General features: G+C 41.6%; 3 protein-coding genes, 1 long non-coding RNA gene and 1 pseudogene across 4 annotated transcripts; 3 read left to right on the plus strand and 2 right to left on the minus strand.

Annotated features, from left to right (window-relative positions):
• Positions 1-9733: 9733 nt before the first annotated feature.
• On the plus strand, positions 9734-10672 carry LOC115839429 (olfactory receptor 56A1-like; annotated as a pseudogene).
• A 957-nt stretch (positions 10673-11629) lies between these two features.
• Positions 11630-43830, plus strand: LOC115839500 (uncharacterized). Its single transcript, XR_009565045.1, has 4 exons — positions 11630-11794; positions 29466-29588; positions 43039-43294; positions 43750-43830. It is a non-coding gene; the product is annotated as an uncharacterized lncRNA (long non-coding RNA).
• Positions 23151-24090, minus strand: LOC115839496 (olfactory receptor 52E5-like). The gene is given in 3 exon segments (XM_030831202.2): positions 23151-23788; positions 23791-23895; positions 23898-24090. Coding segments are annotated over 3 exon segments (936 nt in total).
• Positions 28197-38618, minus strand: LOC115839495 (tripartite motif-containing protein 6). Its single transcript, XM_030831199.3, has 8 exons — positions 38495-38618; positions 35120-35609; positions 34528-34623; positions 33629-33859; positions 31106-31128; positions 29287-29387; positions 28975-29001; positions 28197-28759 (listed from the first exon to the last, which is right to left on the minus strand). The coding sequence occupies exons 1-8, from the start codon at positions 38515-38517 to the stop codon at positions 28197-28199; spliced, it is 1554 nt and encodes a 517-aa protein (XP_030687059.2). The 5' UTR covers positions 38518-38618.
• An 8588-nt stretch (positions 43831-52418) lies between the features above and the next one.
• On the plus strand, positions 52419-54389 carry UBQLN3 (ubiquilin 3). The gene has a single exon (XM_030831198.2). It carries the CDS (start codon positions 52419-52421, stop codon positions 54387-54389), a length of 1971 nt encoding a protein of 656 aa, XP_030687058.2.
• Positions 54390-72089: the final 17700 nt, after the last annotated feature.

The raw sequence follows: 72089 nt of genomic DNA on the forward strand, positions 1-72089 counted from the left end.
CAGGTGCACAGCAAAAGCGACTCAGCCATATATATATTTCTTGGGTATATTTTAGAGTCCCCAAATTGCTGTAACCTCAGGTTCCCCCAGAAGTGTATTCCCTTTTATTGTGGTATATAGTCCTCCTAAGATACCAAGTCTTCAGATGTAAAACATATCTCTCCTGGCTGTGGGTAGAGTAGAGGGCTTATGCAGTCACAAATCTAACCCTGAACCCAGGGAGGTGTCGGAGGTTGGATGGTGCTTTCATCTGTTTGTCCAGCATGATTATACATATTCAAGAGGGACTTTAGCTTTTAAATATGGAGTGACAAGTCTAGATTTATCCTCTCACTTGAAACAATAATAACAAAACCTGGACAAAATATATGAAACAATGGTTCTGAAGACAATGGACATTAGGCAATGGAGGATAGGAAACAAACGAGGTAAGTTCATTTTACTGGAGAAAGATTGTTGCAGTGTTCTGGAGAGGGATTCCAGGCCATGTCAAAGGGAGGGTGAACTTCAGCATAGCCTAACAGTCTTCCTGTGTTGAGGACATGGGAGTTAGGGGAGGCCAGTGCAGCTGGAATTCACAGGGTAGAGTACTGGAGAAAAGAGAATTGCCTAGAAAGAGAATTCCAAAAATCTATAGAGGGACCCCCTTAAGTATTCAGCAGAGTACTGATCGGTGCATGCATGTGTGGAAATTCTCCGAAAATATTTGAGAAAACAAAGACAAGAACTCACATAACCACCCCCAAAGGGAACTTGGGACAGACTTTCAGAGTTTTCTATTGAGACTTGTGTGCCAGGCCTTCTTCCTCTTTCATCAACTAGTCACTGGATGGGGGTTGCCCCAGGGAGGGAGCATAACCTTGGAGGAGGCAGCCCCCTTTCGCCAAGGGCAATGCACTGAGAGGAACACAGCCGAATGCCCTTGTCATTGCTGCAGTTCAGTGTAAAAGAGGAAGTGCTGACCAGCACAATACATCAAGGAAGAAAGAGGAGTTTTAAGGATCAGAATAAAAATGGTTAAATTAACATGAGTTTTATATGATACAATAATTTAAAATAATAAGCAATTTTTAGAACTAGTTATATGTTCAGTAAGACGTTCAAATATAAGATAAACTTGAAAAAGTCAATAGTTTTTTTTATACCAGCAAAATTATCTAAAAATATTAGAAATAAACATACCACTTACAGTAGGAAAAACTTATTAATAGGTAGAAATTGGCATCATAACAAATACACAAGACCTTTAAGGACATAATTTAAAAATTTGTTAATGTATTTAAGTGAAGATCTGATTAAATGTAGAGAAAAACAATATACGTGGGGAGGACACATGAACATTTTTAAGATGTCAGTTCTCCCCAGATTAATCGATAAAATCAATGCAATTTCAAGAAACACTCCAGCAAGATTTTCAGAGGAACGTTTGTTACAGTTTTTCTAAAATGTATATGGAAGGTGAAAGTTTCAGTAAATGGAAGAGAGTTTTTAAAAAGATACAAGTCACACCTTAGATTAGATAATAAAACATACTACAAACTCATGATCTATAAAATGGTTTTGCCTAAAAGGCACAGGATATAATAAAGAGTCTATAACAGACCCATGTATATAAGTTAAACAGATATAAATAATATCATATATATACATATATAAAATCTTAACATAGACATAAAAATAGGTGAAAACCACACAACAGATTGTTTACACCTGTTATTTCTAATGGGTGAGATTTTGCTGGACTTTTTTATTTTGGCCACACTGTGGGGCATGTGGGATCTTAATTCCCCGACCAGGGATCGAACCTGCGTCCCCTGCATTGGAAACGTGGAGTCTTAACTCCTGGACCACCAGTAAGTCCCTTGCTGGACTTTAAATGATGTACAATATCATAATCTGAATGCTAGAATGTCAATGTATTATTTTGTAATTGGAGGAAAAATTTAAAATGACTGTTGATTGGGCTGTATTGTTCAGAGTGAGATTCAAAAGATGAGTATTGGACTGGTGAGAAAAACCCATCAGTGTTTATAAGTAGAAAACAAATGTAAGAAGTCAATGAATTCAGGGACACCTTTTTTTTTATGGTAATGTATCTGATAAATAAGTTCCAAAGTGAGCTATCTTTATTCTGTAAAGACTGAATTTCTTTCCTTCATTGCACTTACATTAGTTTGCAATTCTACGTTTATTTTTAAAACTTAAAAAAATTTTCCCTTATATTTTTTCTTTTTAAAATTTTATTTATTTATCTTTTATACAGCAGGTTCTTATTAGTTATCCATTTTATACACATCAGTGTATACATGTCAATCCCAATCTCCCAATTCATCCCACCACCACCTACCCCCCCCCCCCCCGCCTCCCCCCACCCAGGGACACATTTAAAGGTCATCAGTTAGGAACTCATGGGAAACAGTAAAAATAAAGATGGGAGGAGAGGGAACTATAAAGCAGCCGTTTCACTTTTTATGGGCTTGATTGTAGCATCCCTTTTGAAATTTCAGTTTGGCCATTAGTCTGTTCTGGTGCTATCTCCGCACAGCCCTATTGTGTTCCAGGTGCACATCTCCCAGCACAAGACAATAGAGCTGTGCTAAGTTCCCAGCAGAAACAGCTCCTGCCCTGCTTGCCCAGAGTTGTTATCTATTTGTTCTCCTCATTTCTATCTATTACCGACGAACTCAATCCTCCAGTGCAATATAAACCATCAGGAAGTGCCATATAAGCAGCAGACGGCTACAATTACACCAATCCCAGACAGATTTATAAAGGGCACCAGAATAAGTTTCTGTCCATTTTCTAATGCAAGGTACCTCCCAGGCAGTTGTGTCTATAGGTGCATCAGATGAGACAAGAAGGAAATGAATTACTTATTGCCTAATTAAATTATTTGTCTAAAGTCAGTGGGAGCCTACAGACTAAAAATTCATATCTCAAATCATTTCTCTGTTGAACATATTCTTTGTCTGAAGTCTAAACTTCTCCCAAACTTTTCTCAGATTTATCCTTAATTTAAGAAATTATACTATATGTATCCCTCCTATAATTATTAATTACTTCACTTCTATGCATTTATTTTTCATGAGAATGTCATTTGCATGCAGTGGGCATCCCATGGCTGGGAAAACTGGAAATGCTTGAATACTCAGTTCAGCTTTTACTCAAAACTTAACCTTTCTTGTTTAAACTCCCAGTTTTTGACTTACCTCATTTTCATGGTTGACCCACCTCTAAAACTTAGATTCAAAACGTCCTACTATCTGATTGTCACCTTCTAACTGCAGGCTCAAATTTTTAACTATCCTTAGTACAGTCACAATTGTTGGACCTAAAGATTACCAAGCCACTGAAAGAATCCCCTTCATTCTATTATATATCCCTCTCTTTACTTGACTTTATTCCTGTCAAGCTTAGATTCTATGGCCCGTCATTCAATTACGCTCTTGGAAATAATCTAACCTCCTTTGTTCTCACCCTCCATTGTAGCTGCTTGAAATAATGGAAAATGATTAAATCTAAATATGTCTCCTCTGTGGAAGGTTGAAGCTTTCTAGAAAAATATCCCATAAATAAACTTGTTGACTTCACATTAAATTTATCATCACAAACTTCAGATGTAAACTCAACAATACCCAGAAATCTTACTATGTGATACCATTACAGTAAATGGGTCCATATCCACCACGTTATCAGAGAATCCTAAGAATTATATTTGATTTCTACATTGAATACCTCATTTCTAATGCATCTGTATATTTACTTGACTATTCTTCCAAAATTTTGCCACTCAAATTTATTTCCTCTACCACCAATCTGGTCCAGGCCACCATCTCTTGCCTGGACCAAGTAATAGTCTTCTGACTGGCTTCTCTGCTTCTACTCTTGTTTTTCTTCCCATTCATCATATCTCTATTCCTTAAGGCCTTTTTGATCCCACTTATCTAAAGTAATGCTCCCGTAATAATGCTCTATGATGGCATATGACAGGATTTTGTATATTTTCTTTTGTAAAATTACCAAAGCTTTCTGCATTTTAACTGTATGATCAAAAGAATAAAATTAAAACATATTTAATTAAGAAATAGAAAATATATTCATGTAGTTCAAAGTTTTAAAAATTAAAAAAGGTATTCAGTAAAAGTAATTCTTTCTCTATATTAGTATTATTTCTGACTGCATATAATAGTTTAAGGTGGCTGCTAGAAATTCAGGCATCAATCCTGTGCCTGTTCCATGTGGAAGCAGGGAGGGTAAATGACCTTCATGTCTCAGCTGAGTTAGTTCACATTAGAGAGTTTTCTTGGAAACTTTGTGAAATGACATCTACTAACATTTGGAATCTGAGAGGTATAGTACTTTGTCAGTATACATGAGTACCCAAATAAAATAATGTTTTTTTGTTACTAAGGAAGAATTGGGGCATTGGGGAAACAACCAGCAATCTCTAACATACCATTTTTACTCCTGTCTGCCAAGTTTGACACATTTGTCTTTCTCAGAAGGAATTACTCTTACAGGTTTCTTGTGTATCCTTCCAGAGGTAATTTGATTATATCTAAGAACATATAAGAAAGTGTATATATACATACACTTTTTTATATTGCATTCTTGGTATAGCATTACAAAATTATTTTGTGTAGCATTCTATGTACTGTTTTTGTCACTTGCTTCTTTGCTAAACAACATATCTCAGAAATTACTCAAAGAAGTACATTTAGAGATGCCTATTTTCTTTTAACAACCACATAATTAGAATGAACTCTTGGTGAAAACAGGGATCATGTTTGCCTTATTTACCATGTACACAGTGTCTAATACAGTTTGTGGAGCATAGTAGGTAGTATTTGTTTGATGGATGGGTCACACAAATAGCAAATGTCAGAGCTAGGATTCAAATCTCCTTGTGATTTGTATGATTTTATTCCCATATCTTATCTACAACCTTGATGTGTTAAGTTAGATTGTCAGATTTCCTTATGTTGAACTCTCTCTGCAATTTTTAGGGGATAAATATATTTATCAATTAAACAAATCTTAACAGTTTTCCGAACTCTATGCACTAGGATTTTGTTTAGGATTTCAATAGCTATAGTCACATTTATCAGAATAGTGGCGACAGTGGGGATGAGTCATTTAGAACACAGACATTGGAGTCAGATTGATGTGGCTATGAATGGAGGCTAACTGTGTGACTTTGGGCAAGGCTCCATCTCTCTATCTATCCCCAACACACAGTAGGGTTAATAGTTTCTACTCCAAAGTGTTCCTCTTTCATATCTAAGAGAGATGATTCAATGAGAAAAATTAGATAAAGAACTTAAGCAGTTTAGGTTGCTCATAAAGCACTCAGAACATTGGAGTTATTATTGTAATAAAGACTCTATTGTCTCTTTCCTACATCTTCAACCATGTCTGTGAGTCAGACTTATGCACCAGATCCCTGGTTTCTGGCTCCTCGGCAAGTTCTTACCTCAGTTTCAAACCACTCCATCTTTCATATCCTCACTTCCTACCTGCAGGAGCATGATACAACACAGTTCCCAAAGGACTCAGTTTTTTTTTTTTTTTTTTTGCAATACGCGGGCCTCTCACTGTTGTGGCCTCTCCCGTTGCGGAGCACAGGCTCCGGACGCGCAGGCTCAGCGGCCATGGCTCACGGGCCCAGCCGCTGCGCGGCATGTGGGACCTTCCCGGACCGGGGCACGAACCCGTGTCCCCTGCATCGGCAGGTGGACTCTCAACCACTGCGCCACCAGGGGAGCCCTATCTAGAGTATTTTTAATTTCATTTATTGTGTTGTTCATCGTTGCTTGTTTCATCTTTTGTTCTTCTAGGTCCTTGTTCAATGTTTCTTGCATTTTGTCTATTCTATTTCCAAGATTTGGCATCATCTTTACTATCATTATTCTGAATTCCTTTTCAAGTAGACTGCCTATTTCCTCTTCATTTGTTAGGTCTGGTGGGTTTTTTTCTTGCTCCTTCATCTGCTGTGTGTTTTTCTGTCTTCTCATTTTGCTTATCTTACTGTGTTTGGGGTCTCCTTTTTGCAGGCTGCAGGTTCATAGTTCCCGTTGTTTTTGGTGTCTGTCCCCAGTGGCTAAAGTTGGTTCAGTGGGTTGTGTAGGCTTCCTGGTGGAGGGGACTAGTGCCTGTGTTCTGCTGGATGAGGCTGGATCTTGTCTTTCTGGTGGGCAGGTCCATGTCTGGTGGTGTGTTTTGGGGTGTCTCTGGACTTATTATGATTTTCGGCAGCCTCTCTGCTAATGGGTGGGATTGTGTTCCTGTCTTGCTAGTTGTTTGGCATAGGGTGTCCAGCACTGTAGCTTGCTGGTCATTGAGTGAAGCTGGGTGTTGGTGTTGAGATGGAGATATCTGGGAGATTTTCGCCGTTTGATATTATGTGGAGCTGGGAGGTCTCTTGTGGACCAGTGTCCTGAAGTTGGCTCTCCCACCTCAGAGGCACAGCACTGACTCCTGGCTGCAGCACCAAGAGCCTTTCATCCACACGGCTCAAAATAAAAGGGAGAAAATGTAGAAAGTAAGAAAGAAAGAAAGAGAGGAAGGAAGGAAGGAAGGAAGAGAGGGAGGGAGGGAGGGAGGGAGGGAAGGAGGAAGGAACGAGGGAGGAAGGAACGAGGGAAGGAAGGAAGGAGGGAAGGAAGGAAAGAAAGAAAGAAAGAAGATAAAATAAAATTATTAAAATAAAAAATAATTATTAAGAAAAAAATTTTTTTAAAAAGAAAAAAGAAAACGGACGGATAGAACCCTAGGACAAATGGTGGAAGCAAAGCTATACAGACAAAATCTCACACAGAAGCATACACATACTCACAAAAAGAGGAAAAGGGGAAAAAATCATAAATCTTGCTCTCAAAGTCCACTCCTTCAATTTGGGATGATTCGGTGTCTATTCAGGTATTCCACAGATGCAGGGTACTGTGGAGCTTTAATCCGCTGTTGATTAATTGTGGAGCTTTAATCAAGTTGATTGTGGAGCTTTAATCCGCTGTTTCTGAGGCTGCTGGGAGAGATTTCCCTTTCTCTTCTTTGTTCTCACAGCTCCCGGGGCTCAGCTTTGGATTTGGCTGCGCCTCTGCGTGTAGGTCGCCGGAGGGCGTCTGTTCTTCGCTCAGACAGGACGGGGTTGAAGGAGCAGCTGCTTCGGGGACTCTGGCTCACTCAAGCCGGGGGGGAGGGAGGGGTACGGAATGCGGGGCTAGCCTGCGGCGGCAGAGGCCGTGGGACGTTGCACCAGCCTGAGGCGCACCGTGCGTTCTCCCGGGGAAGTTGTCCCTGGGTCCCGGGACCCTTGCAGTGGCGGGCTGCACAGGCTCCCCGGAAGGGGGGTGTGGATAGTGACCTGTGCTCGCACACAGTCTTCTTGGTGGCGGCAGCAGCAGCCTTAGCGTCTCACGCCCGTCTCTGGGGTCCGCGCTTTTAGCCGCGGCTCGCACTCGTCTCTGGAGCTCCTTTAAGCAGCGCTCTTAATCCCCTCTCCTCGCGCACCAGGAAACAAAGAGGGAAGAAAAAGTCTCTTGCCTCTTCGGCAGGTCCAGACTTTTCCCCGGACTCCCTCCCGGCTAGCCGTGGCGCACTAGTCCCCTGCAGGCTGTGTTCACGCCGCCAACCCCAGTCCTCTCCCTGCGCTCCGACAGAAGCCCGAGCCTCAGCTCCCAGCCCCCGCCCGCCTCGGCGGGTGAGCAGACAAGCCTTTCGGGCTGGTGAGTGCCGGTCGGCACCGATCCTCTGTGCGGGAATCTCCCCGCTTTGCCCCCCGCACCCCTGTTCCTGCGCTCTCCTCCGTGGCTCCGAAGCTTTCCGCCTCCGCCACCCCCAGTCTCCGCCCGCGAAGGGGCTTCCTAGTGTGTGGATACCTTTCCTCCTTCACGGCTCCCTCCCACTGGTGCAGGTCCCGTCCCTATTCTTTTGTCTCTGTTTATTCTTTTTTCTTTTGCCCTACCCAGGTACGTGGGGAGTTTCTTGCCTTTTGGGAGGTCTGAGGTCTTCTGCCAGCGTTCAGTAGGTGTTCTGTAGGAGTTGTTCCACGTGTAGATGTATTTCTGGTGTAACTGTGGGGAGTAAGGTGATCTCCGCGTCTTACTCTTCCGCCATCTTCCCCTCGTCTCCTGAGATTTTGTATGGATAAAGTTAGTAATAATTTAAACCGAAGGAATTCAAGAAAATTCTTACTAACATATTCGGAGCAATAGAGTGGTTCTGTGTTTGTTTTAGGGCAAGGGCAAAAGATTTATTAAGTCAGAGACCTACCCCAGGGTTTTCCCACTCACCAAGGGACAGGCTATCGAGGAGCACCTGCAGACAGTGGCATGAATAAGCCTCCAAGTTCCAACATGCATTTTGTGTCATGCCCAGTCCATCCTCTGAAGTCCACCACACAGACCCTCAGTGACCAGTATTTGTAGTAGTTTTAAAAAATATTTATTAAAATATTTTAAATTAAAAAAATTTTATTTTATATTGGAGTATAGTTGATTAACAATGTGATAATTTCAGGTGTACAGCAAAGTGATTCAGTAATGCATATACATGTATCTATTCTTTTTCAAATTCTTTTCCCATTCAGGTTGTTACATAATATTGAGCAGAGTTCCCTGTGCTATACAGTAGGTCCTTGTTGGTTATCCATTTAAAATATAGCCACCATTCGTAGTATTGATCAGAGCTTCTCCTTTCCCTTCCTCAGGATTCCCTTCGGCACTGCAACTCTGGTTAATTCTCCACTTTCACTTTCCTTCCTTGAAATTTCCCATCAGTGTAAACACCAAGGTCCAGGAACTAAAAAACCTTTTTCAGCAGGCTTTTGTTAAGTATCTATGAGGTGTTAGAGAATGTTGGTGTGTATAAATGAAAAGTGCATGTTATTTGACCTCAGATATTTGAGTCGGGTGGAGGGAGACAGAAGGGTACAAAATCTATGTGTAAAGGGCTACAAAGAAACTATAATAATAGTAGAAGTTGCATTCTCAATGAACTAACTACTTCATTTATCTTACTTTCCTTCTGAATTCATAATCTTTCCCCATTTCTGTCTTGCTCTTTTCTTTAATGACAAGCTTGAAACGAACCTTTTAGCTACATAGTCAGCCCTCCCTATTTACATTTCCTCACTTAAATCTTCAACTCCTTTCATTCTGGTTTCTGTTGCCACCAGTCCAATGAATTAGTCATGTTCAGATCACTAATGATACCCTTTTAAAAAAGCTTAGTGGTGGGGCTTCTTGGGGCTTCCCTGGTGGCGCAGTGGTTGAGAGTCCGCTTGCCGATTCAGGGGACATGGGTTCGTGTCCCAGTCTGGGAAGATCCCACATGCCACGGAGCGGCTGGGCCCGTAAGCCATGGCCGCTGAGCCTGTGCGTCCAGAGTCTGTGCTCTGCAACGGGAGAGGCCACAGCAGTGAGAGGCCCATGTACTGCAAAAAAAAAAAAAAAAAAAGTTTAATGGCCATTCATATTCTCATGTTACTAAACTTCTGCTTAGCTGACAAGTTGGTCCCGTGCTTGTCAAAATTTTCATTGAGAAAGCAACTTCTACATTATGCTATTGTTTTGCTTTTCTTACACTGGTACCATACTGAATTAATTTGTTGAACATTTTTAATATTGTAAGGTTACTACCTATTGTTATTCTTGAAGTCAATTAGATAAAATTACCTCTTGTATCTGCCCAAGAAAATAGTCAAGAAAAGACTTCTCAGCTCAAGATTCATTGGATGGCATCACCCAGCAACGACTCCACAGCTCCAGTCTCTGAATTCCTCCTCATCTGCTTCCCCAGCTACCAGAGTTGGCAGCACTGGCTGTCCCTGTCCCTCAGCCTCCTCTTCATTCTGGCCATGGGGGCCAGCGCCACCCTCCTGATCACCATCCAGCTGAGGCCTCTCTGCACGAGCCCATGTACTACCTGCTCAGCTTGCCCTCCCTCCTGGGCATGGTGCTCTGCCTCACTGCCATCCCCAAGGTCCTGGCCATCTTCTGGTTTGACCTCAAGTCCATCAGCTTCTCTGCCTGTTTCCTCCAGATGTTCATCATGAATAATTTCCTCGCCATGGAGTCCTGCACACTCATGGTCATGGCCTATGACCGCTATGTGGCCATCTGCCATCCACTGAGATACCCATCCATCATCACTAACCACTCTGTGGCCAAGGCTAGTGTCTTCGTTGTCATATGAAATGCCCTTCTCACTGTACCCATTCCCATTCTCTCTGCCTAGCTCCTCTACTGTGGGAAAAATGTCATTGTGAACTGCATCTGTGCCAACCTGTGTCCAGCTCTCCTGTGACAATTTCACCCTGAACAGAATCTACCAATCTGTAGCTGGTTGGACCTTACTAGGCTCAGATTTCATCCTCATCTTCATCTCCTACATCTTCATCCTAAGAGCTGTGCTCAAGTTCAAGGCTGAGGGGGCTGCAGTCAAGGCTCTGAGCATGTGTGGCTCCCACGCCATCCTCATCCTCTTCTTCAGCACCATCCTGCTGGTTGTGGTGTTGACAGATGTGGCCAGAAAGAGCATCCCCGTGGACACCCTGATTCTGCTCAATGTTCTTCACCACTTCATATCCCTTGCCTTGAACCCTATTGTATATGGTGTTCAAACCAAAGAGATAAAACAAGGAATTCAGAAATTGCTGCGGAGAGGGATGTGAATACGTAAAATAGATTTCTAATTCTCTCTCCCCTTCCTTCTCAGTGATTTTGCCCAGACGTGAGCTAGAGAAAAGCCTGACCCAGGTTTCTTCCTTTATTCTTACCTATTTCAGGATGGGGTAGGCAAGAGGAAGAAACTCATTTTTCTTGAGTAATTGCTTTGAGCCTGGGCAATTATAGTGAAGTAAATTAATCTTCATAACATTCTTGTAGGTACTATTACTTCTATTTTACATAGCAGAAAAAATATAATTTTAAGAGAACAAACTGCTGGACATCATATATCTGGGAAGTGATAGAGCAGAGATTAAAATCTAGGCTCTACAGCCTGGTGTCTTTCTAGAGAAATGCCCCTTCTTGTGCAATTGAAGCTGGAGACCAGGCCTCTACCCTACTCTCCTTTGCCTGTGTTTTGTCCTTCTGGATGTCCATAGGTGTTTCCTGCTTGTACCTACTATTTTGAGAGCCAGGGGGTTCTCAGAGAAGGCAGAGTCCTATCTGACAAAGCATCTGCAGGACCAAAGGGAAAGAGCACTCATAATAATATAAAGCAATGCCAGCCTCCTACTATGTCCTACGCAGCCTCACAACCTTCAGGGAGTCAAGAGAATGAGGATACAGGTTGAGAGAGGGGTATGGAGGGGGGATACCAATGGGGTAAAAATTGGGAAATCAGGTCAGTGTGTTGACCACTCCTCCACGTGTTTAAGCTGCACGTGCAGTGAACTGAAAGTCAAGTCTTACTTGTTGACTCTTCCCAAGAGCTCTAGTTGAAGGTGGGAAGACACAGCACAGTGTCAGGTTTCTGAGTAACAGTGGGTCCAGTCAGGAGAAAATAAATCCCACTGGCTATTTTAATTTTTTAAAATTTATTTATTTTTTAGTTATTTATTTTTTTTGTGGTACGCGGGCCTCTCACTGTTGTGGCCTCTCCCTTTTGCAGAGCACAGGCTCCGGACGCGCAGGCTCAGCGGCCATGGCTCACGGGCCTAGCCACTCCGCGGCATGTGGGATCTTCCCGGACCGGGCCACTAACCCGTGTCCTCTGCATCGGCAGGCGGACTCTCAACCACTGTGCCACCAGGGAAGCCCCACCACTGGCTATTTTTAGAGAATTTAAGGTAAGCACTTGATTAAATAAGTATTGCAGACTTGAAAACCAAAAAAAAAAAAAAACCAAAAAAAAAAAAAATGGAGGGGGATGCTGAGGTAACACAGAGATAGTACCTGCAGGAAGAACCTTATACTTGGAATTCCTTGGTGGTCCAGTGGTTAGGACTCCACACTTCCACTGCAGGGGTCACAGGTTTGATCCCTGGTCAGGGAACTATGATCCCATATGCTGCATGATGTGGCCAAAAACAAAAAACACTGGTCATTAAAAAAAAAAAGAACCTTATACTTGGGAAGCATTTGGTCATTAGGAGACAACAGGTTGGTGGTGGGCTCATTGAACTACTCTCACAGCTCTGAGGACGAGTGCTGCCTCTGAATGCTACTAGTGTCACAGGACCTCCGAGGATGTGCCCTTACAGCCTGGACTGAGACCTCTGAGGTAGGACTCTATCCTGCTGGCGGTATCTCTTAGGGAGTTCAGTGAGGCTGATTTGATCCTGGAAGTTCTAAAGCCCAAACAAAACCCAAACCCAAACCCAAACAAAATCCAAAACCCAACCAACCAACCAACCAACCAATCCTGGAGGCTACAACCAATTCCACTGCCAGGAGGAAGAGTCATTGCTGAGGGAAACCGACGAGAGGAAGAGACAGGAGGGACCAAATATCCCCTCCTCTGCTTCAACCCTTCAGTCTTTCTCTGTTGCTCTCTGTAGGTGGAAACTAAGAGGGAGCCGGCTGACCAAGGGTCCTATAGTCTAAGTCCCAGCATCACAAGATGTTTAGCTGGGAGGGTCTAGGGCTGAGAGGCAAGAGTTAATTATTGGCACAGCTCCGATTGCTCGAGTCTGAAAACTTAGTACCACATGAAGGACAGCTATAGCAGAACTCTGCAGTACAGCATGCCTCCCAGTGAGACAGAGACAGAATCAAGTCCTCTGGTGCAGACAAAAAAGGAGACGTGACATAATGCTATAGGGGCAGCTTTCATAGTTAGGAAAGAATTTGGCATTAAGCCGGCAACAGGAATGGAGATCAACTGCCCCACCCTGTGGGGATTAAAGTAACTGCAACTCAATGCTGATGTGGGTTCCAGGGGCAGATTCTTCTAAAGCCACACTCAATAACAGTGGGAAAGAAAAATGACATCCATTTCCCTACAAGAAGGGGCTCTTAATGCCCTCAGACATGCTTCTTATTTACTCAAGGCAGAGCCACAGGTATGATTCAGTATTTATCATTTTTTTAAAAAGAAATTCTTTAATAGGAATTCTCTCCATCTCATGGTTGCCGGAAGAATTTTATGCACCACCATCTCCTACTGTCCCTCAGAGGACAGAAGGGCCAACTTCAATACCACTTGCCTAATGATACTAATAATCTCAATGTCCTTATATATTGATAATAATTATAGTAATAATCATGAAATTAAAAGCTCAAATATTTTGAACACTTGCAATATACCAGTGTTTGTGCATGATAACATTTAATTTTCATAAGAGCCTTCTGTGGATGGTTATAAAAATGAGTTTTAAAAAAAGATCTAACAGAAAGAATATAATTCATAGGAATATGGTACATATTGTCAAGGAATATTTTCAAACATCTGGTCTACTCTGTTGGTCTGTAGGAGTGCTTTCTCTACCTTTGTTATGCTTTCCCAGCTGCAAACCCAGAAAGAACTCAAATAAGAGTCTGTTAGTTGGACAAAATTCGGGTCTTAATTCCTCAGCTAGGCTTCTCTAGATCAATGCAAACAGCTGACATAATTATGAGAAGCTTGACTCAAACTGGGAGCACACGGGGATAGATACTACCAACTTGTTGTAGGGATTTGTAAGGATGTAGGGACCAACACACCAGTTGTCATTCCTCACAGTAACTAGCACAAGTTTTGCACATGCAGGGGCTCAGTGAACATCCCCTTATTTACGAGACTGAAGTGATAAGTCAAGAGTTGACAGTGTCTACAGTGCATCTCTAGTTTCATAGAAGCAGGGCACAAACAGATATGCCATGTACATAAGGGTGGCTCTCTGCTCTGGTTCTAAGGAGAGAAGTTAAGAGGACCACAGGTTCTCACAGAATTGTCAAGCCCAGTGCAGGTGGTTCAAGGATTGGGACACAGTGGTCCTAAGGTAGGCTTTGGGGTGAATCTACATGTAGAAAAAGGGGATGGAGGAACAGGATAGTCAAAGAGCCCAGTCTTGAATGGCAGACACAACTCTGCTGTGAAGTTCCCATAGCATTAAAAAACGTGCTTAGTAGAGATCTCTGAACACTGTCTTGAGTGGATAGAATGAATTAGCATAAACTGAAGGCATTTTAAGTTGGTGGGGTATAAATGTACAAACTTCCAGTTATAAATAAGTATCAAAGATGCAATGTCCAGCATGATGACTCTAGTTAAGGTATATTTGAAAGTTGCTAAGAGAGTAGACCCTAAAAGATCTCATCACAGGAAAAAAGCATTTTTCTTTTTCTTCTTTTTGGTACCTATATGAGATGTTGGATATTAACGAAACTCTTGTGGTAGTCATTTCACAACATATGTATAACTTAAACTTATAAGTGCTGTAGGTCAATTATATCTCAATAAAACTGAAAGAAAAAATAAAATAAATAAAATGGTGGGATACAGATATTTTCTCAGTTTAACTGAGATCTATGAAGAATCACGGTGCTACAATAGGCTGACTATCATCCAACTGTCCTGGAAGGGGTGCACTAAGAACACGAGAATGGGGGAGAAGTGACCTACTAAGGCCACTTACTTTACTCCCCGGGTTTGCAGGTTAGTCACATTTGCATGAGGAACACAGAGCCTTTTGAGAAAGAAGATCTGAAACCACTGAACACTGCTATTCAGGATCAGAGCAGATTTAAATAAAGATGCAGTGGCAAGAGAGAGCAACAAGTTCCCTGGAATTAAATTATCTGGAGGAAAAAGGGAGTCTATGCTGGTGACCAATGCCCATAACAAAGACCGAAGTATTGCTGAGAGAACAAAACTACGTTTTCCACAGTGGAGTTTGGGGACCTCTTAGTACATAGTCATCTGATACTCTACTGTGCTTTGGGATATATTCTAAGCATACGGGTGTGAAGGATGAGAGCTGTGACCTCAGAGGCAGACTGTGGAACCTCAAGGCTGTGCAGCCAGGGAGTCTAAACAGGATGGCGTTACTGCAAGGCGTAGAGAAACGCTTTGTTGCTGACATGTCAGTATTGCTGCCCTGTGGCTATAAGTAGGGATAGCAATACTTTAGTTCTCAACCTCTGCTTGTTTCTGAAAGGGGACTGACAACTCTGAAAAACTGGAGTTCCAACACTCAGGGGGAGTGGTAGTGAGTAGCTTCAAGAAGAAAATACTGTACTTCCTGCTCATAAGCACGTGGGGAGCTGAATGATTAATTTTAAAAATAAAAGGGATATAATTTATTCTCTGGTTTCCTTTTTTCTTTTTTCTTCTGGTTTCCTTTTTTTCAGTGACATTTAAAAACAATGTCAAATCAATAGCATGAATCAGGTATTCACAAGGGTATATTGTATTATTATATTTAATAAGATGTTATATTAGTAGTATTTTGCTAAGGACTGTATGTAATAACAACATTTATTTATTTCTTCATCTGCGCATCCAAAATTTAGTTATTGAGTGCTTCATGTGTGATGAGCACAGTAGTGATTAGCATAGATGTTACCAAGAGGTAAACTACTTTCAGAGAGATTATGGTCAAAATAGCCCATGAATTATCATTATTCCCAATTTTGCAGGCTAGGCAACTGAGTAAAAAGATAAAATTCTAATGGTCATTCAACTAACAGGGACAAGGATGAAGAGAGATAAATTAGGCATATTTGCTACTAAATCTACTTTTCCTATTGTCTAGGGATTGAGCTACACTTTTTGACTTCAATTAGATAGATTTGTAGTTTTCTGAAGTTTTTCATGTTCCAGATTATAGATATAGATAGTGGACATCAAAACCCGTCATGTATTGAATTAGTAAATACACGTAAAGTTAGTTACTACAATAAAGGTATCACAGGAACTTAGGATAGTATAAGTTTACTTCTCATCCACATCCTGATTTCAGTGCATGCGGGCTTTGCTTCATGTCAACATTTAGGGACCTATGCTTCTATCATATGTGGGTATTCCACATTAGCCTTTGAGACCTCCACAGGTCCTTTTGAATCTGACTGTCACACAGCGAAGGGAGAGAAAGTGCAGGATCTTGTGGGATGTTTCAGGGGCCAATCTGGGAGATATTTACATCATTTTCTCTATCATTCCATTGACCAGAATCCTCACATAAATCTAGCTGCCTAGAGGAGAGGCCAGGTGACTAAATATTTATTTCTTAAGAGAAATGACAAAAGAGAGACTCTCACATGTAAAACATTCATAACCTCTTCCCAAGTGAGACTACCCAAACTCTCATCTAGTCACTGTATGCAGCACAGAGTCCAAGATCTACAGGAGTGTGTGGTCATCTCCATCCTGATGTGGTTCCTCTTGGACCAATCATCCTCTTTCTCCCATTACATATTTTGCGTACCGCAAAAGAAAAAAAAATTAATGTTTTTATGTATGTACATAATTAAGTTAAAAAGTCAGTGAAATAATTACTTTTATCAGTGTTTTAGACAATGAAACTGAAATATGGGGAGTTTAACTGCTCAATTCATACAGCTGGCAATAGCCCAGCCAGGATACTAAACCTGGCTTCCACACTTAAAATCCAAGCCTCTTTACACTGAAAGTGAGTGTCTGGAGGCTCTTTCCCAAGAGTATATGGCATATTGATCAATCTGTCACTCAGTGGAGAGTAGGAAGAATGAGGCATAATGATCATTATAGCATGTTTATTATTTGGTGAACTAAGCAATCCATTTGGCTAGGAAAAAAAGACTTTGCTGCAAAAGGAAAGTGAAGTGATGATACTAAGCAAGGTAGTATTTTCCCACAACAGGAAAAAAAATCTCAGAAATATCTTCTTGCTGATACTAGTTGGCTGGATAAATGTAGTACAGAACTTCTCAGACTCCTTTTAAGTCAGTAGTGTATCTGGGAAGTCAAGGAGACTGCTCTCACCTCAGCCGTGAGGAAGCAAGACCCATGGACCCATAAATACCCTCCTTGGGCTCAATCTACAGACAAATGAATATTTACTTTTTCCCAAGTATGTGTCTAAGAAAAGGCTCAGCCTATTTCTCAAGCAGGACACAGTTCTTAATTCTATTATAAACATCCAAGTAAATGTAATAGATTCAGTGACTTTGTTGAGGAAATTCACCAAGGTCTGTTTGTCCCTAGAATATTGACTCCTCTAGTCTCCCTTCCCAATTATGTCCCAACAACAGTGCCTCCTGACAGACAACAAACTGCATAAACTCAAAGGCTGAGTAGAAAATCATTGCTTGTTTGAATCATATACGGGACTCCTGATGTCACCATGGCAGAATGGCAAGACAGGTCTCAGGAATACATTTAGATGGTCCTGGGCAGGGGACTGGGTCTGGGGAAGGATTCAAATCCCTGCATTCCATCCATTGAACTTCTATCCCTGAGATGCAGCTTACTGACGTTCCACCCAGTGCCTTCTCTTCCTTCCTACCACAGGTGATGGGGAATCACTGGAAAACATGGAAGTGATCTAAAAGTGTCCCTTTGCCTCTCTCTCTTATGAGTCTAAAATAAAAGATGGTGAATTATTTAATAAAACATCTGTAAGAGGCAAACAAGATGTAGATCAGTCTCTAGGGCAGACAGTGTCTCAGAGAGACCAGGAGAACCACAGAAACCTCCAGAGGTTCTCCTACCACTTCTCACCATTCTCACTCCACAAGCTGGATTGTAGCTTGGCAATCAATGTATATATATGATAGAGTCGAGGCTAATTTTTCCGAACAGAATTCTTTTTCCTCGTAAACACAAATAAATTTACATTTTCAGACATATCTACAATTGTGTGAGGCTATAAGACTAAGCCTGTCCAAGGGAATGGCATGCAGCTCTTCCAGGAATGGCTTTTACCACCTCCTTGATGCCCTCTGCACTCTATCCGCCTCCTCTGCTTAGTTGCAGATAATCCACTGGAAGACACGAACCCATGGAAAATGGTGGAACCACACAGTGGAGGAGGCTAGGACACTGAGTGACTGCAAGGAAGAGAGCTTTCCCCTTCCACATTGCATTGGACTGGATGTTATTAAAAAATATAAAATTGTTTTGTGTTAAAACACTGACAAATTGGAATTGATTTTTTGATAGCTGGAAGGTTATTCTAACTAAGGCTGCACACAATGAGAAAATTGACATCCAGTGCTAGAAAGATCACCTAACAAGTTGACCTGTCTACTAAATGGCAATTCTAGGGAAAAGGTTGAAAGAATTCAAAATAGTTATGTGTGTTTGAGATTGTTGATTTCACTTGACAAGTTATTATGAGAAATAAATGAGGTTAGCAGAAAGTTAGCTAGTTTTCAAGCAGAAATGAATCATAATACATAAAGGCCATAAATATAAAGCCTTGAAGAATTTTCCTAGTACTTGGGAAGTCAAAGGTTAAGAGAAAGATTTAGAATGCCTTTAAGTAACAGACTCACAGAAAGCATCCCTGAGAAGAGACTACGTTATGTGGATAGCTGTCCTACTAAAGTCTGATAGCCTTAGGTAGACACAATTATGTAGAAAAGCAGTGGCATGGGGAAAGCAAAAAGACATTAAAAAAAGGAAAAAAAAATAAATTTTACCTAAGAAAATCTTTGTTAAGTTTCGAGAGGGTTCATTGCCAAAGAAACATGAGCTAGGCTTTTAAAAATGCTTTTGATTAAAAATTAAAACAATTTTTAATATTTTACAGACATGAAGCAGTCTCCATATGTAGTATCTGCAAAAGAAGTCACATTCTCCAATGTCTGCTTCATATAAGGCAATGGGGGACATTGAAGAAGGTACAATCCCACATATGCAGAAAAAGGAACATAGAAAACAATGGCCAGGAGAGATTCTCCCAGAGTCATATCCAGGACCTAGTCAGGGAACTTATTCTACTGTCAGGAGATAAAAGTATTGCAAAGTATTGCAAAGTATTGCCCCCAAAGTATTCCAGAATTACCACTGACAAGTTCTTGTTAAATGTATTCCATGTTTCACTTCAACTGGGAATCTTTTTGACTGGTATTCAGTTTCTGCTCCACCATTAAACGTGTGGTAGGAGGAAGATGACTGGTCCAAGAGAAACCACATCAGGACCTGATGGAAATGACCACACACTCCTGGAGATCTTGGACTCTATGCTGCATATAGTGGCTAGATGAGAGTTCTCTTAGCCTCATTTGGGAAGAGGTTACGTATGTTTTACATGTGAGGGTCTCTCATATAATTTCTCTGGAGAAATAAATATTTAGTCACCTGGTGTCTCCAGCTAGATTTATGTGAAGTTTCTGGCCAATGGAATGACAGAGAAAATGATGTAAATCTCTCCCAGATTGAGTCCCTACAACCTCCTACAAAATCTTGCACATTCTCTCCCTTCACTTGCCTGACAGATTCAGAAGAACCAGTGGCAGTCTGTAAGGGACAAGAACATGAAGAAGCCAACTAATGAAAGAAACATGGGTCTCTAAATGCTGATGTGAAACAAAGCCCACATTCATTGGAATGGTATGTGGATGAGAAGTAAACTTCTATTACATTGTTACTGTGATATCTTTGTGGTAGAAACTAACTTTACTTGCATTGACTAATTCAATATATGTTGGGATGCGTAGGGCTCTGCCTTTGTTATTTACAATCTGGAGCCTGAAAAACTTTAGAAAACTACAATAACTATCCAGTTGAAGTCTAACTATGCAGCTCACTCCTCGAAAATGTAATAGGAAAAATAGATTTATGTAGCAAATGTGCCTAATGTCTCACTCTTGACTCTGGTCACTATTAATTAAATGATCATTAGTAATTTATCTTTTTGGTCAATTGCCTAATCTGCAAGATTGGGAATAATGATAATTCATGGGCTATTTTGAACATAATCTCTTTGAAAGTAGTTTACTTCTTGGTAACTACCTATGCTAACCACTACCGTGCTAATCACACATAAAGCACTCGATAACTAATTTTTGGTTGAAAAATGAAGAAATGAATAAATGTTACTATTATATATAATTTGTCCTTAGTCAAACATTGCTAATGTAATATGTTATAAAATACTGAGATTAAAAAAAATACTGAGATATACTCTATCCTTATGAATACTTGACTCATGTCATGGATTTGATATTGACTCTTCAATGTCAATGGAGAAAAGAAAATCAGAGTATAAACTGTTATATATCTTTTATTTTTAAAATTAATCATTAAAATCCCCACGTGCCTTATGATCATGAAGTACACTATTTTCTTTTTTAAGCTATCCCCTGACCCTCCACTAGCATTGGCGATCCCAGGAGTTTTCTGATTTCAAAGTTGTCAGTTTCCTTTCAGACACCAAGCAGAAGTTAACTGGAATCACTTCAGTATTGCTATTCTGGTTAATAGCCACGAGGAGGCACTGTTGAGTTGCCAACAATGAAGCATTTATTTACTCCTGGCAGTAATGCTCTGCTGTTTAGACTCCCCGACTGCCAGTCTTGATGTCCCACACTAGGCCTCTGAGGTCACAGCTCCCATCATTAACACCCATATGCTTAGAATATATCTGAAGCATATCACATGACTATGTACCAAGAGGCTCCCAAACTCTACTTTATGATATGTGGAATACACAGTTTTATTTCCTCAACAATATTTAGGTCTTTGTTTTGAGCATTGGTCACCAGGATAGATTTCTTTTTCCTCTAGATATTTAATTCCCAGGTAACCTGTTGCTCTCTCTTGCTACTGGGTCTTGATTTAAATTTGCTCTGTTCCTGAATACTGTTCAATGGTTTCAGATCTTTTTTCTCAAAAGAATCTGTGTTGCTCATGCAAATTTCTCATGCAAATTCAACAAACCTGCAAACCAGGGAGTGAGGTGGTAGGTCCCACCCTCCCCTTCTCTTGTTCTTAATACACCTTCTTCCAGTACAGTTGGACCATAGACTATAATAGCAAAGTGACTCTTAACAGATTTTCTCAGTTAAATTGACAAAACATCTACAGTCTACTAATTTCAAATGCATTAATTAATACTAAATCTAAATAGGACGTTTTTGGGGTTTTTTTGGCGGTACGCGGGCCTCTCACTGTTGTGGCCTCTCCCGTTGCGGAGCACAGGCTCCGGACGCGCAGGCTCAGCGGCCATGGCTCGCGGGCCCAGCCGCTCCGCGGCACGTGGATCTTCCCGGACCGGGGCACGAACCCATGTCCCCTGCATTGGCAGGCGGACTCTCAACCACTGCGCCAGCAGGGAAGCCCTAGGACGTTTTTTAATACTGTTGGAACTTCATGGCAGAGTTGAATCTGCCTTCTAAGATCTGGCTCTTTGAGTAATCCTGCCCCCCACCCCCACCCTGTCTCCTTTATCTGTATGTAGACTCACCCCAAAGCCTGTCTTAGGCCTATTGTGTCCAGTTCCTTGAAGCACCTGCACTGGGCTTGACAATGCTGTGAGAACGTGTGGTCCTCTTTAGCCTCTCTCCTTAGAACCAGGGCAGGGAGCCGCCCTTCAGTATGTAGCTTGTCTGCTTAGAGTTAGGGCTTGACTTCTATGGAACTAGAAATCCACTGTAGACACTATCTGTCAACTCTACACTTAGGCACTTCAATACCATCAGTAAAGGAATGTTTACTGAGCCCCTTCATGTGCCAAAATTGTGCTAGTTATTGTGAGGAATAACAGCTGGTGTCCCTACATCCTTTACAAATCCCTATAACAAATTGGTAGCATCTATCCCTGTGTATACCCACTTTGAGTCAAGCTTCTGATAATTGTGTTGCCATTTGCAATGATTTAGAGAATCTGTATTTTCTCTATTTTCTGATTTTGTCATCAGGATAATGTTAATTTTCTAAATAATTTTGAAAGCTTTGCAAGTGTTTTAGTATTGCAAAACAGTTAATATAGTATAAGAAACATATGAAAAGTTATCATAGTCTACCATCTTACTTGGAAGAAAATCTGCAATGACTTATTTTGTCATCTTCCTTCATATTTTGATCTGTTTAGTTTTTTTCTAAATCTTGTTTGTGTCAATGTTGTAATTTCTATTTAGAAACTGATCATTCGGTCATTTTTCTTTATAAATTTACACAAAGTATCATTTTTTTCGTTTCACTTCCTCTCTTAGTTTACATTACTATTACTTTAGCCCTATTCTTTGTATATTCCTTGCTCATTCTACCTTAAATTTCAGCCAGGGTCCCATTTCCAATTAGAAGCCAACTTCATGTTTTTGCAGCTCCTAGAATACCCAAAGAAATCAATCAATATCCTATCTAGCTTCCATACTCAAATGAGAATGACTTTATATTATGTCAGCAGTCATTCTATTTCATTCTGCCCTGTAGCTCACCCTAACGAGAACCGCAGGGCATGAGGTTTCACTGAGTCCTCAAGCCCAGAGAAAGCCCTCTTAACTCTTCAGGCTTTATAGTTTTCTAAATGAAATGCTCTGACCAAGCTAAGGGCTGAGTCCCTAAAGACCCCCAAGCAACGGGATCATCTGGAGCTGGAGACCTCACTTCATATCAGTGACTGTATAGTAGGATTGGATTTAGTAAGTTAAATCTACATGCACCAGAAGTAACAACCACACTAGAAATACATGTGTTTATTTGTTGTCAAACCTTTTTATGTTTCAGAAGCTGCAAAGATTTTCACAACAGTTTTTTTTTTTTTTTTGAATTATTTTATTGGTAAGGATACCGAAGCTCAAAGAGTTCTAAGTGACATTCTCACGTACATCTTCCAGTCAAGGCCAGAGCCTGAATTTAAACCTGTATCTCATGACTCATTGTGCATTTCTCTTCCCACTATATCCTGCTTGGTTTTCATGAAATTCATCATTTTTATAGTCATGGACTTCAGCTTCTGACATGTGAATGAAGAGAATCCCCATGAGAAAGAAAAGTATTTAAGGTAGTTACTGGGACCACTTTTTCAAACTTTTTTCTCACCTTAGGAATCTTGTAGTATCAGTGGGGTTTAAATGTGAGAATTTTTTGTTGTACTTTTCCTGTGGCAAAAAATAGAGTGATTATTTTGGAATCTTTGAGCTCTGCCTTCTAATGTGGTGTACATTATGACTAATAAGGAAAATGTAGTAGAGGATACACGTAGAGGATTTTAACAAAAATATTCCAGTGTTTACTTCTGTTTTGATCTTATCATTCCACTGAATGATCATGGAAGGTCCTTTTGGGGTTAAATATCAATAGCTTTTAGGGTTAAGCATCCTAAGTGCCCGCTCTCTTATCTGTTTTGTCCTGACCCCATAGATTCCAGGGTTAAGGGCAGGGGGAAAAACCACATATAGATTGGCCAGAAGTATGGGGATATAATGAGGGATGTTGTGGCCAAAGCAGTGTGTCATAAAGGAGAAGAGTGCTGGCAGGTAGAAAGCCAACATTAAGCAGACATGGGAGCCAAATGTCCTGAGTGCCTTGAGGCGGGCATCCCAGGACGGGAGGTAGAAGACTGCTCTGAGGATTTGGACATAGGAAAATCCAATCACAGAAAGGTCAATATATCCCATGGAAAAAGCAATCAAGCCATAGAAAGCACTGACCTTAATACTGGCACAAGCCAACTTTGCCAAACCCAGGGGTTCACCATAGGTGTGGGGGATGATCTGGGCATCACAGAAAGGAAGGCTTAGGATAAGGACTCTAAAAGGAGACACACACACCAAAGTCCGGACCATGATGACTATGCCCAGGACGGCTATCACCTTATTGGTGAGTATCATGCTGTATCTCAGGAGGTTGCAGACGGCAATGTATCGGTCTATGGCCACGACTGTCAGCACCGCAGACTCCAGGCCAGTGCATATATGGATTGTGTACATCTTGTGATGCAAGCACCAAACACAACCTCCCTGAGATTGAACCAGAAAACACCCAGCATCTTGGGGATGGTGGCTGTAGACAGGCCAAGGTCAGTGCAGGCCAACATGCCAGGAAGTAAAACATAGGCTGGTGGAGGCTGCGTTCAGTCTGGATCACAAACAGGATGGTGACATTTCCCATGAGGGTTATTAGATACATTGCAAAGAAGGGGGAGCCAATCCAGATGTTCACATTTGCCAGCCTTGGAATCCCTATCAGAAGGAAGGAAGAAGGATGGAACTGTATATTGTTGGGGTGCAGCATATCTGTGGGAATTAGTTATAGACACATTTTTTGCAGGAGTTTTCTTGCTTCCAGCGAGAGAACATAACCTCTTTCAGAGCATGTTGCCTAGTTTCTGGAGGAATAGAAAATCTATTCTTTAATTCCATGATACAGCAGAGGAGACCTAGAGAGTGAATATGAGCCAGAGTTAAAAAGACACTCTCACTTCAAAGTATTTGCCTCACCTACACAGAAAACCATGTAGAAAATTTCCAAAAACAGCAATTCTGCACTTCACTTCTTATGGCTTTTTTCCCTTCAGTCTCTAAGGAAGAACCTACATATGGCTATAAAATAACAAATATTTATTAATTATATCTGTTAATCATGATGTAAAGCCTAAGCAAGATGGGGTGTGTGTGTGTGTGTGTGTGTGTGTGTAAAATCACAGGACTTAGATTGAGGTGGAGGGTTTAGGGGAATGATACATTCTTGCAAAATAGTCCTGAAAATTAAGAAGATGGTATGTGGCTGAATAAACAACAAGTTCCTACTGTATAGCACAGAGGACTATATTTAATATCCTGTGATAAACCATAATGGAAAAGAATATGAAAAAGAATACATATATGTGTAACTGAGTCACTTTGCTGTACAGCAGAAACTAACACAACATTGTAAATCAACTATACGTCAATAAAATTTTAAGAAAAAGAACAAGGAATTGCTAAGTGAAAAACAAAAAAGAAGATGGTACATGGGAGGGAACCCAGTAAAGGTGGTGGATTGAATAGCTGGTGTTGGGATCTGAGCTAAGGAATGGAATTAAGAAATTTTGACATATTGGGAGACTATTCTATAATTCCAGCAGAACAATAGTCTCTCTCAGAACTACAAAGTCTTATTACTTTTCCCTTCTAGCACCCATCACCAAATATTTCTTAGCTCAGATTTAATGACATACTATCCAGAGAGCCTTCCCCAGTTGGCTTATTTCGTGATTATTTATTCTTTTGATTATTTTCCAGAGGTCTATTTTTCTTGCTGTTACGTTAGTTATCATTGGGTATCAGTGGTTCTTTTTTTTTTTTTTTTTTTTGCGGTACGCGGGCCTCTCACTGTTTGGCCTCTCCTGTTGCAGAGCACAGGCTCCAGATGCGCAGGCTCAGCGACCATGGCTCACAGGCCCAGCCGCTCCGCGGCATGTGGGATCTTCCCGGACCGGGGCACGAACCCGTGTCCCCTGCATCGGTAGGCGGACTCTCAACCACTGTGCCACCAGGGAAGCCCATCAGTGGTTCTTAAAGTTTAATCCCTGGGCCATGGGTATCAGCATTATCTGGTAATTTATTATAAATGCTACTTATTGGACACTACCCCAGACTCACTATATCAGAATCTCTGGGGCTGGGACATAGTAATATGCTCTTGAACCCTCCAGGTGATTCTGATGCTCATTCTAGCGTAAAAAAAACACTGCTAAATTTTTACCACTAGGGTAAAATCTCTTTGAGGTCAAAATCAGTGTCAGATTTATCTCCATGGTATACTTTATATAGTGATAGGCAGTGATCAGCAATAATTAGCAAATGAAAGTTAAAAGTTTACTGGAAACAATCTTTCCAGTTATTGTATACAAGGTCCTAGATAAATACAAACTGGGTTATAGAACAGCGTGTAGAAGGATTTTGGAGGAGATCTCTGAGGAATTATACTTGTAAAAAACTAGTAATGTATGATTGGGTCAAAGGAGAAGCTGACTCACCGTGAGGCTGCATCTGGGGCCTGCATGATACTATGGGAAGCTCCTGTGCTGGAATGGCCCTTCTGTGTTATCCCATCATGAGGCAAGGAAGCCAGTTATTTGTACTCCCATGGTATCCTGTCATTGGCGGAGGATTACCCTGTGTGATAGGACAAAACTTTGGATAAGGTAGTTCCTTGGGTCTGAGGACAATTCCAGGGAGGGGTGCAGATGTGAGCTCCCAGTATCTGATATTCCCAGCAGCTGGGAGATAGGTACACAGGTCCTGAAAAGCAGATCTGGGAGGTGTGTCATAGGGTATACTACAGATGGCATTGTGCTTCTACTCTCTCGGCGGTATCTTCTCCTTCAGTCTTGGGAAACTTACTTTCTTCTTACTCATTTGTCTGCATTTAAACCTCGCACCTTACTTTGTCTTCTTTCTCTACCCGCAAATGTTTTCTTGTGTCAGAGGCAAAGTTTTAATTTGCTCCTAGATATGGCTTGGAATAAAATTCATGTTTACTCTTAGTTAAACAAAAAATTCTTCTTAGATATAATCCCCACTCCCAAGGCACACACACACACATGCAGTCATGCACACACACACACACATTTTGATATACTGCAGAAAGGCTTAACAAATTTTGGTTCGTTCCAAGCAACTTGCCTTAGAATGCATGCTCTGTTTTTGCTTTTCCTGGACTTGAGACTGAATCCCATGCAGTCCTCACGACTCCATCTTTCCTGTCATCTGGAGACCAGAAATAACTAAAAATTTTTGCATGTGGCACGCAAACTGGAGAATAAGAAATCCCTCATTTATTAACATCCTTTTGATCTTCATAAAATGTTCTTGTCTCTCAGCTTACGCGGGCCTCTCACTGTTGTGGCCTCTCCCATTGCGGAGCACAGGCTCCGGACGCGCAGGCTCAGCGGCCATGGCTCACAGGCCCAGCCGCTCCGCGGCATGTGGGATCTTCCCGGACTGGGGCAGGAACCCGTGTCCCCTGCATTGGCAGGCAGACTCTCAACCACTGCGCCACCAGGGAAGCCCCTACATTATATTTTGAACTAAGTCTTCAAAATATGGTGTGTATTTTATGTGTACGGCGCATCTCAATTCAGACTAGGCATGTCTGAATTGTTCAACAGCCACCGGAGCCTCTTGGCTATCATAGTGGACAGCCAGATCTTGATATTCAACTCCTTGATATTCATTCCATCCTTACAGCCCCCTCATCATAATTTCTTTTACAGTTAGCTCAAAAAGCATATAGCATCCCTCTCCCAAAGACAAAGTGCTCATGCACAAGCTGTTCATGTTTGATCATAAAGAAAAGGAGATATGGAGAAGCTAGAAGAAATCATTCTCTTCCTAAAAGTGCTTCATATTGATTATTTTCTTTTTACATTTTCCTCCCATTCTGACAGAAAAATCTGTATTGGACTGAACATTTTCCTCTTCTCTCCTGTTTTCACTTCAGTGTGTTTAGATTTTTTTTTTTCAATCACTACCTTAGATTTTTTTTTTTACTACCTTAGATTTTTAAGATCCATGAAGTTTGTAGTAAAAACTGAAGTTAGAATCTTTTTTTAAAATTGAATTTAAAGCCACCCAAATTAACATTATAATGGCTTTTAGCACTCAATCCTATATGTACTTACATAAAAAAAACAGCAATTTCTTTGCCCATGTATTGCATTTTATAAAACCTGACGACGTTACAAGAATGTAAAATTACAGGTCAATTTCTTTCATAAACAGAGATAAAAACAAAACCTAAACAACGTATGAGCAAAAACAAATCCAGTATTGCATATGAAGAATAACAGTGGTTTATTCCAGAAATCTGTGTTAGATTTAAAAATGGAAATAAATCAATGTATTCCAAGAACAGAATAAAAATGACGTGTGATTATCTTAATAATTACAGTGACAATATATGTTGAAATTCAACTTTCCACTCAGTACAAAAACTGACATCAAATTAATAGAAGAGAATTTCCTAAATTTGATTCCATACATCAAAAAAGAAAAATCTCCACCAAATGCCATGCTTAATGGTAAAATGTTGAGGGAACAGTTCTGAGCTTTCTGAGATGCTCTTCCCAGGTTATAATCTTCAAATTTGGCTCGAATAAAATTTTCCAATTCTTTCTTTTAAAAAAAAAAGGGGGAAAAATGTTGACAGCTACCCCTCACCCATCTCAAGATCTGTAATTAATCTGTCAAGGATGTTCACTGTCACCGCTGGGTTACTCAGCTCTAGCACTGAGTAAATGTTCAACAGGAAAGGAGTGAGAACACAGGAAAATTGGAGGTAAGAAAGGAGAAACTGAGATGCAGAAGAGCCTTGGAGTAGAGGGTACGGCTCAGATGGTGGGAACAGCAGAAAGTTCAAGAGCTTGGGCGGCGCAGGGTCATCGGGACTACACAGTTGCAAGGATTAAAATATGGACATAGGGTGGTAGGAAAGTAATACTTAGAGAAGGTGTAGATGGGGAAGCCGTGGTTAGTGACATTGTAAAAGGAGACCGTGCCGGCCTCATAGTCTAAGAACACCCCAATTCGGCGAGGGGGCACCATCATGGAGAGGAGCAAGGAGGTGGACGATTCCTCGTAGGCTCTGTATTCGTGCTTATGATGTAACCCAATCACCCAGTATCCACTTTGAGGCTGGTATCGGGAGTAAACATTCCGATTGTTCGCAAACTGGTTGAAAGAGAACGTAGGTCCCGTTGAATCACTGCACACCCCCAGGATCCAGTCAGTCTTCTTGGCCACGTCTACCTCCCAGTAATGCTTTCCTGAGGAGAAGTGCCGAGAGCCCAGGACACCACAGCCATAATGCTCTTCCAGATGAGACCCAGACAGCTGAGTGCCCACAAATCTCACCTGCCTCCGGTTCTTAGACAGGACGAGATTTAAATTAGCCGTGTGTGGATTCAGAGTCACATCCTCTGTGGGAGAAAGGTACAGCATCAGCAGATGAGAATGGGTATGTGGGTCTTATGACTCTGAGAAGAGGAAGCGAGGATATGGGTGGGAGGAATTGGAGCTAGGTGGTGGGGGGCTGGGTGGAAACAGCAACACCTCATACCTGAGAGTGTGTGTGTGGGTATGTTTGGCAAGGATAAGAACATGTCAGCTCAAAGAGGCCACAGTTTCTACTTACCCCAGTAGCTCTGGACATCTGTCAGCTCTGTAATGATAAAGAGTCAATCACATTATATAGAACCATCAGTCTCAGGTCTGCTATCTCTCCCTTACCTGGCTGAGAGGTGTGGAAGGGAATTCTATAAGGATGTGAACCGGCCATTTCATTCCCCCTTCAGTATGACCTGCATCTTCTTCAGCACATTGTGTCCCTCCCTCTTTGATCTCTTTCTCTGACACTATTCCCAAATACCAACCCTACCCTTCATTCTTTTTATTTCCTCTACTACCATGATCCCTCATCCAAACGCTATTCTCTGAAACTCCTCACCTCTAAACACTCGCAGCATCTTTTTCAGATCTGGGGCTCGAAACATACTCTTCAGCTTGGTGGGGAGAGCTTCTGGCTTCTTCAGGGTCCAGAGCTCACTCCTAGAGAGAACAGACATTATGAATCTTCAACACTGCTAACTTTGGGTGTCTCTAACACCTGTCTCCTTCATCTCCCAGGCCCACTGGTGAACTTCAGCACTCTTCCTTGAAGAAAATCAGCATCATTCTGCAAAGACCTCTGGCATAGGAGCCAGAAGAACTGGACTAAAAACTAGCTTCTCACCATCTGTGTACACACTGGTAAGATTTTCATTCTTTTTTTATTGGCTGTGTAGTATCTCTCTCTCTCTCTCTTTCTCTCTCTTTCATATATATATATATATATATATATATATATATATATATATATATATATATATACCACACCTTCTTTATCTATTCATCTGTTGAGGGGCACTTAGGTCGCTTCCACCTCTTGGCTATCATAAATAGTGCTGCGATGAATACTGGGGTGAATATATCTTTTGTACAGAACAGGGAATATAGCCAATATTTTATAATAACTTTAAATGGAGTATAATCTATAAAAGTATTGAATCACTGTGTTGTACATCTGCAACTAATATACTCTTGCAAATCAACTATATATACATCAATTTAAAAATAAGTTGATAGGATTTATCTTGCAAAGCCTCATTTTTGTTCCTTTGTTTGATTTGTTGTTGTTTTGTAAAATACAACAATTTTCCCTTCTTTCTCTGCATCCTAGAGACTTATAATATTAAATAAAATAATGGCTGGGAAATCCTTTGCTACCTCTAAAAAAGATACAAAATACTTAAAATGTCAGCACTCTCTTAGAGGGCCTACAGGTATCTGTGTTGACAGGCAGGACATCAGGACCTGCTGCTAGGGCTTTCAGAGTATCAGGTGAAGGGCTCCCTTAGAAGAGTCTGTGATTTAGGTCTCAAGGTCTTGCAGAGGCCTAGGGAGAAAGACCTTCAGAACAGCCTCTTAGGATTCTCGGTCTCTGGGAACATTACGCCAGTTGGAGAAAGGAAACGTCCTCACCTCCAAACTGAGAATAAAGACTTCCGAAGGGACAACAGGCTCCATGGGTCATGTGTTCGTGAGGCGCTTCAAGGTACCAGGTATGTGGGCTACTTTAGGGGTCACCTTGATGAAAGAAATTCTAGAGTAGGTGACAGAGAAGAGAACATGTTTTTGTTTCAGGGCCAAAGCCACTCTTTTCAAGACCTCGGGTCTATATTTTTACTGGAATTGAGAAAAATGGAAGACTGAGGAGAACTAGGTAGCAAGGCATGGCCTGTTCCAAAGCCAAGGGGGAAAGGGAAATTTAAGCAGCTGTCCCAAGAGCTGATTTCTGGACCTTGGAAAAAAAAGCAAATGGGAAATTTCCCTCTGATAAAGTATGTGGGCAAAGAAAATCCCTGCGTATTTTGAGGTAGCTATGAGCTACTAGAATCAGGACTGGAAGCAGGTACAGAGGTTTGTGGAAAAGGAGTTCTATCACGAGGTACATGGGGAGTCAGTGATATGGTAATCCTTGATTCTTAAGAACACTACTGTCCCAATTTGTGACCTTCTGCCACTCAAATTCTCCTACCATTGAAACCAAGTCATTCCCTTTACTTTGGGGGACCCCAAATTCTCACGAAAAGCCACTCAGGACACCACAGTCCTAAATCTTCCCTGCTTTGTGATTTTTTTTCCCTTTCCCACTGACTACAAGATAACTCTATGGGTACAGGAGTCTTTTGTCAACCCAAGGGAACCATGTCATGTTCTACACATACCTTTTCGCGACATCACTCACCTCCTAGGAAAGAAAGAGACAGGTTAAGTCAAGGGTAATAGGACTTGTCCTCTACTACAGCCTCATCCATGTCCCTCATCCCATTCTCACCACCCCATGATGACAGAGGTAGAGATGATCCAATATGGAGGCCACAAAGTAAAGATAAGAGCTGAAAGCAGACTCTCCCTGAGACCCTATGTAGGGATGTTAGGAAATGATTCAATTCATTCATTAGTACCTTTATTTTTACAACAGAGTGTGTGTGTGTGTGTGTGTGTGTGTGTGTGTGGTGGTATATATGTACCTCATCTTTTATTTGCCAGGCACTGTGCCTGCTTCTAGATGCTCTCACATGACTAAGTCCTGATTTCTGTCCTCGAGATGCTCACATTCTGGTTGCTGAGGACACAAGGGCCATAAAATGTGGTTGTTTCTCAAATTCCACCTCCCCTAACCCTCTATGCTACCTTTTCTGACTTTGTGTATTTTTCTTGATTTCAACACACACATGTGTTGATGATTCCTAAATCTGTACTTCTGCTTACATCTCTTTTATATACCCCTCACATAAGCCACGGGCACCACAAATTCAAGATATCTGAAAGAAAACTTACCTGTCCTGCAACCATGAGGTCTCGTCTGTTTTCTTCCATCTTCCTCAATGATCCCCGCATCCAGTCACCAAATGTAGACAAAGTACTGTCCTAAAAACTACCTGACATCCCATCTTAGACCAAGCCAGTGCATTTCACACCCTTACTGCTCTTTATCGTCATCACTGCCACTGCCTGCCTCATTTGAGTAGAATTGTCTCATGGCCTCCGAATTGGTCTTCCTAACTTCTGCTCTATACACCTCAATGCAGCAGAAGGAAAGGTCAATGGTTTGATCTATGTAACATAGGAATAACTATTTTCATGGTATTGGAGCTATTTTTGGTTGTATTTGACAAAAACACAACTCAAACTGGCTTGCATATGTAAAGTGGTAGAGGTGGATCCAGGATTGTATCAGTCTTAAGGCATACTTGTAATAAGGAACTCAAATGATCAAATCAGGGTGATACTTCATGCCTCTTCCTCTTAGCTTTACTCTCAGGGTTCACATTTTGAAACTTGAAAGCTGCAGGCTTGCATCCAGCTGTCAAATCTTAATGGGTAACCATGTCAAACAAACATGGAAAAGAGAAGGAGGAAGTGTCTGTGATGGGCAAGTTCTGGAAAAATTGACTGTGAGATAACACTCTAGTTAAAATGACCATTGGGCAGTCATACTAACTAGTGGGTAGAAGAGTCTAGACAGGTGCCTGGACTAGCTATTATATAAATTGATGATCCATTTGCACTTACGAAGCAATTTTTCCAGTTTGAAGAGACTTGTAAAGGGGCTAGAACAAGTGGGGGAAGGAGCAAGCATTAAGGCAACCCAACATCAAAGATGAAGAAAAAAGCAAGAAGAATAAACTGAAGCTGTGAAACCAGAAGCAGTGAATGAGGAAAATCTCCAACAGGTGGAAAATAACTACCCCATGACCCCAATACTAGGGCCCAAGTATAAGTAAAGAAATTATTATTCCACCAGGAAAGGGAGCAAGAGGAAAGCAAGAAAGCAAACAGAAAATAAGGAAGAACCTGAAGGTTCCAGAATGTCACAAGGTACATCCTGCTTCAACTTAATAGTCACACTATTCACTCTATGAAGCCAACAGCTGCTCAGATTTCAACCTCAGTTCAAATCTCTCCATCAAATCTCTTTGGATTTGACAGCTTGCACCCACCCAATCCACATACACACACAGACCAGAGCTCATAGTCTGTGCCTCAAAAATCCTGTTCAAACTTCTATTACAACATGTTCAATGATTCTGCCCTAGAGAAGAAAGTGAAGCAAAGAAAGGCTGGTAATTACATAAAAATTCTCTAAGTACTTGAGTTTGGTATGTGTTTGCCTGTGACTAGGCTGAGTGAAAAGCACCTGACCAATCCCAACACGGCATCAGAGACAACAGGTACCTAATGGCCAGTGATTCTCAACAGGGGGAGGGAGGATAAGTTCTCCCCAGGGTCATTTGGCAATGTCTGGAGGGGTTTTTGTTGTCACAGCTAGTTGGATGCTACTGGCATCTAGAGGGTAGAGGCCAGGGATGCTGCTGAACATCCTACAATGCACAGGGCAGCCCCTCACAGCAAAGAATCTTCTAGCCCAAAAGGTCAATAGTAACAAGATTGAGAAATGCTGCAGTAAAACATCCCTCGATCTTTTACATTGTATCAAATGAACTTTTGGACTATCCTTTATACATAAGAAATAAAAATGAGACATTCCTTTAGCATTTGTACTTTTAATTATCCTATGCTTTATCCATGAACTTTGAACTGTTTAATAGGGAAGAGGCACTACAGGGTCAAAGGAAATTTTTTTCTTTCTCCCACCAAGATAAGGAGTCCCACATCAGAAGGGAAGGAAAGTTAGTCTCTCTTTGCCTTGACCGTCAGACCTTGGGCTCCTTTGCGATTCCTACCTGCAGCAGCTCCGTTGTTGACCCCTGACACCGGCGCTCCAGGTCTGAGATGAGCTCTCTCAGGGACTGGCTCTGCTGCATCAGCTCACCCTCAGCTTCTGCGATGATGTTCAGCCCCTTCCTCTCCTCCTCCTCCAGCTTCTTCAGCTGCCGCTGCTCCTCTCTGTCCAGGATGCTCCTCAACTGATCAAACTGCTTCTGGATCCTGTGTCTCTCAGGTTCCATCTGATTCTTCAGGAACATGGAAGAGAAAGAGGTTGCTAGTCTGTTGAGCTGAGGGTCTCCTGTATAAGAGGTTGGGGAGGCAGGCTCTATACTGCTTTCCTGGCAGGTCTCACTGGGGGGGAATGAGCAAATGGGGGAGTAAGTCCTGTAGAACCTGCTCTCCTCTCCTATTCTCCCTTCAGCTCTTCTCAGACCATTGGCCCCAGGCTGTCTTATCTAGGCTTCTGAGATAGAGACTTTGATTCCTAGGTGGGATTTAGATTCCAAGCAGCCTCTCTGGCCTCTCAGGACTCACCATCAGCCTCCCCTTCCAGTTTTCGATATTGAGAGTGGCCTGTGCATGACCTATTTTTCCAAATTTCAGAGCTCGAAACTATAGAACAAGGTCCAGAATCAGGAATTAAGGGCTGCCAATGGCCATGGTTCCTCTCCCATGATTGTCTTCAAAAACCTAGATTCCCTTTGATATGTTCATTTTCTAACTCCCCCTTCTCTCTCCCTGGCTCTGCACCAAGAACAATACCCTTGTTTGGAAGGGCTGCAGTGAAGGACAGGCAAAGGGAAGCTCTTCTAGCTAAATCAGGGAACAGACAGAACTAGATCCCCTTTGCACTCGGCTCCCACATCCTGCCCTGATTCCCATCCCAGGACACCTTCAGAAGAATCTCTCTTACCTTCCAGGATGCCTTCTTCTCTCTGATAACAGCTGTTAGTTTCTCAGCTTCCTGCTGCTCTTGCCTCAGCTTCTTCAGAGACTCCTGGAACTTCTCCTGGAAGAAACACATCAAGTCAAGCAGGATCAAGTGTCAAATTGTTTCAGTGTGGAGACATGGAATGAATGGGGGAGAGATTATTATGCTGACCTCAGGAGATGCCTGTCCCGGAATGAAAAACTGAGAAGGTCAAAGTTATCTTTTATAAACAGGGGATAGAAACCACTGGGAATAGGCTGATTCTCTTTTCTCCAGGGGAAAGAACCTGACCATGAACCACTTTAAGTCCTTTACTCTCACTGCCAACATATCCCCTGAACTCAACCTGGCCTGCCCGCTACTGGCCCCGAGCAGCATCCTCCACTCATGCAGAACCAATCATGAGCAGCGAGAAAGAGCTACAGTCTCTGGTCTTGGCCAGAGGGGCTTTTTCTAGGTTCATCCTCTACATAAATAGGTGGACTACAAAGAAATTAGATTAGAGCATAAAGAAAAGTTAATAATCTACCAAGGAGTCTGTTCCCACCTGCCTTCCCTCCATCTGGGCTCCCACCTGGTACTCCTGGGCCACCTCTTCCATGAGGAACGTGTGGTGACCACGGTGCTCCTGGGACCTCTCGCACAGCCAGCAAATGAGCTTCCCATCCTCCTTACAGAAGAGCTGGAGTTTCTCTCCATGGTGTGCACAAAGAACCACCTTCAGCTGCTTCCCCAAGCCCAACACCACCTCCCTGAGCCTGTCCGCTATGTTGGCCAGGTGCCGATTGGGTCGCAGGTTCCCAGGCTGGTAGCTGGTCTGGCACACAGGACAGCTGCTCTCTTCTTCTTGGCCAATACCCAACTCCTTGCTATCCCCCGTGATGCAGGCTTGGCAGAAGCTGTGTCCACAGTCTATGCTCAGGGGTTCTGTCAGGAGCTCCAGGCAGATGGGGCAGGTCACTTCGTCCTGGATGTCCACCAGGACTGCTGAAGTCATTGTAGCCACTCTCCTGGCTCCTGCCTGCCCAGCCCTGACTTCTAAGGTGTTTCTTGTGTATAGAATCCTAGGTAGATGGCCAAAAAAAAGGGTTCAGGGTAAGAAATGAGGCAGACAAAGGCAGGCTGACTGTTCTGGATAAACAGGTCAAGCACCTGGGGTAACAAGAGCTTCTCATTCTAACTTCAAGCATGTTCTTTGCCCCTGCTCACATTAGACAGCAATTTGCACTCTCATTAGAGCAATGATCACGGTTTCCTTTTACTCCTACTGGATGAAGGGACAATGATGTGCTGGAGAGAAGTGGCCTTGGGTAGGGCACTGTCTGTTTAACCTTTTCTCAGCCCACCAAAACACATCCTCAATGTTCAAAGCACCAGACATGCTGCTGCCTCAGGATTTTTGCACTTGCTGTTCCTGCTGCAAGGAAGCCCCTTCACCTTGGTATCTGCATGGCTCTCTGACTTCATTCAACTCTCTCTTTACATGTTTTATCCGAAGAGTTTGCTCTGTCAAGCCTAGCTAAGGCGTGGCCACCCACACCATCACTCTCAATAGACTTACCTGCTTGATTTTCTTTCTCACCACCTAATATGGATCTTTAATTGTTTGAATATTCCCACTGGAATATAAGCTCCATGAGATCAGAGACTGCTTTTGTTCATTATTGAACTAGCTCAGTGTCCAACACACAGGTCCTCAACTTTTGATGAAGAAAACTCTAGAACCTCCTCATCCCTCCATAGATGTTTAGACCTTTCTCATGAGCTCCTTCACCTCTCTTTCACATGGTGCTGGCATTGCTCTCTAGGATCTAATCTCCAAGATCAAAAGTATCATTTATTGTGACGACACGTCTACCTTCTAACAGCTCTTTACAGAGCCCTTTCATCTCTCATGGTCACCTTCCCCAAAAAACCCAGAGAAACAAAAATGACCACAATAAGGTGATGTTATATCTTTACAATTAACACTTGTATAACCAGTTGTGATTTAGATATCATATTCCCCTGTTTTCTTTATCTCTCATAGGAAAACTCTGAATTAATAAGAGTATTTTTAGCCTCTTAATAAAGAAATAGAGACGTAAGTGACTTTATAAAATCACACATCTTATAAAATCATAGATGTGTTCTAATAAGAACCTGCTGTATAAAAAATAAATAAAATAAAATTCAAAAATTAAAAAAAAATTTTGCTTCGAGGTAGGGTCAATATACCCATTTTATAGGTAAAGAAACCTGGACATGGAGGTTGAATCAGCTCTACTGTGAACTGAGAGTGAAAGGGGTGGCCCAAAGAAAACCAAGAGACTTGTGAGAAGAGAAGGGACAGTGGGCAGGTGAAACAATGGATGTTTGCTATGTCTACTAGTTGTCCCTCAGCTACCGCCCCTGATTCATTCTGGCTGGTATTATGGTTAGGTGTTTTCATGTGTATCTACCCTCGGATTGAGAGCCCCTGAGAACTATGTATCTGGACTATTTGTTATCATTGTATCTCCTGGAGGACCCAGGACAATCCTCCGAATATAGTATATGCTCAATAAATGTTTCTTGACATTATTGTTTCATTAAACTAGTTTAAACCAGAAAAAAAAAAATGTAGAGTTGGCAAAACCTATCATGTCCAGAGTCCTAGTTCAAAGCTCTGTCCTCAAACCTCGTAACTTTAATCAAAGACGGTGGTGAAGGTGGTCAAAGTCAGGCACAGACCTGGTGCTTTGGGAGAAGAGATTTCACCAGGCCTGTCCAAAACTCTGTGCCTGTGTGTGGGGGACAGAGGGGACAGGTGGGAGAGTCGACGCCACATATGTTCTAGCGAGAGTTCACAGAAAAACGACCTGAGGCAGAGGTATGCTGGTGGAATGGTCGGGACAAAGAGGTCTTACAGCATTTGGGGAAAGTATTTCAGAATCGCTAATAGGAGAAAAGTATAAAAATGGAGGAAAAAGAGGAATGAAGTATCAATACATGTTATAACAAGATTGAGCCTTGAAAACATTATGCTAAGTGAGTGAAGTCAGATACAAAAGATTACACACTGTATAACTCCATTTACAGGAAATATCTAGAGTAGGCAAACCTATAGACATGGAAAGTAGATGAGTGGCTGTCAAGAGTTGGTGGGGGAGGGAATGGGAAATAACTGCTAATGAGTCTGGGGTCTCTTTTGGGGGTGATGAAAATATTCTGGAATAAGATAGTGGTGCTAGTTGAAAACTTTGTGATTTTTCTAAAACAATGAATTGTATACTTTTAAAGTATGAATTTTATGGTCTGTGAACTATATCTCAATTTAAAAAAAATTGTATGAGAGGAAAATAAGAGGGAGAAGCTATCTTGTGACTTCTGGTTCAGAGCTGTCCCAACCCCACAGCTTTTACACAAGGCATGCTGTGGGAGAGGATCTAAGAGTCAAGCACAGTGCTATAGTTGGTATGGGGAGATAACGGTGAATGAAATATATACTCTACGAGGAGGTGTACCATTCAGACTTCGAGCAAGAAACACATCCATTTTTGAACACATAGCAAAGACAATCATCATTAATGCAAGCAAGTATATATGCATGCAGGTATTTGTTTCAAGGAACAGTGGAAGGTAGAAAATAATCAGAGACCATCTTCTGATCGCTTTTTATGTGAGGTAATGGCTGAACTCTTTACAGGTAGTATATTGATGTAATCCAATCCCACAATAACTCTATAAGATACATTTAATAACACCTATTTTACAAATGTGAAAAGTGAACTTCTGAAAAAGGTATTCAATTACCAAAGGTCTCAGAATGAATAAGTGACAAAGTAAAGGTTATAATCTAGTTTTATGCAAATCCAAACCTCAGGTTGTTGTCTGGTCCTTAAAGGAAGAGAATGTTTCCTTTATGCCCCCCCACCCCAACCTGCAAGGGTGCTCAGGTCACAAAGTGGCTCAGCTTCTTTCTACCCACCTCCTGACTGGTGCTTGTCTCATTTTTTGGGCTGCATTGATTCAGCATAATAGTCTCCTTCTTCCTGGCATCTGAAGGCATCCTACAGCTCTTCCTAAGCTATGTGTAGGCTCCTTCTCCAGCCCTGTTCTGCTTCATTCCTGGTGGCACATCCCCAGGACTCAGGCTGCTTCCCTTGCCCTGGCAGGGTGAGGTGAGAAGAGAAGGCACTGACACTGGAGTAACACAGACACAGGTCTGAATCCTGAATTTATCTGTCTCTAGTTCTGGAACACTGGGGTAATTCCTGATCTGAGATGTGGTTTAATGTTTTGTGTATTGCTGATAACAAGTCCTCCCTTATAGCACGCTTGTGATAAATTATCTGAGCCAATGTGTAGAAAAGTCTCAATAAAAACTAGTTGTCACTACATTTATACTGTCATTGCTCTTCAATCCTTCAGTGCTCTGCCCTCTTACCATGAGGAAAAGAGCCTCTTCAGTATTTTTACCAGAAATAGGGATAGAGCAGAGTCTGGTGGATGAATAGCTCTATATAAATATCTGTATAAGAATGAATGCATCACTTTCTCACCCCCTTTCATATCTTCTTCCTTGTTTTGGACCTAGGAGAAAAATCCACCACCTCAATTCATAACAAGATTTAATAAGATGGCATTTAAGGACAATGTGAGAATGCTGGACCTTACCCAGTAGTTTCTGTGTGCCTGGCATAAATAAGGGTCAGTTAAGAAAGCTAGTAGCTTCTCTGACAAGACAACTAAAGATGCTGGAACTAACCCTAACTTTATTTTTTGTCTGGGCTGAATTAATATGTATGTCCCCACTGAAAAACATCTTATTCTCATTCTTGAAAGTTTTCAGTCATTAAATTATATTACTGTTGTCTTAAATCACATAATTTTTTTCTGAATTTTATTTTATTTGCTTTTTATACAGCAGGTTCTTAATAGTTATCTATTTTATACATATTAGTGTATATATGTCAATCTTAAATCACATAATTTTTTAAAGACATTTAAGATTACTTATTTATTTATTTTTACTATTCCAGCATTGAATTACTCATTGGAAGCCATATGCTCTGTTTGCCTAGCTGGAGTCTGGTTTGGGCCACCAAAGAAGAGCCAGCTGACAAATGCACTGCCTAGTTGGAGGCACACTACCCCTGACCCCAGCTGTGACCCTTGTGTACAGGATAGGCCACAGGGTGACTGAGAGCAGATATAATTCCACAGTGTTTCTTTGTCTGGCCCCCCCTGCAAAGGCAGATGTACACTGATGTACAGCTTGGTCAGTGTGGGCATAATTAAAGAACACAAGGTCTGTCAGCTAGGCAGCAGTAGGGAAGGGATGGGGTTAAACGAAGGTGTGCTTTGTTTCGCAGAAACTAACCACTAAGTTGCATAAAGTTCCAAACACCAGATGTTTCAAAAAGGTTACAGTGCATTCCAATCAACAAGCTATCGCAGTATAAGCAAACAACCAAGCACTTGCTTGCTTGCAGTTTTTGGCAAGCTAGAGAAACCCGTACTACATGGAAGATCATGCCTGCCCCTGCATGAACACTCATGTATCCCAGACATAAAACTTCCCTGATCCAGCTGTTCAGAAAGACAGTACTTTGAGAGCTATCTCCCTGTCTCCTTACTGGTCACAAGTAAGAAATGCTTCTACTTTAATCAAAAGTACTTGGTGTGTCCATTGGCTAAGCACCCCAAGTGACTGGACCATTGAGTCTAGTAACAGGTCCTGTAACTGTCACCAATTTTCCCCTCCTGAGTGCGTGGTAGGATAAAAAATATCAAATTGCCTCTCAGTAACAAGAAGCCCTTACAGGAGAAAGGGCCTGAGAAAGTGTCCCAGACTAAGAAAACAGTCTGTGAGATACAGCATAGATGAGCAGGGTGAGTATAGGGCATTGCTGGGGATCGAGTGAGCTGAAAACATGACCTCAATGAACATTACCAACCAAGAAAATGGATGTACTGATATATACAACAAAATAAATCTCAAAAGCACTATGCAAAGTAAAAGAAGCTAGACAGCAAGGGTAAGTTGCTGTATGATTCCATTTATACGAAATACTAAAAAAGACAAAACATTACTATTTGAGATCAGATTTGGTAAGAAAAATCTTTGAAATCAGATTTCAAAGATTTGGTAAGAAAAAATAATCTAAAACATTTCATTAATGGATTTTTTCTAAATATATTTTGGAAGCATGGAGTTAAATATATTAAAATCAATTTCATCTGTTTCTTCTAACATTTTAATAAGGCCAATAGAAAAATTCAAATTATGTATGTGGCTCTATTATATTTCTCTATTACTTTTCCATCTAATGCTCTACTTGAGATATTCAAGGCAGAGAAGGAATCTTGAACAGAAAAGATTATGTAAGAGTTGATGTCTCTTGTTAAAGAGTATAAAGTTAAGGCTGGGAAAGGGAGCGAGGGGAACAGAGTCGGCTAACATTCAGTTAGAAAGGGTTTGCGTAGCCCTGCCCACATGCCAGCAGGCGCTTGACCACTGCTACTCCTGATCGCAGCCCAGAGGACACAAGAAAAGCCAACAGAGTCCCTGACTAAGGACACATCTCAAGAGCAGTGTGGGTGGCAGAAAGATAAGTCTGGCTGTGTGAGGAGCGCAGATACCAGACCTTAAGGGGAAGAACCTTGAAGATCAAATTAGCAAATGAAAGAGGCCAAATTCATGACTAGGACCAGTTAAATCAGAAGCAGATGCCAGAAAAAGGCCGTGCGGTCTGCTAACTAGCCTCACTGGCATCCAGTGGAGCTCTTTATGCAGAATCTCTAGGCCTCACCGAGACCAATTCAGTATCTGCGCTTTAATAAGATCTCAGGTAATCTGTATGCACATTAAGGCCTCAGAAGCATTGCCTTAAACACAGGAGCCTTCTTCCCAGGTAAATGCAATTTAGGGTGCAAAATAGAAAAGGGGGAGGGTGGGTGGGGGAGGCCAAAGAATGGACTGATATGTAGATCTGAAGCATCTTTTAGAATGAAAGCTCACACAATTCGATATTAAAAGGGCTTTCAGAATAACACTAGTCCAGGCTGGGGCTCAGAATGAAAGTTAGAAATAAGATGGGTGGGACTGCCCCCGAACTGGGAGTTCTAGTGAAAACAGGGTAAAAATCTAAACACGTGGCAACTGCATGCATAAATGAGTTGAGATTGTGCTGAGGAAATAATTTTCTTTTGCCCTTTTGCAGGAAGCACTCGATAAATGTTTGAATTGGAACATACTTTAAATTTTTTTTAAAACTTCAAAAAATCACTACCTCATGCATTCAAAATTTATGATGATTCAATAACTTTTCAAATTCTTAAAATATTGTCCTGCACAGGTTTTCTACTCCCTGAGTGTTAGATAATCCATTAACTGAGTGTCTTTTTTTAGGTTAGATAATAAAATTCTAATCATTTTTTTCTGCATTTGTGATATTCCACTTGTAATTCCTAATCGTTTAAACCCTGCTGTATTTTAACTTGTTGAGATGTCAGAAGGAGTCATAGTCTCCTTTATCATAGTGCATTTGTACATATTTTATTCCCTACTCTATTCTTTCAAAAATTGTTTTGATTTTGCATTTTTTAAGGTAGGCATTGAGTTTGTCCATAATAATGACTTAATAATTTTGAGTATTTACTATTTTTTCAGGCACTCTCCTGTGTGTTTAAACTTCTGCCTCACTTAAGCCTCACCAAAACTCTATAATATAAATATTACTCTGTCCATTTTATAGGTGGAAGAGACAAGCTCAAAGAGCTCAAACAAAAGGTGGGGGGTACACAGCCAGCGTCTAAGTGTCAGAGGCAGCGTTTGAACCCAGGCACTCTGTTTGCAGCACCCATGCTCCTAACCACACATTTCTGTCTTCATTGATTGATAGATTAAATGTTGTTGCTAATCTCGCTGAGTTCATTCGCAGTGAGGATGAAAAGATAAATTATCTGTATCATGAGCTCCTAAAGGGAAGGGACCCCATTTCTTTTACCGCCCTGTCACTTCAAGTGACAGTAAGTGGCCCAGCCACAGATGGCATACATCTCCAGGTGACCGGCACACGGAGGCTCCAGATGTGAGGCTCCATGTGGTCAAAGCTCCTCTGAGCAAACCAAGGAGTTTTACATAGATTCTGAGCAACTGAGAGCGCTCACTCGTTTGGTCTTTCTTCTTGAACAACCGCGCACGGCCCTGCTACCTAAGGGGAAATGCACAGCTCTCGGGCCAGCCCGGCCTTTGCACAGACTGAATGCGGAAGGCTCGTCTCCCAGCTCCCTCTGGGAGGAGTCAGGGCCTCCCGGGGCGGGGTGGGGTGGGGGTGGGGGGCGGTAGGATAAACGGTGCTCACTTCCTGGAGCAGAAAGGCTGGAGATGGGGGGAAGGGCTGCTGACCTCTGGATCCACACCAGCCGCAGGGTCTGCCATCATTCCCTATCAAAACTTTCAGAGCTGCCTCCCCTACATCCTTCAGCTTCCAGAATCAGGGCTTCATTATCACTATCTTTACACAGGCTACTCCCAGCTCCAAAGGTGCCTCTTCTGTACTCTCTTCCTGAACTTGAGTCAACTCAAAACTGCAGAGGTCTCCCTCGCCCTGCCTCCACCCGCGAACCTCCCAACCAACCTGTAGGGCGCGTCAACCTCTGAGTACTAGTGGGGACAGCGGTGGCTGGCCAGAAAACGGATTTGCTCACCAACCTGGAATCTGTATCTTGGATCAGAGCCGAGGATTTACAGCTGCCGCAGCCTCCACCAAAGCAGAAAGGCGTAAGGGGAAAGGGGCGGGGCGAGGGGGGAGGAGATGCTGCTGATTTGTCCAGCGCGGCATTAGGTCCTGCACTCCAGGGCCCCGTCCAGGGTCAAGAGAGCTGTTCCGCTTACCTGATGAGCTGAAAATTCTGAGGCCTTGGAGAACACCTGAAGACCAGGGGTGGCACTTGTAAATTGTCTTCACTTTAGCTTTCCGACCTCATGTCAGTGTTAATAACACTGAGAATACACCTGTACCCCATATTAAAATACCAATTAAAATGTCTGAATAAAAATTATCTAAAGTTATATGAGTAAGGAAAAATAACCACTGGCATTATAATGGCATGTCTTGCAAAAAGATCATTATCAATTTAAAATTATGAATATAATTTAAAATTACATTACAGATATAAGCTTATATCTGTGATTTTAATCTGTATAACTGAGAGACTGTAAATGTTTGTTCTTAGGTCCTTATGAATACATGCAAAGCTTATAAAGCCCTGGGCAGCTTAACTATAGAGTTTCAATAGCACGGCACCTCTGAGAAGAAAAGGAAGGCTAAACTTCCTGCCCCAAGGAAATTGACCTGGTCTGGGAAGGTGAGCTGTGGGAGGAGGGCCTGGACCTCCAAGGGTGTCCAGATGAAAGTCAGGACAGAGGGCTGGGTGACTAACGTAATATTTTCAGGGTTCATCTATGTCGTATCTTGTATGAGTACTTTGTTCCTTTGATGGTTGATAATACTCCATTGCATGGATTTTCCACATTTTGTTTATCCATTCATCAGTTTTTTAGACATTTGGATTGTTTTTACTTTTTGGCTATTGTGAATAATGTGGCTATGAATTTTCTTGTACAAGTTTTTTTCTAAACTTAGGCTTTTTTATTTCTCTTGGGTGTATACCTAAGCATAGAATTGCTGGATCTTGTATTTACTTTTCTGAGGATCTTCCAGGCTATTTTCCAAAGTGATTGTACTGTTTTGCATTCCCACCAACAATATAAGAAGGGGTCCAATGTCTCCACATCTTTGCCAATACTTGTTATTATATGTTTTTTTTCTATTATAGTCATCTTACTGGGTGTGAAATGATAGCTCATCGTTATTTTAATTTGCATTTGCCTAAGGTGTTTGCCTAAGGTGTTTAATTTGCATTTGCTTAATGGTGTTTATCATCTTTTCATACACTTTACTATCCATTTGCATATCTTTTTTGAGAAAGGTCTATTTGGATCCTTTATCCATTTTTTAATTGCGTTATTTGTCTTTTTCTGAGATCTTTCTATATTCTAGATACAAGTCCTTTATGAATTCTGTGATTTGTAAATATCTTCTCCCATTCTAAGGGTTGTCTGTTCATTTTCTTGATTGCATCCTTTGAGGAACAAGTTTTTAATTGTGATGAAATCCAATCTTTTTATCACTTCTACTTTTGATGTCATATCTATGAAGGCCTTGCCTGGTCCAAAGTCATAAGGATTTACTCCTATATTTTTTTTTTAAAGTTTTATAATTTAGCTCTTACACTTAGATCTAGGATCTATTTTAAGTTCATTTCTACTGTGTGAGATAGAGGGTCAATTTTATTCTTTTGCATGTGGATATCCTGTTGTCTCAGGACCATATTCTTTCCCCATTGAATTGTCTTGACATTGTCAGGAAACCATCATTAAGGAGTTTTGTGTATGTGTGTGTGTGTGTGTGTGTGTGTGTGTGTGTGTGTGAGACAGAGAGAGAGAGAGAGAGAGAGAGAGAGAGAGAGAGAGAGAGATGGTAGGGGTCAGATGAGGAATGACATGTTTTGAATGTCTAAATGTTAAGTGAGAAAAGGTCACCTGGCAGCCCTGAGCAAGTTGAAGAGGTCTGGAGCTGACAAAAAATGCCTAAATCCAGGACGAGTAAATGGCTAGTTATTGCTTTTAGTATGGAGGAAAAGTTGCTTAACTAGATGCTACTGAGTATAGATAGAAGAGAATAAATTTGTTAATAATTGGTTTTCTCTTCATGAAATTGGTGACAATGTGTAGGTGGGGATTAAGGATAAGTAACTCTAGATGTACACCCAGGTCTCTTACTCTCACATCTCAGTGAAGGACATTAAGCAGAAAAAGTATGTAAGTTAGGAGATGAAGAATACAAATAAGGAGAGAAATGAGCTGAGCAAACCAACTTTACTCCAATAAAAATTAATAAAATAATCTTAAAAAAATAAAAATAAACAGAAAAAAAAATAAAAGAAATGTGAGCTGATATTCAAGGGAGCACATGAAGAAACTTATTTCTAGGGAATGTTCCTTGAAGGAACAGAGCAAAAAGCCAAGGCAAAAGCTCAAGGGAGCCTTGATATTAGAGAAGACCAGTATCTAGGTCTGGGAAGGAAAAGATTCAAAAGAAGTTTGGTATCTAGCACAAGAATTACCTCAAAATTCATTTCATCAAAAGGTTTTTTAAACATGAGGATGAATAAATCAAAGAGTTGGTAATCAATTCCATTCAATACAACTTGCATTTCTTTTCTGATTTGTATTTCTCTTAAGAGACCAGCGACTCCAAAATTCCAAGTCAAAAGTTACACTGCGGTTTTTAGAATATCTTTTTATCTTCAAGTTCTCCTAACAAGTTTTCCTTGATCTTTCTTATTTCCTTCACCCCACCGCACACTTTTGAACCCCTACTTTATTCAAGCCCAATCCACGCTCCCTCACCCCTTAAATGTGTCTTCATTTGCTTTTACAGATTCGGTTTTTGCACTTAAAATTCAGCTTATCACAGAGAAGTTTGTGAAAAATGGAACATGGTCTTTACAAAGAAACTCTGAGAAACTCAACTGGCAGATCAGGTACTGAATAGCTGTTGTTGTGTAATGTATCTGCTCATCTACTTTCCATCAATCAATAGCTATTCCATGACGTTCGATTTTATTCTTTTACAGGCAGTGGAAGATGCAGTAATTTGTATTTTGGGTAGATCTGTTGGGTGACCAGGTAGTTGGAGGCTTGGAAGTGCACAATGCTGAAATCAGGGAGATCCATTCAATGACTATTGAAACAGTCCAGATGAAACTATATAAACTAAGGCAGTAGAGTGAGAATATGAAGGAACTGATGAAACAAGTTGCTAAGACGGAATGATTAGGCTGTGACAGCAGCATATTGGAGGAAGGAAGGAGGAATCTGAGATGGATTTTTTTTCTTTTTTTAAATTTTTTATTGAAATATAGTTGATTTACAATGTTGTGTTAGTTTCAGGTATACAGTAAACCAATTCAACCATATGTATATATATATATATATGTATTATATATAATATATATATTATATATAATACATATATATATTCTTTTTTTATATTCTCTTCCATTATACATTATTACAAGATCTTGAGTATAGTTCCCTGTGCTATACAGTAAATTCTTGTTGGTTATCTACTTTATATAGAGTAGTGTGTATATTTTAATCCCAAACTTCTAAGATTGATTTTTGCATTAAGCTATTGGAAAGATGGTGAGGTTCTTCACCAAGGTGGGGAATTATGGAGATAAAGCAATTTGCTGAGGGAAAAAAAAAATGCACATTTGTTGTTGTTGTTTTTTAAACCAAGTTAGCACTTTCTGGATATCATTCGTATGAGATTAATAAATTCTGGATCCCAAGTAAGCTGTAGCCACTATATTTTACTCTAAATTTGTGAGTCAACACACTATGCGAGGGTTAAAGCCACGGGATACAATTATAGCCCTAAGGAGTATATATGGAATGATAGGAAACAAGAGGCTGGAGAATAACACTCTGAACTCTTTAAGGCCAGGGATCATTTCTGTATTCATATGTGTATATCTAGAGTGTAGAACAATACACAGAATGTACTAATTATTTAGAATTGGCTTGTGGAAGGAAGAAAGTACATGACTTCCTTTTCAGGGATCAGATCACCAAAAGAAAGTAATATAGACTCCTCTTTATCTCCAGCAAGTCTCTCTGGCTGTAGACCCTGGAGTTCTTATTTTTGTATCTTCTCATGACCCCCAGTTGGTTCACTAGAATAATCTGCCTGGACCCTGATCTTGTTTTTATGACGGCAATACTAAGCCTTTCTGAAAGGGGGCAGTGTTTTATGACTTCTGGACTGAAACTGTTTTTCTTTTCTCCCATAGGAGGGGAAAAGTGTCCCAGAAAAGAATATATGGATGGGGGTGGGGTGGGGAGTGTCAGTCACTTTGTCTTGTGAACTGTGGTATGAGCCCTTATGGGAATCATAGTGTAGGGAAGATGGGATATTGAGCAGTTAGCAGATATGGGTCATTGATCTGGGTATTAAGGATTCGTGATCAGCAGGAATGGGCAAGTGTCTACGGTAAGAGAGTTTGGCAAGTTCTCAAAGTCAGTGGGGGATGTGGAGTAAAAAGAGTCTCAGGATTGGTGATTCTCTTCCTGTGTCCTCACATTACTGTTATTACTGAAAACTTGGTTATTGTGCTACAGAAATTGCAGTCTGAGCCATATTCTGCCTGTCAATCTCATCACTGGGAGTGTTTTGACTCACTTGCCTCTTCAAATTCTGAATCCATTCTGGGAGTTGTAGCATTATGACCCATGCTTTCCATCACTGTAGAAGGAAGAACCCAAGTCTTGCCCTCAGGCCATGTAATACCCATACCCTAGATCATGGAATTTCTAGAGTTTTTCCATACTTAGTCACTCAAAAGCCTCTCCTGTGGGGTTAATGTCAGGTTAGATTGTCCTTCTCTGACTTCTTTTAGCTCTTTCTATACTCACCTTCATGTCCTCTATGAAGCCTTGGCTTTAGTTGAGGAGGCAGAGTCTGTTCCTTTGAACTGTAGGAAAGACTCAAGACAAATTGAACTCTAGGTACTGAGAGTTGTACTGCACTTCAGCAAGATGTTCTGCACTTATTATATCCAAAGACTTCAAGAAGTAAAACTAGGGCAGACTGGCATCTGATATAATAGTGTGTTATTATAATATATCAATTATCTCCTGAGTCAGACCTACAAGATAGTGGAGAAAGGGGTATCTCTTTTTAGGTAGGAAAGAGGCTGGGATCAGGAGCTACCTTCACTCTTAGGCAGTCAACCACATTCTCTCTTGTAGTCCCCCAATATCTCCAGTAAAAACCAGGAAACATACTTGGAACAAGCACAGGGTAATGGCAATTTCAGGTCTGCACTTCATTGAACAAGCCCAGAGACACTGCTTTTTGCTGTGCAAATGTCCGGTTTGGTAGGTAGCTGGAAAGCCCATTTCTGTGAACAAACTCTCTACCATTTTTCTTTCTTCATGTTTGTGTAGTACATTTAATTTCACCAAAGACTTTCAAGCCATTATTCAATTTTCATGACAACCCAGGAAAATAAAATGGGCAGAGATTATCATCTTCTTTAAGAGATGATAGCTGAAGCATGAGCTCTAAGAAAAATAAAACAGAAGTCTAAATATGAGACATCTACCATTCTAAATGAATTGGATTTACTTTAACATATTTTATTCATTAATTAATCTTTCCAACATTGGACTTCTAGTCCCATTCCCAGGGGTATAAATGAGGGCTAATTGGGACATGGCAGGAAACTGTACTTACCATCATTAGCCATAGGGAAATATAAATCAAAACCACAGTAAGATACCATGTCACACCCACTAAGAGGGCTAGAATTTAAAAAAAATATTAATAACAACAAATGTTATAGAGTATATGAAGAAATTGGGAGTTTCATACATGCAAGTAGAAATGTAATTTGGTATAGTCACTTTGGAAAACAGCCTGGCATGTTCCTCAGACAGATAAACGTAGTTACCATATGACTCAGCATTTCTACTCCTAGGTATAAACCCAAGAGAAATTAAAACATAATTCTACAAATACTTGCACATGAACGTTCATAGGAGCATTATTTATAACAGCTGCAAAGTAGAAATAATTCAAATGTCCTTCTACTTATGAATGGATAAACAAAATGTGGTATATCCTTACCGTGGCATATTATTCAGCCATCAAAAGGAATGAAGTACTGATACATGCAGCAACATGCATGAACCTTGAAAACATGCAAAATGAAAGAAATCAGTCACAAAAGATCACACATTGTATGATTCCATTTATTTCAAATGTCCAGAACTGGTAAATCTATAAAGAGAGAAAGTAGATTAGTGGTTGCCTAGGGCTGGGGGTGGGATGAGAGAAAAATGTTAATGACTGCTAAGGGGATACATTTTGTTGGGGGCAGGGGAGTAATGGTAATGTTCTAAAATGAATTGTTGTGATAGTAGCACAGATCTATGAATATAATACCAAAAATATTGAATCATGCACTTGAAATAGGTGAATTGTATGGTATATAAATTGTATTTCAATAAAGTGCTAATTTAAATTTTAAAAAAGGGAGAAAAGAAACTGGACTTACTTCCTGCAGCAGAAAGAAATGTGGGCTGCTGGCCTCTCAATCTCTTATCTCATGGCTGAATTCCTTTATCCAAGGGATTAATCCCTTTATCCAAGGCTTCAGGCCTCCCCCTCCCATCTCATTCAGCTTTCTGGGTCAGGGTCTGCTGGACAATGGCCTTTGCACAGCCACTTCATGGCCCGAGATCAGCTTTTCTATGTTTCTCCCCAAGCTTGGATTACACTTTATACCTGCAAAATTCCCTACATGTCTCTACCCAACCCCAGCCAACTGCTGAAGTCTGGTGGGTGAGGTGAAACCTCTGAAGGGAAGATGAAGGCTGCCTGGCTTCACTCACCTATACTTGCACGTGCAGAAAAGGACAGAAATTAAGGAAAGCTTCTGGGGGTGGGGAAGTGTCTTGAAGCAACAGGAGGAGCCAGAAACACCTCCTATAGAGCCAATTCAAATACATTCAGTCATTCCAAGTCTAGAACTCTGCAGCACCAATCAGAAAGTGGGAAGAGGAAGAAATGTGTGTCCTAAGCAAGAAAGAACTGTGTCAGGATTTTAAAGAACAGCAGGTACAACAGGCTTTAATAATACCAGAGGCCAGGCTTCCCTGGTGGCGCAGTGGTTGAGAGTCCGCCTGCCAGTGCAGGAGACATGGGTTCGAGCTCTGGTCCGGGAAGATCCCACATGCCACGGAGCAAATAAACCTGTGCACCACAACTACTGAGCCTGCGCTCTAGAGTTTGGGAGCCACAACTACTGAAGCCCACTCTCCTAGAGCCCGTGCTCCACAACAAAAGAATCCACCACAATGCGAAGCCTGCACACCACAATGAAGAGTAGCCCGCACTCACCGCAACTGAAGAAAGCCCGCGTGCAGTAACGAAGACCCAATGCAGCCAAAAATTAAGTTTTTAAAAAAGCATGTTGTAATCATCTCATCTTAAGAAAAAACAACAAAGCCTTTATTTCCGCATTTCCATGCAGCCATCTGTCTTTTCTCATTTACAGTACTCTTATTGGATTCACTTTCTCTCCTATGCATTTACTTTTTTTTTTTTTTTTTTTTTGTGGTACGCGGGCCTCTCACAGTTGTGGCCTCTCCCGTTGAGGAGCACACGCTCTGGACACGCAGGCTCAGCGGCCATGGCTCACGGGGCCAGCCGCTCCACGGCACGTGAGATCTTCCCGGACCGGGGCACGAACCCGTGTCCCCTGCATCGGCAGGCGGACTCTCAACCACTGCGCCACCAGGGAAGCCCCCTATGCATTTACTTTTAACCCACACCAATTAGGTTTTCTGTCCTCACCACTTTTCCAAATTGGCCTCATCATGGCCCTCAATCTAACCTGTCTCTCTTGTTCAAATCCAGTGATCAGTTCTCCGTCCTCATCTTACTGACCTACCAGGATCACTTGACACAGTTGGTACTCTCTCCTTTTTTTGAAACTCTTCTCCTTCTTCATTTGGCTTCTTTCTCTCTCTAACTTCTTTTTCTGACTTAATGTTTTATTTCTTCTCAATTTCCTTTGCTGAATTCATCTAATCCTCCAGACTTCTAAATATTGTACTATCCATGACTCAGTTTTTTCTTACCTCTATCCTTTTACTATGCTCACTAATTGCACAGTTCTAAATACTCTGTTGATGCTGATGAACTCTAGACTCACAATGTTGAACTACCTTCCTACACTTTTATTTGGATGTGAAATAGACATCTTAAATATATGTAAAACTGAACTCAATTTTCCATTTAACAACCTTATTTCCTGGTCATTTTTTTACCTCAACAAATAGCCAATCCATTCTTTGAATTTTTCTGGGGGATAATAATAATGGGAAAAAAAATAAAAAGTTTATTTCATCCTGAACCTCCCTTTCATACTCTAGATCCTACCCATTAGAAAGTCAATATGTTGAAATATAAATAAAGAATTCATGGCTAATGTTGGATCGGAGAGGAAACAGGAACATATGATGCCAGGAAGTGGCTCAACTGGCAGGTAGCTGAATTTGAGTTTTCATGGGCACACAAGGGATTAAGGAGCTTTTCTTAATTGTCCAATCCCAGTCTGAGTCTCCACATACCACAAAACAGCTGTGTGAAAGCAAAACTCTTGGCTTGAGAAGGAAGTGTCAGCCCAGGCCCCTCACTATGAAGAAGGCAATTGAGACAAAGGAAATAGAAGAGTTGAAGGGTTGGGGGAGATGAAGCCCCCAGGGATTCAGAACACCTTGGAGAAGTCTCAAAAGTCCATTGTATGAGGCTGTGATGTCGGTGCTGAGGTCACAGAGGAGACCTGATGGAGTGAGTTCTGGCTTAGGAGGCTTCCGTGGTGGCTGTTCAGCAAGATGAGGGCAGTTTTGAGCCTTGTATAAGAGGAAGGACGGGGCCACAGCTGATTGGTATGTTTCCCCAAACTGGGCCCTTCATGCTGCCCTTGCCCCTTCACTCATCAACTGTAGACCTCTTTCCCAGGGCCTCAGGTTTCCCTCCCATGACCCCCGACATCTCTCAAACCCAAAATCCTCCCAAAGCATCCTATCCCAGGGACCTCATAACCCTTTCCATGTGGACCCTGCAGTCCCCCCACCCTGAGATCCCAGATCCTCTTCCTGTTCACCTTTCCTACTTTCACCACTGCCCAAAAGGCTGATCTCGGTCTCCCATCCCCATCCCCCTAGCTGTGTTCCCACAGACCTGGGCCTCCTGCTGCCCACCATGGCCAAAAGTGGAGAGGCCCTGCCGCAGGGCAGCCCGGTGCTGGTCCAGGATCCTCACCTCATCAAGGTGACAGTGAAGACGCCCAAGGACAAGGAGGATTTCTCAGTTACAGACACTTGCACCATCCAGCAGCTGAAGGAAGAGATATCCCAGCGCTTTAAGGCCCACCCTGATCAGCTGATCCTAATATTTGCTGGCAAAATCCTCAAGGACCCTGACTCACTGGCACAGTGTGGGGTCCGAGATGGCCTCACTGTCCACCTGGTCATCAAGATGCAGCGCCGTACTGTGGGCACTGAGTGCCCAGCTGCTTCGGTCCCTATCCCAGCCCCAAGCCTTGGATCACTCCCTCAGCCAAGCTCCATTTACCCAGCAGACAGGCTACCCACCTTTAGCTTAGGTGTCCTCACAGGCCTCAATGGGCTAGGCCTGACCTCCGGTAGTTTCCCCGACCCGCCAAGCTCACTGATGTGGCAGGATATGTCTGTGCCTGAGTTTGTGGCTCAGATCATTGATGACTCCTTCATCCAGGGTCTGCTGTCCAACACAGGCCTGGTGCGCCAGCTGGTTCTTGACAACCCCCATATGCAGCAGCTGATCCAGCACAACCCTGAGATTGGGCACATTCTCAACAACCCTGAAATCATGCGGCAGACAATGGAGTTTCTGTGCAAACCTGCCATGATGCAAGAGATGATACGTAGCCAGGACCGGGCACTCAGAAACCTGGAGAGCATCCCTGGTGGCTACAATGTGCTCCGTACCATGTATACAGATATCATGCACCCAATGCTTAATGCAGTGCAGGAGCAGTTTGGTGGCAATCCCTTTGCTACCACCACTACTGCTAATGCTACCACCAGTAGCTGCCAACCTTCAAGGATGGAGAACTGTGACCCTCTCCCCAATCCCTGGGCTTCCACGTGTGCAGGCTCAGCTGGTAGGAGAGGCAGGAGGCCTGGGGACCAGGATGTATCCGAACTTAGAAACAGTGTTTGCAATATTCTAGGTAATATGAGGCTCTATGACTATCTCCAGCAATTACATGAGAGGCCCCTGTCCCTGAGAACCTATCTGCAGGGGATTGCATCTACCCTCAGCCCAAGCCAAGAACCACCATCACCACCAGGAAGCCAAGTTCCCCCAACTTCACCCTCATCCCAGGAACTTGAGTCAGGCCGGCCTCTCCCCAGGGAGTCAGTAGCAATCAAGGGGAAGCCCTCCTGCCCCGCATTCTTGAGATATCCCACAGAGAGCAGTGCTAGAAAAGCTGGAAGCCGAGATGGTGCAGGGAATGGCTCCACTGCCCACAGCACCAACATGCCTGATCTTGTCTCCAGGCTGGAGTGTGCTGCCAACAAGGCCCCATTTGTTCCTTCCCCACCTTCACCCACGGCAGTTACCGCTGGAACCCCTGAGCGTGTCTGGCTGCCGCCACCAGCTTACCCAAAATCTCTGAGGCCAGCCAGAATGAATGAGGCCCCACAGTTGCAGGACGAAATGCGCTGGCAGCTGCCACTGCTGCTGCACCTTCAGGCAGCCATGTCAAACCCTCGTGCCATGCATGCCTTGCTGCAGATTGAGCAGGGTCTGCAGATCCTGGCTACTGAAGCCCCTCGCCTCCTCCTTTTGTTCATGCCTTGCCTAGCAGGGCTGGGAAGTACAGCAGGAAGTACAGAGCCTCGAGAGGGTGCCCTTATGCCTGCGGATCCTCCCCTAGCCCCAGGTCCTGAAGTTCCCTCAGCACAAGGCTCTGTGGAGCTGGGCCTCCATTCCATGCCCTTCCTCCAGATGTTGCAAGCCCTAGCTGGCGCCAATCCCCTGCAGCTGCAGCCCGAGACTCACTTCCGGGTGCAGCTAGAGCAATTGCGGGCCATGGGCTTTCTGAATCCTGAAGCCAATCTGCAGGCCCTCATTGCCACCGGAGGTGATGTAGATGCTGCTGTGAAGAAGCTGAGGCAGCTGTAGGAGCCCTAGTTGTTCAGACCGTATCTTTTCCTCTGTGCTTTTCCCCCCATATCCCCTACCTTAACACCCCCATTCTTGAATGCAGCTGCACTATGATGCTCTTTACTGTGGAGACAATGTTGTTCCAGAGTCATTGGGAAAAATGAGAGCCAGGACAGGGTAGGGGTGCTGCGAGTGACCCAGCCATCCCTGCCACTGTACCATCGTGGGACCCCAGTCTGAGCTCTGCTAATGCCTATCTTGAGATGCAATTACATCCAATCTTCCATGTCATCTGCTGCCTGAGTCTGATTTTTTTGTGGTCTATGAGAAAAGCGGGGGGTGTATAGGAGAAGAGGTGGTGGTAAGAGCTGTCTCTGCATGGATGGGAGGGCTTGGATGGGAAACCAAAAGGTTTCAAGTTAGAAGATTCAGAGGCACGGGGAACAGAGGAGGGTGAGATGAAGACTGCAGCTTTCCTGGTGTCCTTCCAAAGGTCCCCCCAGATTTGGTGTCCTGTAGGAGCTGCCACCATGCACTCTGTGTTCTTTGGGGCTCTCTACCATCAGCCAGACTGAAAAGTGGGCACGGCTTCTTATTTTTACTGCCTCTGAGCATTATCCTACAGGTGGCTCTCACTTTTGGGATTTCATTCTGATCTGAGTGGATAGCAATAGAGCAAGAATCAGGCTGAGTTCTAAGATTCCCTGATCTCACCAGGTTTACAAAGTTACTGTCCCTGGTAGCCAGATTTATAGTTGATTCCACTGCCACGGACCCAGCTTGTTCTGGATTTTGTCTTTCTTGCAATATCTAGCTCAGAAACTGAGGACCTACCCTGTGCTCAGCATTCTGCTAGGGATTAGGAATTCAATGTGAGTAAAAGAGGCACGGTCCTGCCCTCATGAGTGTATGATGGTAGCTGGAACTGTTCAAACAGTACTAATTATATATAATCACAAACTATGATAAGTGCTATAAAAGATGGGGAACTGTGAAATAGCGTAACAGAGGCTTGGTCTAGTCTGGGGAGAGAGGGAAGGGTTCTGTGAGCAGGTTCTCCAATCTAAAATCTGAAAAGTGGTAAGAATGAAGTAGGGAAAGATTCGAGAGGGGAGGGAAAAGTATTTCAGCAGAAGAACCATTATGTACAAAGGTGCTGAGGCAGGGTGTGCATAGCACACAGGAGGTGCTCTCAGCATCTCAGACTAAATTCTCATTTGCACTCAGGGATGCTTCTCAATACCCATGTGCTTCTGGGGCAAAAGTGTTACAATTCATGAATCAAGTGAGTGAACCATGCCTTCCAGCAAATAAATGTGCCAGTGAGCTCACACAGGTAAACACGCTATGGAGTGATACACTAACAGAAAATGTATATTCACCCTTTTTTTTTTTTTTTTGTGGTACGCGGGCCTCTCACTGTTGTGGCCTCTCCCGTTGTGGAGCACAGGCTCCGGACGCGCAGGCTCAGCGGCCATGGCTCACGGGCCCAGCTGTTCTGCAGCATGTGGGATCTTCCCGGACCGGGGCACAAACCTGCGTCCCCTGCATCAACAGGCGGACTCTCAACCACTGCGCCACCAGGGAAGACCCATATTCACCCTTTAATACACCTTCACATGGGCACACTTTTGTGCACGTGTATGAGCATACACACAAAACACAGTCTGTTAGAGTTTTATCACCAATGGGGGTATAAAGAAACAAGCAAAAATCTAATGCTGTATTCTTGTCAAGGAAAGAAAAGGGTCTTTGAAAGAGGATACCACTATAGTAAAAGTAGCCATGGTGTGTGTTTAAAAGTCAGAGACTCAGTGTTGGGGGTCCTTTTAGGGAGAAACAGGTTCTGCCTGGAATCTATGATACTTGGACCAACCTGTCTTTACCTTTTAGGAACCAGCACATGGCTTAGAGATGAAATGAGCTTTGGGGGCAACTTTCTCCCATTGTTTTATGGGTTTTTTTTTGTTTGTTTGTTTGTTTGTTTTGCGGTATGCAGGCCTCTCACTGTTGTGGCCTCTCCCGTTGCGGAGCACACGCTCTGGACACGCAGGCTCAGCGGCCATGGCTCATGGGCCCAGCCGCTCCGCGGCATGTGGGATCTTCCCGGACCGGGGCACGAACCCGTGTCCCCTGCATCGGCAGGCGGACTCTCAACCACTGCGCCACCAGGGAAGCCCTGTTTTATGTTTTAATCTCTAGGTGGAGCACAAGGCTTCAAACCTCCTTTTTACCCCCTCTTCACTCCCCATCAGTGAGGGAGTTCTTGTCCAGAGCAAGTGAACTGTTGTTTACGTTGGGGCTAGGGGAAAGGCCGACGAAAGTCTTGCCTCTTCATTTCCTGCAACTAAGAAGGCTCTGGGACTGCTTCTGACCACTGAAGTTGTCTACTGTAATCTCTAATTTCAACTCTTGGAAGGCCAGGTAGGTCTGAGAAAAAATTCAGGGAAAGAAATGTTGCTTTTATTTACCTTTCATATGGGCTACGAAAAGCCTGAGTATTCATGTGACGTAAATTCCAGCTCACCAGGGCAGACAGTAGGTGGGAATCTGGGTCTAAAAGTCCTGGGTAGAGAGGAGAGTGCTCATTTATTGGATTGTTTTCTGGTCCTCTCCTATGGAGAGCCCTCAACTGTTGATTGTGTGTTTGGAATCTTGGCTCTAGCCTCATTGGAGACTGAACTCAACAGCTCCATGTTCAGCTCTGTGGTGGTGTCCAAAGGAAGGAGGTTCCTGGGGTGGGGAAGGTCACTGTCCTCCACCTAGCAGCTGATGTAGGACCTGGCACATGGGAAACATTCAATAAATGATTGAATAAATGAATGTTGAATGATGAATGAAGAAACAAGTGACCAAATGAGAAAGTGGTCGAGGAGGCTAGGTAGATATGAATCAAATAAACAATCTCAGAGGACCAGGGCTTCTGCCTGGGAAAATAAAGACTGTTGGAGTTTGGGGAGGAGATGCCTTCAGGCTGATGTTACTGAAATGGCAGGCCTCCAGAGACGTCCCATTTACATTCCCCGCTCTGACTCTCACACGACATCAGCAGTGGTCTCAGTCACATATCTGGGCCTTGAAAGGGCCCCACACTAGGGGGTTGTGTGGATGGAAGAGAAGCAGAGTCATAATTTTGGTCATATTGGGCCTAGTATGACCTTGCTCTTCCCAAAGAAAATGTACCCTTTCCTCAGACCAAGAGATTTTTTAGAAAGTCAGAGAGCAGTGAAGCTTGAAAAGCTGATTTGCGTCACAAATAGCCAGCCAGGTAGTTGGATAGCAATTTAAGAGAAAGGTGTTATCCAAAGACCAGAAAGTGCTTTTATGCATCTGTGTTCTTTATGTTTTAAAGATGTTCCCCTAATATCTCTGTCATAAATACATGGGTACATTTTTTTCTAGATATTTTAGGGTTTCACTACTTACACTTAATTTTAAATAACAGTTAACATTATTGAGGCTTTCCTCTAGCCAGGCCCTGTTCCAAGCTCTTTACATCTGAATCCACGCAATTGTCCTTTAATGCAAGTATTATTATTCTTAACTTCAGATGAGGAAAACTGAGGCATAAAGAGAGAGGAAGTGCTTTGCTTAAAGTTTTACAGCTCCTGCATAATAGAGCCAGGATTTGAAATTAGTGTATTTCCAGAGTCTACACTCTTAACTGCTGCACTAAATCAATGCTTTAATTCTTACCTCTAGAAAGTGAAGAGGGGTACTATTTGTGGTATTTCATTAGAATTTTTGCACCCCTGACTCCTGCAAGTATCTACACTGGATAGAAATATTTTCTTTACCGTATCCTGCATATGTGTACATGTGTATGTATTTTTGGTGTTTTTTGATTTAATCTACTACTTCAATTTTAACTTTGAAATATTTTGTTGGTTTTTTTTTGCGGTACGCGGGCCTCACTGCTGTGGCCTTTTCCGTTGCTGAGCACAGGCTCCGGACGCGCAGGCTCAGCGGCCATGGCTCACGGGCCCAGCCGCTCCGCGGCATGTGGGATCCTCCCGGATCGGGGCACGAGCCCGCGTCCCCTGCATCGGCAGGCGGACTCTCAACCACTGCGCCACCGGGGAAGCCCAGGGCTTTTATCTAAAACAAATTAAATTTGGATTCTCTAATTGTTGATGATCTGCTGTGGTATTTCCATTATTAACACTAAAGTCACCCGTTGGAAATAGTGAGTTATTATTTTTTCCTTCAATTTATAACGTCAGCATCTTTAGGTACTGTTAGCACTACCTACTGAGGTACCTCTGCCTCTGGTCACTCTGTTAATTCTTTACGATGGAATTTTATACCTCTAGGCTATAACTCAGGTTTTTACAGTTTGGTCAGTTTCCCTACTAAAATATTAAAATCCTATATTCACATTTTCTTTTGCATGTTTGTATTTTATTAAAAAAAAACACACGAATATAAAAGACCCTGGTTCCTGGGAAAAGCCTATGAGAACTGAGGAATAAACATCAGAATGTGGTGTGCACGTCACAGTCATGTGCTAGTGCCCTGTATATACTAGAAATGCGGGGAAATAAATCCAGAAAAAGGTTCTTACTTCAATAGCCATGGTGGTCTATAGCTAGGGTCAGCAAAAAGAAGGGTTCAATCACTATTCTAACCACTAAGTGCCTCTGAAAAAGGCAGCCCCCTGGGTAGCCACTTTTCTGAAATATGGTTATTTGGCTCTTTTCCTGCTTCGTGTTCATTGGCTGGAGCTCCAGGACCAATGGTGGTAAGGCAAAGCTTTCTCCACCCCCACGTCTCTGCCATCACATTCTAGTACCTCCTCTGAGAGCCCTCAGTTGTTGCATCAGCGATGTACTTCTTTCTTTGTTATTCTCTATTGCATCAACCTTTCATTTCTTTCACAGCAGTTACATAAAGTTGTAATTATTTATTGTTGCATTTAAAATTTCTTTATTTGCCTTCCCTCTTAAAATAGAAGCATCATAGAGGCAAAGAATATATGCAGTGGTAGATCCTCGGTAACTAGTACTCACTAAAATATAGGGGCTTTCCATTAAATAAATGAATGAATGAATAAATAAATGATTTTCATTAACTAACTAAATAAAGCAGAATAGATGTTTTCTATCATTAAAACTCAATGCCCAGTGATAGAACAGTAACATATCAAGGAAAGTGCTCCTCTAGGGATTTGAGTTTAATTTTTTCTATAAATGACTCTGACCTGATGATCTGGCCACTTTAGTTTAGTCTACATAGATAATATATGTATTTCTGCCTCACTTTTCTGTAGCAGTTCCAGTCTTGGCCAGTGAGTATAAGAGGTAGATATGTTCTTCACCTATTTGATGTCTCATAGCATTAATAATCCAAACTCTGAAATTTAGGGTTCGCTATAAAAGACTGAGACTCAATGATAGGAATAATACATAATAACTACCTTCATGATTATTGTTGTCATGGTTGCTTTTAAGTCACTGTTTGGTAGCCTGTAGCATTTTCTTCTAATTTTCTCCGTTTTTCTCCAGGAGCCGCATGTAGATGCTGTACAAGCCACAAGATGGCAGGAGTGGTTTATGGAACCGCTGACTCAGCTGGGGCCATCCAGAGGGCACTTTGAGGGAAGAACTTGTAGACCCCATACAAGGAGGGTTGGAGGTGAGAAACCAAGGTCTCTTTCCCCACTTCTTTTTCCTGAGGGGAGATGCTAAAAGTAAGTCCCTTTTCTTTCCATTGTTGACAGCAAAGACAAAAGGTCATTACTCTTAAAAAAAAAACATTGGCTTCTTTGGAGTCTTAGTCTGTATTCACGTTAACCCAAGAATGCACACAAGCTAACAATGCTCTTAGTGTAGGATGATAGAAACAGCCCCCCACAGCTCCTGGCTCCAAAAACAAGACTGTATGTTTGAGTATTTTCATACATGTGTATGTAAGTGTGTTGAAAAAAGGGCAGAGGGATTATAAATAGGGATTCTCTCTAAGGAAGGTACGAAGGTAATGGTGAGGGGTTTTTCACTTTATATTTAACATGTATGAAGTATATCTATTATGTTATATTTGTATCATGGAATTATTTAAAGTATTCATAGAAATTTTAAAAGACTCAATTATTTACTGGTTACGTGATCTTAAAAGATTTTCTCAAATTATCATATTTTATTTTTTTATTAGTAAAAATAAGATGTAAAAAATATGTTTCATAGAGTTTTATTGAGGAATAATGAATGTAAATCTCCTAATACTGCTGCATGTGGCTCACAGTGGCTGCTAAAATACCACTGCTAATGGATTTCTACTAACTATTAATTATCATTTTGTGCCTATCACCCCACATGCATGCACGTACGTATCATCTTCTATCATGTTGGCTCATGCAGTGCTAGATAACAAGCACGTACTTAGCTTATATTTGTGAATGAATGAATACCTACCTTTAAAAACTTCATCCTCCCTAAATGTCTAATCCTAGATCCTGGTCATATAGCCATATATATTTTGATATCCCAAGCACTCTAGCACAGATTCTACTTCAAAGGCACTTAACAAATGTTGGTAAATGAACATCTGTCTAATCTGGTTCACATGACTGACCCATGATGTAGGCTTCTTACAGGTCTATACTAGATTTGTGAGGGCCACAAGGAAGGCAAAAGTTTCTGAGTAGATGCTTCTAACATCCTCAGAGAAGAGTTCCCCTGAATCCTCATGAGAATGTGCAAATTCAACATTCTACTCCCAAGAACACTTTGGCCTACAGAGGAAAGCCACCACTAGCTCTGTAAGTTTGGTTCTTCCTGTTTCTAAGCATAACACCGTAAGTCACTCAGTCTCTGGGAACCTCAAAAATCTTGTGATAAATAGGACTAAAACTTCCGCCAGGTCCTGTTTTTCTTGTAAGAATAGAATGCAAATCTTTCCATTAGAATATCTTACATACTATCGAGCATTGTGCTTGTAAGCAAAGTTTTGCAACGTCTTTGCTTTCTGTGGCAGGTCAGACCAGGTCTCTACTCATCCTGAATATCCAATAATCCCATTTTCACAAAATGTCTAGTAATAACAATCATAGTAATAATAACTAAAACATCTATAATATTAACTATGGGCCAGGAACGATTAGGTACATTACATGTGTTAATGCATTTCATCATTAAAACCATCCAACACACCAAACAGACCAAAGCACAGAAAGATGAAGTGATTTGCCAGAGTACACAGCCAGTAAGTGGAAACAGACATTCTAAACCAGACCATTTGATTCCAAAAGTACTGCACTAGTTTATGTATAGAGAAGCATGAAACAGTGAGTTTTTAGAAATCCAGAGAGGTAATAACTGGACGACCCATGCTGAGCCATAATTAAGTGGTTGAAGGTGCAACAAATCTGAGTGAGCTGGCGGCTCCATAGAAGCAAAGAGTCAAGTGAAGCTGGGGTTACTTGTGAGGTGTAATTGTAAGAGGGGTAGTTTTGCCTTGGTAGAAGTAAAACTTCGAAGAATGTCTGAGTCCTTACTAACTGCTGAGTAAGGACCGGGAAATGCTTCATCTTGGTCAAGATTTGGTTGTGAGGCATGAGATAATGAGAATAGATACAGGGGGAATGCTTAAGGAAGAAGATACATTTGAATGCATACATTGTGCGAGTGTCTCTGTTGTGACAAGTCAGCACATCAGAAACATCACTTTTCTTCTTAACTTCAAAAACCTCTGTTAAAAATTGCTTTATTCCAGTTAACAAAGAAATGACTAAAGCCCAGTGGTTAAAGGGCTTTGCAAGTTCACGTGTCTGTGTTCTGTTCTCTTCCATCTGAACCACATTGAGATATTAGAGACTGTTTTCTGCCCCTTTCCTAGAGGCTTTCTTCTAGTTCATTCACTGTAGGGGGGTGGGCTGTATTTGCAAAGCTTGGGAGGGGAGTGGTTAGAGACCATAAGGTCTGTGGCTAAGAGATAAGACTCCAAGTCCTAGAAGGGGCTAAAAGTTTGGGCCTGTGTCTCTGGGCTCAGATAACTGCCCCACCTTAACCCTCCCAACCCTGCATGCACAGGAACTCCTGCTTGGGCCTGGATAGGGGTTAGTCATTGGTGAAGAATTATTTTCCTGAATTTTTTGGGGACCCAGAGGAACACCCTGATTTCCCGTCTTCTTTTAACATCTGACCCACAGAAAGACCTTCCCTTGACTCTTTTCTGATCTTCATTTCAATTTTCTGGCCCTTTCTCCTTTGTCTTCTATAATCCTTTCACTCATTTTCCTTTCCCTTTATTCCACTGACCTTTCACTGCCCACCTGAGGCTTGCTCTGTCCTCTTCACTCACTGTTTATCTTGCCCACTTGGGCTCATCTCTAAGGCACCTAATCTTTAGCACAAGCACAAAAGCTGGACAAGCAACGCATGCCCCTTAGGAGCTCTTGTGTTATCAACTGGCCCACAACATGATTCTCCACGGGTGGTTGATTGATTCTAAGCCCCCCTCTAACTATCTCCTAGCAGTGCTTCAACTTGTATGTTTCCCAGAGCAGGTGATGGTTCTGGGCCTCCCCTCTCCAGCCTCCATTCATGTCTCTGTGGCCACAATCAGACTCCTCAGATCCCCCAGAGAGGCAGGCAGAGGTCCTCTATGAATGGTTAGGGACATAAACTTTGTCCTGTCTTAAAGCCAGCGTATATATATATATATATATATATGTATATATATATGTATTTACATCTTTATTGGAGTATAATTGCTTTACAGTGGTGTGTTGGTTTCTGCTTTATAACAAAGTGAATCAGTTATACATATACATATGTCCCCATATCTCCTCCCTCTTGCGTCTCCCTCCCTCCCACCCTCTCTATCCCACCCCTCCAGGCGGTCACAAAGCACCGAGCTGATCTCCCTGTGCTATGCGGCTGCTTCCCACTAGCTATCTACCTTACATTTGGTAGTGTATATATATCCATGCCTCTCTCTCGCTTTGTCACAGCTTACCCTTCCCCCTCCCCATATCCTCAAGTCCAGTCTCTACTAGGTCTGTGTCTCTATTCCTGTCTTACCCCAAGTTTCTTCATGACATTTTTTTCCTTAAATTCCGTATATATGGGTTAGCATACAGTATTTGTCTTTCTCTTTCTGACTTACTTCACTCTGTATGACAGACTCTAGGTCCACCCACCTCATTACAAATAGCTCAATTTCGTTTCTTTTTATGGCTGAGTAATATTCCATTGTATATATGTGCCACATCTTCTTTATCCATTCATCCGATGATGGGCACTTAGGTTGTTTCCATCTCCGGGCTATTGTAAATAGAGCTGCAATGAACATTTTGGTACATGACTCTTTTTGAATTATGGTTTTCTCAGGGTATATGCCCAGTAGTGGGATTGCTGGGTCATATGGCAAGCCAGCATATATTGAGCACCTATGTTTTGCTAGAGAATGTTGATTTAAGTGGAGGTGATGCCTGGACCATAGCCCCTGCCCTCCAAGGTTATTGGTAAAGAATTTTTTAAAACGCCGTATAATGTAAACGTATCAGTTTGTACTAAATAAAATCAGGTGTGTTTTATTGCAATGTTAAGTCTCACCAGGGCCTCAGTGCACCTGGAATTGTGTGACACTAGTAGTCAGAGTCACACCCAGAGCCCTCTCAGGGCAACAAGATGACATGTGTATCTCACTAATGTGTTAATTTATGAATATGCTTTATGGAAGGACTGATTTAGGGTAGTAAAAGCATATCTACATCTTAGAGGAAAAGATGGTTGCTGACTGGCTGTTATTCTACTCTATCTAAATGCACCTCTTCACAGTATTTTCTAGCACGTGTTTACCTCAGGGGAGGAGGGATAAGTAACTTCAACGACTCATTGCCAGGCTGGAACTAGCAACACCCAGCTTTCAAATGCTCTGTTTATGGGCAAAGAATTTGACAATTATTTAACAACTCTGATTTACAAATGAAAAGTGATAGTTTTCAACATTTCATAATTTAAACATGGTAATGAAGATGTAATTTTTCTTTCCTTTCCTTTTATATTTGCCTGAAATCTGAAAAAAAAAAATTTTTACCACTACATTTCACAAACATCTTACTAAACCTCTTAAAATCTCCGTTCCCTGGGTCTTGTCCTCTTCCCCTTATTTCATGGTGGTTTGTAGGCATGGGCATGGGTGTGTGTGAGTCTGTGCATGGGCGAGTGCATATGTGTAGGTGCGGGTGTCCCCAGAAACACTCTCTAGCCATGTGATCTTCTCCAGGCCTCACCTCAGTCTTCAGTTTCCAGTTTCTCCATCTGCGAAACAAGGTTACTGGATCTTCTCTCTCTGTCTCTGTCTCTCCCTCTTAATTAGCATACTGTAAAATGGACTTGTTCAGGATGCAGAGCATTTCCAACATCCTAAAATAACTTCTTCTCACTGTGTTTTATAGTTACACATTCCATGCCTAACCCCTGACCATCACATTTGTCTTTTCAAAAACATCATATAACAAAAATTGTATGATGTGTAATTTTTTAAGATTAACTTCTCTCACTTAGCATAATGGCTTTGAAATTCATCTAAGATGTGTGTTTTTCAATAGTTTATTCCCTTTTCATTGTTGAGTAGTATTTCTCATATGGATGTTCCGTTACATGGATATTAACTATTTTTCTACCGTTTCTTAATAATTTTCAATTGGCTGGTGTTAACCTCCACTTATGTTCCACTTTGGCCACCCTTTCCATGTCCATTCCTAAGCCATTTCCATCAGCCAGAAATCTCCCACATCCAAATCTTAAATGCCAGATCCTCCTATCTTTTTACCTCTCTTTCTCACGTACCTTGTAGCAATCACGTGAGTCTTGTTGTCTTTATATTATATGTATAATTTTCCTCCTTTCTTTATTTTCTGTCCATATTGTGGATACTCCTTCATGAGACCTCTTCCCCAACCACTCCTGTTATCTGACTTCTTACTGATTCCCCTTATAGCATTCACTAGCCTTGACTTCTCTGATAGCCCACCCAAGCCTCTTGGCATGATTATCAAACGTTATCACTGTTGAACAGCTGGATCCAAAGGTATTGTTGACAGATGGGGCAAGGGAACAAAACTAGCAAAATGAATTGTAATAAGGATAAACATAGGTACTGCATTTAAAATTAAGATTCAACTTCATAACTGTAAGTGGGAAATACAGGTATTTTTTAAGGTGGCTTAAAAGCTTAGGTGTAGAACCTGGATGCTCACACGAGTTCAGGGTGTAACAATAATAGAATAAAGTCAGTTATGTGGACCTATCTTACTGTTGCTACTCAATGCCCTGAGAGCTTCAAACTTTTATCTAATCGATCCTCCTACAAATTCTTCGAGTTACTTTTCATTAAAACTCCTAATATACAGATGAAAAGACTGAGACTTAGGTGGGTTTCTTACGTAGGTTAAGTATTTTATCCAAAATCATACATTGTGGAACTTAATAAGATATATTCATAAAAAAAGAGTTTGTGATGCAAGTGAGGTGTTTTGGTCAGATGAACATAAGTAGAATATTCTGTCCATCTGTCACACGTTAAAAGGAACCTTGCGTACCTGCTGAAGACTTGAGTGAGGGGTACATAGCTCAAGCTGTCATATCTGAAAGATGTATGAGGGTGAGTGACCCTAAGAAGAAGGAGAAGGAGGCTGGCAAGGCTATGTTTATGAGAGTATATGTAAGACCCACATTATGCTTGTCTGTGTGAAGGGGCTATATTTATGAATAGTGTGTGTGTAAAAGTGTGCAGGTTTGTTCCTAAGTCCTCTGGTGTGCCTAGAGAGATCAACTTCCTCTGGCTCACAGGTGTCTATTCCTCTATTATATCTGTATGCCTGGGTATATCTACTTCCCTGAATCTCAGTGGTAAGTTTGTATCATACTGAATATCTAATAAATACCTGAGGGATCATTTAAAATTTATCCATTCACCAAAATTCATTAAGTGTCTAAACTGCACCGGGTCTTACAATAGGTACTGGAGAAACAAAGGTAAATAAAATATCCCTAATTATCCCTTTAGGGCTGTGTAGCCTAGTTAGGGAGAAAGAAATGCAAATACAGAATTGAAATATGTCAAAATAAATTATAAGAAATACAGCATATTTATCAGAAGCTTCTGGGATCATAGAAAAGATGGTCAGCTCTCACTGCCAGGGGCAGATAAGAAAGAGCTAACTGATAAGAAGTGACTTTAAAAGAGAAAATGTACCAGGAATTCTCTTTCCATATTTCCTCATCATGTTGTCATGGTGAAACAGATGAATACAACAAATAAATTTTAAAAGGTAATATATATGCTGGTTAGATGTTTTAGCCTAAATCTGTCCTTGAGTGCTGAAAATGCGTCCATTAATCTGTTATTAAATATGAATAGAGGTAGGAATCTATTCATACAAAAGTACTGGAGAGAGGAAAACAAGAGTGACAAAGACCTAATCGTAGATAGAAACTGAGAAGGGATTAGAAGAACTGAAGTTTAAGGTAAAGAAAATGAGTGGGTAGATAACATATCTTTATAAAAGTGGCATTTTGAGGAAAAAATAGTAATCCTTATTCTGAGTTCCTTTATATAAAATAACTAAAATCTATTGTGGGAAGTTATAAGGAAGTACATTTTTAGATCAATATAGGAAAGACATTTCAACTATCAGAGTTGTACACTAATGGAACAGGCTATCTCACAGATTGCCCACTATGATAAATATCTGAGAAAAAGCAGCAGATTTATTTAGTATAATTTTAAATATCCAGGCAAAATGCAGAGGACTGTACAAAGCTCTAAATTTTCTATGAACTCTGAGATTCTCAAATCCTTCACTACTTAACTTACTTGCAAAACTTTTATACATTAGCATATGTCATACTCCTATCAGAAATCTCTGTACATTACTGGGAATTTCCCTTTGGACTTTGTTCTTTCTGCTTCTTTGAGAAATAGATTTTGTTTTTGATTTACCTGATAAAATCACATCCATTTTCAAAGGTTTACCTCAAATAAATAAGCATAATATGTTCTCTACTCTTTTATATTTTTAAAATTATTTATATATTTATTTATTTTTATTGGAGTATAATTACTTTACAATGTTGTGTTAGTTTCTGCTGTACAATGAAGTGAACCAGCTATATGCATACATATATCCCCTCCCACTTGGATCTGCCTCCCACCTCCTTCCCCCAACCTCAATCCCACCCATCTAGGTCATCACAGAGCACGGAGCTGAGCTCCCTGTGCTATATAGCAGATTCCCACTAGCTATCTATTTTACACTTGGTAGTGTATATATGTCAATCCTAATCTCCCAATTCATCCCACCCTCCCCTTCCCCCGCTGTGTTCACATGTCTGTTCTCTACTCTTTTAAATTTGCGCTGAACTTTGTTTCTAAGGAAGAAACTTTGTTCTTCCTTGTAACATATATATACTCCAAGTGATCGATACATAAAGTACTTATCCATAAAAACTAGGACCTAGTCTTCTAAATACTTCTAGAATAAAACCACGTCTTAGCATATGCGAGAAGAGAGGTTTATCTCACATCCACCCATGAGTCAATCAATAGAGTGGTGTGTCTGTCCATTGGCACATGGTTCCCAAAAGCTCTGAGTCAGAGTTCTCCTGGGCATTCTGCTAGTCACCACATGGATATAGAATGCATGGCCTCTCTTGAATAAATGCTACGTTTGCCATGCCTTTCTGTGGAAGGGAGTAACCTTCTCTACCCCTTTTCAGAGAAAGACTGATGTAAACCCTTGATGATATAATTCCGTTCTTTTATTTTCACTTCTACCCATACGTGATCCTCATGTCTTTGCTCCAACTCCCCATACCCTCAACATACACAAGCAGGATGATTCAAAGATAATACACTACTAGTAATAGTAAAAATAATATAATTATTCTGGCTGACTCTATGTACAAAGCACTGCTCATATGTTAACACATTATTAACTCTGTGAGTCAGGGGCTATTTTAACCTCCTTTCTACAGATGAGAAGCACAGAGACACAGAGTAATATCCCAAGATCAAGCTTCTAGTAAATAGCGGAGGGAAAATATCAATGCAACTGTTCTGCTCCAGAATATATGCTTTTTTTAGAAAAATTAATTAATTAATTAATTTATTTATTTATTTTGGCTGTGTTGGGTCTTCATTTCTGTGTGAGGGCTTTCTCTAGTTGCGGCGAGCGGGGGGATGCGTTTTCAGTAAATCAAATAGATTTAAGACACACATCACGGTGTGCGGGCCTCTCACTATCACGGCCTCTCTTGTTGCGGAGCACAGGCTCCAGACGCGCAGGCTCAGTAGCTGTGGCTCATGGGCCCAGTTGCTCCAAGGCATGTGGGATCTTCCCAGACCAGGGCTCGAACCCGTGTCCCCTGCATTGGCAGGCAGATTCTCAACCACTGCACCACCAGGGAAGCCCCAGAATATATGCTTTTAACTACTGTGCAACAATACACATAAGACACCTTTTTCAAAGCCTAAATTATTTGTTCTGGAATAAGATACAGTTTGAGGTGAGAGAAGATAGATTCAACCTGTTTAGTTGTATAATATTTATTATGGAGTCTGGTAATATTTTGGCACTTCAGGTCTTATTCTCACTCCTTAAGCACAATAAATATATGCTTCTTTATGCCTTTGATTTTACAATCAATACTCCTGTTGTTTTTGGACAGAAGGTTTTGAGATAATGCTAAACGCCAGTGACTCGTGTGGCAGAGACAGTACAGATCCTTGAAATCTACATGCTCCTCTATCTGTTCCATCAGCCCTTATGATTAACTTGGCCATGGGACTGGTTCTGGCTAAAGGAATATGAAGGTAATAATGTGTTCCTGGCAAAGAGGCAAAGCCAGGGGTGCCTTCTCATCATGCTCTCTCTCTCTCTCTCTCTCTCTCTCTCTGTCTCTCCTTCCATATGAGAGGAAGAGAAGGATTCTGAGGTAGAGAATTCAGATGCTGGAACGAGTCCGGATTCCTGTGCCTCTGCTTGGAGGTGAGGACCCAGGAGAACTACCTAATAATTATTATCTGCCTGTGACATAAGCAATAAATAAACCCGAATTGTATGAGAAGCTGCCTAAAGTTAATGAAGCAAATCATGGGTCTGATATCATGCATTTGTATTTGTTTATGCCTTATTTGTTTCCTTTTACTCCAATCCTACTTTCTGTTAACAATGCCATTTAAAATTCTCACCTAAGGGCTTTCCTGGTGGCGCAGTGGTTGAGAGTCCGCCTGCCTGATGCAGGGGACGCGGGTTCATGCCCCGGTCCGGGAAGATCCCACATGCCGCGGAGCGGCTGGGCCCGCGAGCCATGGCCACTGAGACTGCGCGTCCGGAGCCTGTGCTCCGCAGTGGGAGAAGCCACAATAGTGAGAGGCCTGCGTAAACAAAAACAATAAAATTCTCACCTAGGATAAAGAGACTATTGCTTCCAGACCTCCAAAAATGGAAAAGATTTTCTTAGTTCTTTCCCCACATTTGCTCATTTCCTCAAGGTCACCTAAATTGATCATCATTCATGAACTGTAAGGAATCACTGCGCTTTATCTAAATCCATTGTTGCATCCTTATGCATTAGACATTTGAACTTTGACCCAGATTTCTGAATAGATTTAAGACAAAGGCCTCTGCAGTGTTTTACCAGTCACACCCAGAACGACTAACACCAAGAACCTTCTACTTCAATCTCACAGACACATCCCTAGCCCTCCCTGTTTCGATCTCTAATCCCATTTTGTTGTCTCTACATGTCCTCATGGGCAGTGCTGCCATTCTGGCCAACATCAGGAAGGAACCCTTCCTTGATGAGCTTATGTTCCTTTCCATGTGGAATTAAATGCATCTATCTGGTCTTTACCTTCCCCATCCTCCCCACAGTCACGGGTCCTGTGTTTGAATGCCTCAGATCTTATCTTTTAAGCCTATGTCCAATAATGCTTCTTCCTTAGATTATCCCTTATGGAATCCTCTGTACTGACAACCAAATCCTTTGACTACCATGTGGTTATCTGCTACTCCCTGCATTATGCCTCCATCTTTATTACCAGAGTCTCCTGAACTGGTAGTATCAGAATCATGTGTTGTTATGCCCTGCCTATTCTTTTCTACTGTCCTAGATCAAATGGCTTTTCATTTCTTGCTCCCACCATCTCTGTCCTCTTGTCTTCATGACATGATCCACTTAGCCTGTGCTTATGTCTGGACTAATAATCGGTGCGGATTTATGCTAGGGTTGCTCATCATAATATAGGGCCCACTGTCCACTATTCTTCCCTATGCACTGACTGGGAGAAGGATTGTTTCTGGAAAACATTTGTAAGCTTTCTAATTCACTCTGTTTAGCAGTTTCAGCTTAAACCTGTAAGCATAAAGATAAGCTCTTCTCTGATTTAATGTTCCACAGCCGGTTGGACCTCAGTTAAAACCTGAGCAATCATGTGAAAGACTGAGAATGTCAGTGGGAATCACAATGATAAAAAAGACAAAAAATATGTATATATAGATATATATAGTCTTTTAATTAGTGTATTATATTCTCCGACATATATCTGGAAGATTTGTTTAGACAATTAGGCTGCTGCTGTTGCTATGACCATTAGAAGGAAGGAAATACCGATGAAGTTACTAGGCTAAGATGGGTGGAGCCCCCACATGAGGGAACTGTTGAAGGGGGTCTCTTGATTGAAGGTGGGTGCCCCCACCTTGCAGAGAGAAGGTATCTGGATACCTCTCCCAGCTTCCCTTTTCCCCGGTAATGTCTCCTGAGATAATGGCTAATAGTAAAGCAAGGGATACTAAAACATCACCTTGCATTTTCAAAATGTCACAGACCTTCAAAATGTTTTAGATATTAATCTGTCTTTATTTATTCCAGGATTTCAGAAAGGACAATATTACCTTTAATTTAACGTAATGGAAAGAGCTTTTTCAAGAGATACACAAATATTGAATCTCTTTCCTCACCCCTCTGTTCCTCTTTCTCTCTCTCCCTCTCCATCACAGCTTCCCTCACCCCATATATCAGAAGTATATTCCGCAAAGATTCACACCAGACTGCTAAGGCTGCTTTCCTTTAGGGAGAGGAATGAGATTAGGAAGTTAGGGTTGTATAAGAACTTTCAATTTTTAATTTATATGCATTTGTATTGCTAGAGTATTCTATAAATGAAATTATTTTCTAGCTTTACAATGCTTAAATATTTTATTGCATATTCTGAGTTATACTTTACTCACTTGGAAAAGGGGAATAAATGCTTGCTGCATAGTTTATTAAAGACTCAGTGAGATATTGCATGTAAAGTTCAGATCAGTAAATGATATGCTGAAGGTGCTTAAAAAATATATATTAAAAGGTAATATTTATAAGGTTCTTACTTTATGCTAGTCACTATAATAAGTATGTCGATGCATTAGATAATTAAGGTTTAATTTAAACACTAGATGGGAGACACTATTATACCAATTTCATGCTGAAGATCTCTGGACTCATACAAGTTAATTAAATTTTTCAATGTCATATGTATGTTCCAAAGACTGAACTCAAACTGCAGTTTGTCTAATTTTGGATAATGCCCTCCTACACATTACACTCTTCTGATATTTTGAAAATTATTATTCTGTGGTTATTATGAGGATATTAAAACACAAAGAAGGCAGGGTTTACTCCCCCCAAAGCATCTCAAAATTAAGCTAAGCCATTAACAGAGACTTGC

Source organism: Globicephala melas, chromosome 8, assembly GCF_963455315.2.
Source record: "Globicephala melas chromosome 8, mGloMel1.2, whole genome shotgun sequence".
NCBI lineage: Eukaryota > Metazoa > Chordata > Mammalia > Artiodactyla > Delphinidae > Globicephala > Globicephala melas.

Excerpts from the sequence above, each read along its gene's own strand:
- UBQLN3 (XM_030831198.2), top strand. The coding sequence starts at position 52,419 with ATGGCCAAAAGTGGAGAGGCCCTGCCGCAGGGCAGCCCGGTGCTGGTC.
- LOC115839495 (XM_030831199.3), bottom strand. The coding sequence starts at position 38,517 with ATGAGACAAGCACCAGTCAGGAG. Across the intron at positions 34,624-35,119 it reads AGGTGGCCCAGGAGTACCAG|GAGAAGTTCCAGGAGTCTCT; the intron begins GTGGGAGCCCAG and ends TGTTTCTTCCAG. Across the intron at positions 29,002-29,286 it reads GATGCTGCGAGTGTTTAGAG|AGCTGACAGATGTCCAGAGC; the intron begins GTGAGGAGTTTC and ends TTATCATTACAG.